The sequence below is a fragment of the Castanea sativa genome, chromosome 4 (assembly GCF_040712315.1).
Source record: "Castanea sativa cultivar Marrone di Chiusa Pesio chromosome 4, ASM4071231v1".
Lineage (NCBI taxonomy): Eukaryota > Viridiplantae > Streptophyta > Magnoliopsida > Fagales > Fagaceae > Castanea > Castanea sativa.
In genome coordinates this window covers 2,265,784-2,326,731 of record NC_134016.1, presented here as the reverse complement: position 1 = coordinate 2,326,731, position 60,948 = coordinate 2,265,784, and the positions used below count along the sequence as shown (strand labels likewise).

General features: G+C 33.9%; 2 protein-coding genes and 2 pseudogenes across 2 annotated transcripts; all 4 read left to right on the top strand.

Moving 5' to 3' along the window:
- The first annotated feature begins 632 nt into the window (after positions 1 to 632).
- Positions 633 to 4,152, top strand: LOC142631447 (mogroside I-E synthase-like; annotated as a pseudogene).
- Positions 4,153 to 7,451: 3,299 nt separating this feature from the next.
- LOC142631446 (mogroside I-E synthase-like) lies at positions 7,452 to 14,337 on the top strand (annotated as a pseudogene).
- Positions 14,338 to 20,411: 6,074 nt separating this feature from the next.
- On the top strand, positions 20,412 to 24,877 carry LOC142630565 (mogroside I-E synthase-like). The gene is made up of 2 exons (XM_075804573.1): positions 20,412 to 21,044; positions 24,155 to 24,877. The coding sequence occupies exons 1-2, from the start codon at positions 20,412 to 20,414 to the stop codon at positions 24,875 to 24,877; spliced, it is 1,356 nt and encodes a 451-aa protein (XP_075660688.1).
- Positions 24,878 to 34,422: 9,545 nt separating this feature from the next.
- Positions 34,423 to 36,818, top strand: LOC142631809 (mogroside I-E synthase-like). The gene is made up of 2 exons (XM_075806130.1): positions 34,423 to 35,084; positions 35,909 to 36,818. The coding sequence occupies exons 1-2, from the start codon at positions 34,448 to 34,450 to the stop codon at positions 36,625 to 36,627; spliced, it is 1,356 nt and encodes a 451-aa protein (XP_075662245.1). The 5' UTR covers positions 34,423 to 34,447; the 3' UTR covers positions 36,628 to 36,818.
- Positions 36,819 to 60,948: the final 24,130 nt, after the last annotated feature.

Genomic DNA, 60,948 nt, shown 5'->3' with positions numbered 1-60,948 from the left:
ATATTGTAGTTCCTCTCTCCTTTGGACTTTGTAAAATAGCTGTTTTGCATGTACATGTAAACAAGATTGCTTGCTTGGTGCATTTCTTTATAATACCAATTGGTTTCATAAACGAGGTTGTCTTATTATTATTTGTTTCTTTTATTAAAAAAAAGAAGAAAAACAAATAAGTCATAAACGAGGTTGTATTATTATTATTATTATTTTCTTTTATTAAAAAAAAGAAAAAGAAAAACGAATAAGTCATAAAGGAGGTTGTACTTTCCAAGACAAATTTGTGATACATTAAGAAGCCAACCATTTCTTATTTGTTAATTACTATAAAATAATAACTAAGAATAAGTCGTTATCTTATTTTTATCAACTATAAATTTATTTTGTAAATAAAATAAAGATTTATAATTAGTAAAATATGTTAAGAAAGACAAGTGAGCCGCGTTGAGTCTCAAATCTCAATGGAAACAAGTTTGAAATGACTTAGACATACATACAAACAAACAATCTGCCGTGTTACTGATATTATAGATCCTTCACCTCAACTGATGATATTGAATATGTACTTCTTCAAAAGCAAATAGTCAACAATTTTTCCTCCTCCAACTTCTTGAGAGCAGAGAGAGCACTAGAGAAAAATGGAGAGGGAAACTATGCTCCAATTCTCAAAGCGCCTAGCCTCAAAGGGCCCTAGAGTCACATTTGTCACTACCACTGTCATTAGCGAGACCATACAAGCCCAAGCCAGCAGCTCTGTCAACTTTGAGATCATCTCTGATGGCTCTGAGGAAGTCGACAATCAGGAAACCATAGATGAAGGTGTCCAGCGTTTCAAGTCAAAGGTCTCAGAAAGCTAAGCAAACCTCATCCAGAGACATAATAACTCCAAATACCCTCCAAAGTTTCTTGTGTATGATTCACTTATGCCATTTGCTTTAAACATTGCTCGACAACTTGGCATAGATGGAGCTCCATTTTTACTCAGTCGTGTGTGGTTAATGCCATCTATTATCATGCACATCGAGGAGAAATTAAGATGCCCTTAGAAGAAGGGTCTTCAATATCATTGCCTTCGATGCCATCACTCTGCAAAACCTTTTAGTGAATCAATTCTCAAATTTCCAGGATGCGAATTGGCTCTTGTGCAACACTTTTGACAAGTTGGAAGATGAGGTAGGTTCAATAATACATTCATGCTATAAATATAGATTTCTAGGACATGCAACAAAATTTTATAACATATATGAATAATTTATGAATTGATTACATTAAGAATAAGTTATGAAATATCAACTCGTACGTACACAGTAGTACGTACACAGTAGTGACTTTGGATAAAAATCTTTTATCATTCTTTCGGTGTTATAATATATGAGACATTAATCACATGTTGACACATTTTCCGTTTTATTTTCTTCTAAAATATCAAAAGTAAAAATTAAAAAAAAAAAAAAAAAGACAGGACAATATTTATATGACATATTACAATTAGAAGAAGTATAAAATGGAACACTAAAAATGAAATAGTAGAATTAGACTTGATGAGATCATAATGATGTCAATTGAGTTACAATTTACAAGCCATTAATTCTGAGACTTGGAAAATATATAGTGTGAAAATATTTTTTTAATTATGATCATCAAATACTGAGAGAGCATATATTATTATTAAATATAGCATATGTAAATTATCTTTGAAGTGTATCTGCCGATCGACCAATATATACTATTCTCTATTAGAAATGAGCACACATCTCATATCACTTCTTCTACTTTTTTTTTTTTTAATTTGGTCAAATTTCTTCAATCAAAATATTTCAATTTAGGTTAAATGCAAAAAGGCCTTTGTGGTATGGATCGTTGCTAAAAACATCCTTTTTGTTACAAAATTGACATTTTAAATCCTTTTGTTATTTGAAAATAACTCAACTGACCCTCATGTTATACTAATGTGACATTTCTTGGACAAAAAATGACCACGTGAGTATCATATGAGCCAAGATACGTACAAAATAACTAAATCTTACCTAACATATTTGCCCACTTGGTCATTTTTTGTCCAATAAAGATAACCGACGTTTAAAAGAATGCTCAATTGTGTTGAGGACAATTTTCCTCTAAAATGGTTTAGGGGAAAGTTCTTAAAAGCATTACATGGCAACTAAAATGAGCACCCATATGAATTATTAGTAACATGATTTACTTAATAGTCATGTGAGACTTTTAAAAATGATTTAATGAATTATGTAATTTAATACACATGCATGTACTTATGAATCACCACGTAATAAACTGTACCAGATTCCTTCACTTAATTTGGTGGAAAACTTTATCTTGTTTTAAACACCATAAAAAGTTTAGAAAGTAAATTTTTTAGAACAAAACATATGTTTCATAATAACCCCAACCTTTTAATTTTAAATCAAGTCATTTATCATCCTAGAAAATTTACTTCTATTAATATTTATCCTAAACAATTTTGCGTGCCCAGTATATTTATACTTTATAATATCTATAAATAGAACTTTCATGGACTCTTTGTTACCACTCACAAACTAATAGTTGTATTTAGAGAAAACAAAATTGTGCCTTTATTTATAAGTAGGAATCATAACCGAACAATGTAAATTGGGGATAAGAAGATATCTTTATGGAGATAACTTGAAGATGGGGGATGACACCTAATTTATTTAGTTTTTAAGAGGATAGAGATTGTTATTTTGTGACGGTGCTGAAATATTACTTTTTAATTTTTTGGTTAAAATCGTTGAGAGATTCAGATAACTTTGAATTCAAGTTAAAATTGAATTTAAGAGATAATTCTCATACCATGTTAGAATAATTGTTAGAGTAGATAGAAAAATTAGATAGCAAAAGTGCATAGGAGGACAACATATACAATGAAATGCACTTTAGCAACTAAATCTTTATTGTCTTAAATTATGTGATACAAAAACTTCATTGAGGGTATGTATATTAGACTAAACCGTGCATTACAAGTAGATTTATTTGCCTACACTACAAGTACGTTACAGTACATTGAATCTAATTAACTCAGAAACAACGATTTCAGATCATGAGCCTTTATAACTTGAACATTGTTAATATATTCATGCTCTTCTTTTGTTATTTAAATATGAATTTATATAATTACACTACATGCATTTAAATAATATGAAAAGAGGAAGTATCATTTGAGTTAGAACAGACATTACCAAAAACAACATATACATATCCTTTATAGTTTTAGATTGCATCCTATTTATGGTACTGGTATTGCTATCCTTTCCATCTTTAGTTAACAATTTTTTTTATATATCATTGACCAAAGATGGCATGGTATAGGCGTTTTTAATACTTCTTTTCATCTTCTTTTATTTTTCTTTTCCATGGTTTTGTTCAACATATATGATTCTACTTTCTAAATTCCTTTAGGTAGTAAATTGGATGGCAAGTCGATGGCCTATTACAACAATTGGACCAACTATTCCATCAATGCACTTAGACAAGGGGTTGGAAGATGACGAAGATTATGGTCTTAACCTATTCATACCTAATATGGACACTTGCATGAAGTGGCTAGACACAAAAGAAATTGGCTCAGTGATTTATATATCATTTGGAAGCTTGGCAACCCTTGGAGAAGAACAGATGGAGGAGATAACATAGGGCCTAAAAAATAACAATTGCCACTTCTTATGGGTAGTTAGAGAATCCGAAGTAAAAAAGCTTCCCATAAATTTTCTGCAAGAACCAACAGAGAAAGGATTAGTTGTGAGTTGGTGCCCCCAACTAAAAGTATTAGCTCACAAGGCAGTTGGATGCTTCATCACTCACTGTGGATGGAATTCGACGCTTGAGGCATTGAGCTTGGGAGTGCCAATGGTTGCAGTGCCACAATGGACAGATCAACCAACTAATGCAAAGTTCATTGTGGATGTGTGGAAGGTAGGGGTTAGGATTAAATTGACTGAAAAAGGTATTGCTACCAAGGAAGAAATAGAGCTATGCATAAAGGAAGTAATAGAGGAAGAGAGAGGGCAAAGGATGAAGAGGAATGCATTGAGATGGAAAGAATGGGCTAAAGAAGCAATGGAAGAAGGTGGAAGTTCAGATAAAAATATAGAGGAATTTGTGGCAAAACTTGCACACTCCTAATATTATTGTAAGCGAAAACACTTCATTCAAATAGTGGATAAGAAGAAATGAATGATTTTACTATAATCTATTGCTATGAGGCCACATGTATGTAGATCATCAATAAAAAGGGTATCATTTCATTGTAAGAAATATTTTGTCAATCTCAAATCATCATCGTATATATCCAAATTAAATCACCTATTTAATAACATTTGTATAGAATCAAGTCATTGTTAACGTAGGATAACCCTATACATGCATATGTCAATATAGTAAGATCACATATTAAACAGTGGGATTCAAGCATTTATTGAATAATGATTTTTCTTTTATATACAAGATTGAAATTCTACTCTAGCATAATCTAAGTGTACATGTGTGTGAAGCTCCCTTCTAGAGACTTGAACCCCGACCCTTGCCCCCTATCCTCCACTAGCATTGTTTTAGTCATGCACACAAAAAGGATCAATCATCCTTAATTGCACTATGACCGCTTTGATATGGATTTTAGGGTTAGGGTCATCTAGAGGATCTTCACTTAAAAAACATTATTATTTTATCCCTAGTGCGAAAAAAAGTTGGAAAAAATGGAAATGGGATGTTTACACATTGATGTAATTTATTAATTTATTGTTTATATTTCTCGAAGAAGTAATAAAAATTGAGTTATTATATATGACACATAAAAAATGAATAGTCAAATTTTCACTACATGGTAGAAGAAATTTCTGGTTTCTTTTTTATTTAATAATAATTTTTGGTAAGAAAACTTTATTTTCAAATGGATAGAGGCTAGTAATTTTAAATGAATTTCAAGTAATATTAGTAAAGGGCTAAAAGTAGTTAAATTAATGAAAAAGTTAAAGGATTTCTTAAGGGCATTAGTTTAGCAAATATTTTTAGAAATTTTTATGAGAAAAGAAAAAAATAGAATTAATTGTTTTGACAAATTTTTATATTTCCAATAAAAATGGTGTCAAAACTTTCCAAAAATAGTATATTTACAATAGATTAGTCCAAACCTAGAATTTGATCAAATTTCACCAAGAATAATCTAAGATCTTTAATTATTGAGTTGGTTCAATCGATCTAGGCACTCACATCAATTCACCATATGTTAAAGTACTCAATTATGAGCATTGGACATTTGTTATTGACTATCGTTTACACGGACTTGCTACTTTTTGTCCACCACTCATAGTTGAAAGTTAAACATATGTTGATTGAATTTCGATAGTCTTGAGCTTCTGCATGCGTGGAAGGTATAACGAGAAAATTTATGGCAATGATGTGATTTTAAAAAAATATTAATACAATCAAAAGTTTTTAGATGGTGGAACATTGTTTAAAGTTCCACTTGGTGTAACACCTACTTTATTTTAATTTGTACTAGATAAATAATAAGAGAGATATTTTCTATCTATTCAAATAAATTAGTATAGATTTAGATTAATTAGATTACTTTGGACTAAGATTTGTTTTATACTTTTATTGATGGATGTATAAATTCATATGTTGACATAGAATAAAGAACATTAATGAATTATTAAGTTACAAATTTGTTAAGGACATTTTTTTATGTAATTAATTAATCCTTTGACAAAATGCACTTTACTTGTAATTGGTAGATCTAGGATGTGTTTAGTACTTCAAGAAACAAGAGTTCAAGTCAAGTATTAAAATCATGAAAATTGGACTAAGAAACAAGTGAAGAAAAGCTGTTCATTAAAGGTCGACAGATACCTTGGCAAAAACATTATCAATCGAGATTTAAGAACGAAGCTCGACAGAAGCTCGAAAGAAGCTGAATCTGTCAAGATCTAATTTCCAGATCTGATTTTCAGTTCATGCTGACAAGTATGTGTGTGTATATATATATATTGAGTTTAAGTTACACCCGTTATAACTTTAAATAATGTTATACCATCTAATATTTTTTAAATAGATATGAATTTTGTTAAATCCATCGTTGGATTACATTATCTTCGTATATTCTTCATACTTACAAAATTTAAAGATAATCAAAAACTAATGGCTATGTCATCAATCAATTCTTTAAAGTTAAGTTTTTATAGTTTAAAATAATGCATAGAAGATGAGTTTATGGATTGAATTTTAAATTACATTCAATTGGCATGAAACTTCGCATGCATGTTAGGAACATATAGAACATATAATTCAAAAGTTGGAGTATCAAAATATGAATTCAATAACACAAATTATTGGGTAGTGTAATATTGTTTAAAGTTATACTAGTTATTGGAATAGTTTTGGTTGTGTACATGGGGCAGTGGTAAATTTTATAAAACATGGGGTAGGGTTTTTGTTTTTAATTTCTGTCGTTTTATGGTTTTAATCTCATTTTTTATGTTATAAGAATAAGATTCAATTAAATAAATTATGGGCATTTTTTAAAATAAAAAATATTATAACTAACTTTCTGAATTATCTTAATATATAAAAATTAAATGGCTTTTAAATGAGTGGAGCTGAAACCTTAGTAAAGTACTAAAATGTGTTTAAAAAGACAAGTGAGCTAGGTTCACTCTCAAATCTCAGTGGAAACTACAAATTTGAAATGACATAGAGCACTAGCATCCGGGTTGCAATAAAATTTCTATTTTACATTCTCAAAACTTACTTTATCTATTTTACTACCTCATTTTACAACTCACCCAACATCCCAAATTCTATTTTTACATACATCACAATAAAATAATATATACTTCCTAATAAAATAAATATAAAACTACCCCCTCTGTCTCTCTCTCTCTCTCTCTCTCTCTCTCTCTATCTGTCTCTCTCTCTCTCTCTCTCTCTCTCTCTCTCATCATCCCCAAACCCAAACCTAGAATAGAACCCAAATCAAGCCAACCACCCAAACTCAGCTACCACCACTCAAAACTGAAACCACCACCAACAACCACCACAATCACCCATACCACCAACCACAACCACCACAAATCACCACCAAGAACCCAAAACAAAAAACCACCATAAACCCACCATAGCCTCCTCTGCCACCACAGACTAACGCCACCACAAACCCACCACAGTAAAACCCACCCCAACCACCATGGCAAACCCAACCACCATGATCCTACAGACCCACGGCAACAACCCACTCCACCACCACTGCAACAACCCACCTAAACTCAGCCACCGCCACCACCGCCACCACCACCAATCAAAATTGAAACCACCACCAACAAACAAAACAACCACCACAATCACCCACACCACTAACCACAACAAATAAGTCAACAATTTTTCCTCCAACTTCGTCAGAGCTGAGACTGAGAGAGCATTAGAGAAAAATGGAGAGGGAAACTCATATCCTAGTGATTTCTTATCCCCTACAAGGTCACTTAAACCCAATGCTACAATTCTCAAAGCGCCTAGCCTCAAAGGGTCCTAGAGTCACATTTGTCAATACCACTTCTATCAGCAAGTCTATACAAGCCGAAGCCAGCAGCTCTGTCAACTTTGAAATCATCTCAGATGGCTCTGAGGAAGTCGAAAATCTGGAAACCATAGATGAAATTTTCCAGCGTTTCAACTCAAAAGTCTCACAAAGCTAATTAGCAAAGCTCATCCAGAGACATAATAGCTCCAAATACCCTCCAAAGCTTCTTGTGTATGATTCAGTTATGCCATGGGCTTTAAACATTGCTCGACAATTTGGCATAGATAGAGCTCCATTTTTCACTCAGTCGTGTGTGGTTAATGCCATCTATTATCATGCACATCAAGGAGAAATTAAGATGCCCTTAGAAGAAGGGTCTTCAATATCGTTGCCATGGATGCCATCACGAGGGAGCCATGATCTGCCTTCGTTACTTTATGATACTGGCTTGCACGTAGCTCTGCAAGAGCTTTTAGTGAATCAATTCTTAAATTTCCAGGATGCGAATTGGCTCTCTTGTTCAACAGTTTCGACAAGTTGGAAGATGAGGTTGGTTAAATAATACATACATGCTATAATTATAGATTTCTAGGACATGCACTGACAACTCAAATGAGCACCAGTGGCAAAGCCAAAAATTTTTCCTTAGAAGGGAAACTATTATGACTAAAAAAAATTTTATTTCATAAATTAACTTTAAGTCAACATCTATTTTCTAGATCATGTTCGAAGCAATATCTATTTGCTTATGTTAACATTTTCAAGTGTTTCTAAGAGGTTTAACATATAATGTTTGAACAGTAGATTTCTCTCAAAATATTCATCAATTATGGATGGTTTCTCCATAAATTACTTACATTTTGAATTCTAATTATTAAATTTTATAAACTAATTACAGTTATATAGCCTGATTAAAAAGAAAAAACAAATTGTATAAATATGAAATGTAGCTGCTATATTATATATATATATATATATATATATATATATATATATTTTTTTTATATAGAATATAACATTCATGTTAAACTACACTATAATTTCAACCAAAAAAAAAAAAAACTACACTATAATTTGACAGCCACAAGGCCCACACTCCATCCAAATAAATAAAAAAAAAAACAAAAAAACAAAAAAAACAAAAACAAATAGAAGTTAACAGCCACACAATTTAAAACTAAACAAAATTAAGGTTAGTGTGGTACAACTGTACAGCACACACTATCAAAAAAAGAAGAAAACTAAGGGCAGTAACTAGTAGTTTGTTGTCCATAGCAGGGACATAGTGGGCAATTAGCTACAGTTGCTGAAGAATATAGTTAGTAGGCATTGGTGTGAAAGTAAACATAATTCTAACATCTCGAGTTTAAGAGAGTCAATTTTGGGGGCCAGTACTTACTAATTATAATGTTTAAAAATTAATGCTAATGGGCCATTTTGGCCTCTATAGCAGTAAACATCAAATAGAGCAAGAGGGAGAGAGAGTGTGAGAGACAAAGAGAGCGAGAAATATGGACCAGTGATGATGGTCACCGGCTTGGACTGGAGCAAGAACCGGAGCCAGTCAGGTGACTGGCGGCGCAGCGCAAGGGGCAGGTGCACTGCAAACACATAGAAACTGGACAGATTATATTTTGTTTTTTTTTTTCTTGGTTCTCTGGTGATTTGGGATATATTAAAGGGAAATCTAGGTTTCGCTAGTATTTGGACTGTTAAAGTGAATGGGCGATTAGATGGATAGTATTTATTTGTACCAATTTAATATTTTTTTTGTATTAATTTAGTTCTTTTTGTTTTCTGGACTGCTTAAAAATTTGAGCAGCCAAAATAATTTTATGATCTAAATTTTGCATTTTAAGAGGCAAAATTTGAAATTTCAGGGGGGCCAATTTGCATATTTTGATTTAAGTTATAGGCATTTTACCTACTAAGGGAAAATTTAAAAAGCTAGGGGGGATATGGATTCTCCTGCCCTCTTAGCTCCGCCTCTGATGGACACTCATATGAATTTTTAGTAGCATGATTTACATAATAGTCATGTGAGACATTTAAAAATGATTTAATGAATTATGAAATTTAATACACATGCATGTTCTTATGATTCATAATGTAATGGATTATAAGAGGTTCCTTTCACTTAATTTGGTGGAAAACTCTACGAGAGTTTGTTTAGACCACTTAAACAAATTGTTTAACCTAATTTATTAACCAAGTAATTATCTAGATTAATTTTCAGATCTAGGTTAAAACAAATAAATCATATCATGCAAAGTTGCGGAAAAGTAAATAACACCACGATATGATTACTCAGTAAAACCAATGAAACTAACCCGTTTCAAGGTAAAAATCTGGGGAGCATTTGACCTAACTATCCTCAAAGTAAACCAAATTCACTATAAGAGAATTGAAGTTTTTACAAAAGATTTAAACCTAAATCTAATGCTACTTCGTATGGTAACTTACTAATACGACCACGTGCAAGCTCCGAATTCACGGATTCTTTCTCTTCTTGGATTAACAGCAACACAAGCACACCCTTGCTTATGACTTTGAGACTCCACTTAAAGGTTTCAGATCACCATCAGTAGTTGATCTTGAATGCAGCAACTAGTTCTACCAATCCTTGATTGTAGTTAAGTTCCGGTAGAATCTTGTGTAGTTGAAGGTACAGAACTTCTCAAATCTCACAAAGAGTAATACATAAGTCTTCTCAAAAGTTTTCAAAACGTAGCTAAGGTTTTCTTTTTATATGTGGAGAAGTTTAAGTGAAACCATAAACATTTTTGTTGTGATTGGACTGAAATAACCTTCTGCAAATACTCTATTTGCAATTTTTGATCAGTCAAGTCTATTTCTCGATCGATTGAGAAAGGCAGAACTTGAATTCTCTTTTTTGCAATCAGCTAGACTTTGAAATCTTGAAACACACTTATTTAAGCACACTCTAAACACTTAGACTAGACCAGTTTTGCTCTCGGTTTGCCAACACAATATAACCATGATTCTAAACATTTAATTTAAATCTTTAGAACCTAACACTCTATTTTGTTTTAAAAACCATAAAAAGTTTAGAAACTAAAAATTTTGGAACAAAATGAGTGTTTCATAACAACCCCTACCTTTTAATTTTAAATCAAGTAATTTATCATCCTAGAAAAATTACATCTATTAATATTTGTCCTAAACAATTTGGCGTGGCCAGTTTATTTATACTTTATAATATCTATAAATAGAACTTTCATGGACTCTTTGTTACCTCTCTCAAACTAATAGTTGTATTTAGAGAAAACAAGTTTATTTTATGGAGAAAACAAAGTAGGAATCATAACCTAACAATGTAAAAGGAATATAAATTGGGGATAAGAATATCTTTATGGAGAAGACTTGAAGATGGGGGATGACACCTAATTTATTTAGTTTTTAAGAGGATAGAGATAATTATTATGTGGTGGTGCTAAAATATATTACTTTTTTATTTTTGGTTAAAATTGTTGAGAAACATATAACTTTGAATCCAAGTTAAAATTAAATTTAAGATATAATTCTCAGACCATGTTAGAATAATTGTTTGAGTAGATCGAAAAATTAGAGAGCAAAAGTACATAGGAGGACAACATATACAATCAAATGCACTTCGACAAATAAATCTTTGCCTACACTACAAGTGAGTTACAGTTCATTGAATCTAATGAACCCAGTAACACTGATTCCAGATCATGAGCCTTTATAACTTGAACATTGTTAATATATTCATGCTCTTATTATTATTATTATTATTATTATTATTATTATTATTATTATTAAGAATGAATATTTTTGTCTATGTCATAATTATACTAAATGCATTTAAATAATATGAAAGAGGAAGTTTAATTTGAATTAGAATAAATGGACATTACCAAACACAACATATACATTTCCTTTATAATTTTTTATTACATCCTATTTGTGGTACTGCTATCCTCTCCATCTTTAGTTACCAAAATATTTTTTATATATCAATGACCAATGGTGGCATGGTATAGGAGTTCTTAATACTTCTTTTTCATCTTCTTTTATATTTCTTTTCCATGGTTTTGTTACACATATATGCTTTTACTTTCTAAATTCCATTAGGTAGTAAATTTGATGGCAAGCCAATGGCCTATTATAAAAATTGGACCATCTATTCCATCGATGCACTTAGACAAGCAATTGGAGGATGACAAAGATTATAATCTTAACCTATTCAAGCCTAATATGGACACTTGCATGAAGTGGCTAGACACAAAAGAAAATGGCTCAGTGGTTTATATATCATTCGAAAGCATGGCAACCCTCAGAACAGAACAGATGGAGAAGATAATATGAGGACTAAAGAATAGCAATTGCAACATCTTGTGGGTAGTTAGAGAATCTAATTTTCTACAAGAAATAACAAAGAAGGGATTAGTTGTGAGTTGGTGCCTTCAACTAGAAGTATAAGCTCACAAGGCTATTGGGTCCTTCATGACTCATTGTGGATGGAACTTGACGCTAGAGGCATTGAGCTAAGGAGTGCCATTGGTTGCAATGCCACAGTGGACAAATCAACCAACAAATGCAAAGTTTATTGTGGATGTGTGGAAGGTGGGGTTTAGGATTAAAATGAATGAAAATGTGTTGACACCCCATTTTACAACTTGCTTTTAACCTCACATGAAGGGTAAAAGGGTAATTTCACCTTGGGAATATGCATATTAATTCTGGTCATTAGATCCTTAATCTCATTTCACCAAAATGATCTTGATGTTGTAACGATCAAATCGACTGGTCATAAACCCTAATCGGACCATCAGATTAAAAGTTATCATCAAATAAAGTTTTAATGGTTGAGATGCACTATCACAAATTGAGTCTGACGATATGTGATTATGAACAATTGGAGATTATGAACAATTGATTCCAATTGATTATAATTATAATCAATTTGGGATTAATGACTTGTCATAATTTGGTTGGCTAAGACTACATTTTATGGTAAGGTTGCACACACTTAATTAATTAGATAGTTAAATATTAATTATTCATTGAGTAATTTGTGTAGTTATCTTTTTAATTAGGGCAAATTTGGAACTAATTAAGTTTGGAATGGGAGTGATTGGAGCCTATTAATGTTAATTGGAAACTAATTTGGGACCTACTAATGTTAATTGGAAACTAATTTGGGACCTACTAATGTTAATTGTGGTGAAATTATTTTCTAATAAATGACCTCTGCTCACCATTTCACTGATATCTTTCAAAATATTTTGAATCTATGAATGAGGTTAATTTTCCCAGAAACTAGACATCTGAGGTTTCAATTTGAGCACAAAAACAAGACAATTCCAATCCGAATTGTGTAAGATATGATTTTTTTTTTTTTTTTTAATTTGGCTTTGCTAGCTGTTACAGTAGCTACGGGAAAGCCAAATTTTTGCTTGCTTCTCACTCCCATCAATCTCCACATTTAATGCACTAGATTTTCCCAAAGTCTAAAATAAGGTCTAGGTTCAGTATTCCTTTTAATCCTTTGTCAACCCTCATTAGATGACATTCCATTCATATTTTTTTCACCACTACTATATAACCCCCCTCCTCCATTCCAAAGGACACAAAAAAACTCCCTCTCTTCTTATATCTTGAGTTTTAGTGAAATAGAGTAGTCTTGACATATCTTGGTCTTCCTGAGACTCAAGATATTGAATGGGACTCACTTTCCCTCTCCTAGTTCTTCTTTTCCTTCACCTTCAGGACCTCCACCAAGAGCTTCATCCTCCACCATATGGATCTTGCATGAAGGTATAATCTCTTTCCCTAACTGGTTGTTTATGTTACCCTAATGAGAATTTAAGATTAAAGCATAATAGTATTTATTTAAATTCCCTTGAATATATTTGAATGTTTTTAAATGTTCTTATGTGTTCATCACATGTTCTTGCATAACACTAGTTTTGATCTTAAATCTACATAAAAAATATGAAAAAGGTGTTTGTTTCGTAATTCTTTCAAATCCTTAAATCTAGGCTATCACTATCCACACACATTCACTAGAATTTATTTTTCAATCCAAATGCAATGCTTAATAAATTGAATTAGGGTTTATCACATGCACACACATTAAATTCAACATGCAAATTGATTGATAATATATTAGATGATATGATGTGAATGATGGCCACCATAGTCTAGAAGACCGGTTTCACCGAGCAAGGTGGGTACCTAATAGCTTTCCACCTTGTAACATAGCCTCTGAACTTAGATCAAGAGTTAGTAGATCAAGTACTTGTCCAAGTACTTTTCAATCTATAGATTGTAACTAGGAAATAAAACCATTTACTTTATCTTAGATTGTATCTAGGACCAAAGCCATGTAATTTCCTAAAATCAATGTAAATTCATTTGAAAATCAATAAAATGAGGAATTTTTCAATTTTGGTTTTCTTATTTATTTTAATAATTAAATAAGTGGTGACTCCATTGTAAAACCCTTAATCTAAAGGTGAAAATATAACTAGTTGAACCTCCATTTTGAGAGGCAATAACACGACTCCACCCATTCACGTGGGTTTGGCCCAACAACATCCAAAAAAAAGGGTCGGGGGCAATGTCTCTCACAAAATGGCATTGCTACCAAAGATGAAATAGAGCGATGCATAAGGGAAGTAAGAGAGGGAGAGAGAGGGAAAGAGATAATGAGGAATGCAGTAAGATGGAAAGTATTGGCTAAAGAGGCAATGGATGAGGGTGGGAATTCATATAAAAATATAGATGAATTTGTGGTAAAACCCTCCTAATGTTAATGTAGGCAAATACTTTTCACTTGAAACTTCTGGATAAATGTGATTGAGAGTTGAACACTTTCTATTAAGTATATATTGTTTTAGGTGGATCCTTTACTTGCAATAAATGGGTCATATTAACTTTTGTTTAATTTTTTGTTGTAATTATATGTTTATTACTATATTTATGCTTGTAATTGTATTTTATTTTAGATATATATAGAGATTGATAACATGTAATTTAGGTCAGGTATGACCTATTAATCAAACATGTTATTAAATGGGTCATTTATATTGACTTTTACATGACTTCTTAATTAAACAGGTTAAATGTGTCGTGTTGGGTCAACCTATTTAATAAACAAGTTGTATTAGGATTGAAGATTATGGACACATTTATTAAATAGGTCGGGCTCGGTCAACCCATATAGCTAAATAATCATAGCTCAACACGACATAAACCCGACCTGCGAGCAAGAATTGCCACCCCTACTAGAAGCCTCGCATTTTCTCCATCTCTTTTACCCTTTCTTTCTTTTTTTTCTAGTTACTTTTTCATTACTATCTCACCATTCCTCTTCTCTAAGCCTATTCCTTATCTAATTATCTTCTTCTTCCATATCTATAATTCCCTCATTTGACATCTATTACCATTTCATTTTTTTTTTTTTTTTTTTGTTACCGTAACCCATATCACATTCTTAACTCTGCTCATCACTCCTTTTCAAAATGCTTTTATTTGAGGGATGAATATCTCTGATAACATCTTGATTGCACATGAGATTTTTGACAACCTAGGCAAGAAAAGAGGTAGGAAAAAGTGTTTTAGGGCTCTAAAAATTGATATGACTGAGGCATATGATAGGGTTGATTGGAATTTCTTGAAAGCTGTTCTTATGGCCATGAACTTTAAGGATAGGTGGGTGAAATGGATCATGGAGTGTGTTACTTCAGTCCAATATACCCTACTCATTAACGGCAACATCACTTAATCTTTTACCCCTAGAAAAGGGCTTAGACATGGAGACCCTCTCTCCCCTTACCTATTCCCTATGTGTGCGAACATTCTCTCCCTAGCCCTCATGAAGGCTAAAATTTAGAAGAGAACAAAAGGTGTTAAGATAGGTAGAAATAGCATCTCTTTCACTCGCCTATATTTTGCTAATGATGCCTTGCTATTCTTTCAAAAAGACAACCAGTCCTTAACTAATATTCAAGATATTCTCAACTGGTATTGTTCTTTACCAGGACGGAGCATCAATCTCTCCAAATCTGACCTATATTGCTCACCTAACATGATTGAAGAAGAGAAAGAAACATTAGCTCAAAACCTTGGAGTCAACTTGGTCAAAACCCCAAGCAAATACCTAGGCATAAACTTCATGTTAAGAGGCAAGAAGATTGCTGATTTCCAATTCCTTGTGGATAAAATTCACTCCAAACTACAAGAATAGAAGGAAAAACTTTTATCTCAAGCTGGTAGGACTACTCTAATCACCTCCACCCTTCAATCCATGCCTATGTATACCTTCACATGTTTCAAAATTCTTGAAACTATTTGTAATAAGATGGATGCAATCTCTAGAGCCTTCTGGTGGGGTCATGATCCAAGTGAAAAAAAAAAAAAAAAAAAAAAAAGCTCTATTTGGTAAATTGGGACAAGTTTTGTAAACCTAAAAGAGAAGGGGGTTTAGGTCTGAAAAAATTTGGTCTCATAAATTAGTCCATGGTGGCTAAGCAATTCTGGAGAATCAGTTAGAACCCATAATCCCTTATCTCCAAAATTTTCAAAGCCAAATACTTCCCTTACTACTCACTCCATGATTGCTCACCTAAACCCTATCATTCCTGGTTCTGGAGAGGCATCATTAACCAGAAAAATAGCAAATTAAAGGAAGATGGATTATAGGTTATGGAACTAACATTCCTCTTGATCACTTAGCTTGGCTCCCTTGTTAGCCATAAATGCTAAACCAACATAATCTAAGTGCTGGTACTGTGGCAGGCTTGATTGATCACACAAATCACTCATGCAATACTGCTCTTGTTAAAACCCTGTACCTCTACCCCATTAGTGAAGAAATTTTGAGTCTACCTATCCTTAAAATAGGAACTAGTACAAACAAACTACTTTGGAAACACTCTTCTTCAAGTGTATACCATGTTAAGAAAGCTTATAACCTTCTCTCAAAGGAGACTGCACCTTCTATTTCAAACATTTGGCAACTGATCTAGAAAGTGAAAGTCCCTTTAAAAATATGCAACTGTATGTGGAGGCTTCTCCATGACAGTCTGCCCACTTTCCTCACTTTGAAGAACAAGGGAATTTCTATTCAAAGCTCTTTCCCACCTGTTTCTATTTTGCCCCTTTGCTAAAACTACTTGGCATGGCTTTCCTTTAACTATACATACATTAAATTTCAACAGCATTTCTATTATGTGATGGGTTGGGCAGATTCTGCAAACTCATAAAGATACGGAGCAGAATAATATGCTTTACCTCCAAGGGGTCTTTGTTACCTTATGGGTCGTTTGGACACACAAGAATCTTGTGGTCTATGAAGGAAAAAAAATCCAAACCCAATGGAAGTCATACTAACTACTTAATCTCTTACTTACAAGTACAATGAAGCTTTTTCTGACTGTTCTACATCCTTCCATGGGAAGTTTGATCATATATGCCTGCACAAAATACTGGAAAGACCTTGGTAACTTATCATTAAGGTGGCTAGAGCATGATTGAAGAGATTCAATAATTTTGGCTTTGCCTATGAAGTTAAGAACATGCAAGGGATTATCATTTTGCAGGGGATGTTAAGTTGTATAGGGAAGATAGTTCCAATCACCATCTAGGAAGCAATGTTTGAAGCAACTATAAAGGCTAGGGACTTGGGCTACAACAATTTTGTGTTTCTTAGTGATAGTAAGAGAGTTGTTCAAGTTACCAACAGGAAATGGATTCCAAACTAGCAGGAGATGAGTTTGTTGACTAATTGGTCTCACTTAGCACACAATGGCACAAACTATCACTCTCTGTATATCCCAAGATCTGTAATTAGTAATGTTAGTAACTTAGCAAAACCAGCAACTAGGATGCCTATCCATTGTTGTATGGTTAATCAAACTCTTTTGTAATCTCTTATTTCTGGAATGGTATTAAAAAAAAATAAATAAAAAAAACACTCAGCTTTTTCATCATCATTGATTTTTTTTTTCCTTTTCACTTGTCCTTTTCTAATTCAACTTATCTTCTCCATATGTGAACCCGCCATCAGATTCCAAAAAAAAAAAAAAAACTCAGTGACTCAAAGCAAAGTACCAAAGACCCACTCTCCATTTCACTCCGAAACCAACGTCTCACACAGTATGACGAAATTCTGGCTGGAATGCTAGTTTTGGTTGGTATAGGCAAACATTTAGGACTAAACAGAATAAGGGTGTAACCTGCACTAGACCACCCATCGGGACGGAAAATTCTAGCTATTCTGGCTAGAACAGAACGGTTTTTAAAACCTTGGAAAAGATTGATATTCTTCTAACCAAATAATGACCTCCTTATATTCTGTTGCAACACTAACTAAAACTAGAACAACAATGTTAGGATATATGTGGAACATGTTAAGAACATATGTCATTTAGAATTGGCTAATCCTTTGACAAAACGCACTTTACTTATAATTGAGTAGATCTAGGATGTGTTTAATACATCAAGGAACAAAAGTTTAAGTCCAAGTATTGAGGCCATGCAAATCTGTGCAAGAATCAAGTGAAGAAGTACTGTTCTTTAAAGCTCGACAGATAGCTCGACATATGTATCTATCGAGATTTAAAAGGTGAAGCTCGACAGATAAGCTTGACAGCTGTATCTATCGAGAATTACGAAAATTAGTTTTTCAGATCTGTTGTTCACGCATATCTAAGCTATGTGTTTAGGTTTTCTTTTCTCACAACCCTAAACATATATAAGGATTATTTTAAGGGCCATCTCACTTGATGCAAAGGTTTTATGCAAGCATATTGTGACTAAAGACAATTTGCCCTAATTCATCTTTCTCTTGAAGAAGTTACTGCGTTTATATGCAGTAGGGTTTTGTGACCAAAGAGCTTCTTGATTTTCATTGTCTGGATGAACTGAAGAACTTTGCAGCCAACGTCCTTCTCAAGTTAGTGTGTTAGTTACGTACTGGGATCCGTGCATCGATTAGTTAGTCACATACTTGGAGCCGTGCATTGAAATGAGAGATTGTCACTACATTACAAATCCAATTGTGTATTGGGGTAAGGGTTCAATTGTAGGTTGGTATAAGGTACTGGGATTCCTTTACTTGTAACCGCTTGTTTTGATAATAGTAGATTCTCGATAGTGGTGACCTTAAACTCACCTTGTGGGGTTTTGCCTCGGTGGTTTTCTCCATTCGTAAACAAATCACCTGTGTCAAATTTATTTTCCGCTGCATTTAACTTAGTTGGTGATTTGTTTGTGCTACTGCACTTATTGCATGTTAATTGACTTAATTAATTCACTTAACTAATTAATTGGTTAATTTACCATAAGAGGTCAATATATTCTAGGCCTATCAAACAAGATTATATCGTAAATTTAAGCTAACAAAAAAAAATATCAAAACTATCACAAATAAAATGGTGAAACGCTGCTTAAAGTTACACTGCATGTAGCACCTAATTTTTTTTTTTTTCTTTTGAGAAGAAATGTATTTTAATTTGTATTGGATAAATAATAATAGATATATGTTTTATTTATTCAAATTGATAAATTAGTATGAATTCGGATTAATTAGATTACTTTGGATTAAGATTAGATTTATTGGTAGTTTATAACGAGCTAGTATTTATCCTTATTTATTTGAAAGTTGTCTTGTATAAATTCATATGTTGACAATGAATAAATTAAGATCATTCGTGAATAATAGTGATATGTTTTATTTATTCAAATAAATTAGTATGGATTGAGAATAATTATATTACTTTGGATTTAGATTAGTTTTATTGATGGAGTATAAGGGGTTAGTATTATTTATCCTTATCTATTTAGAAGTTGTCTTGTATGAATTCATATGTTGAAAATGAATAAAGAACATTATTAATTTATTAAGTCACAAATTATTAGCTAGTCTAACTTGACTGTTTGGGAGTCCCGTATACTAATTCATTTATCAAAATTGGAAGTCTTAATTTTCTCGAAGTTTCAAAGTAACCATTAAAAAAAGCTGGACCATCACAAAGACCAATTAGGAGCTGAGGTCAGTAACTTGGCTTCTTTAACCCATGACAAATGTTCAAAGAAATGCAACAAATGCTCACTGCAATACCTGTTCATCTAGAGAAAATTGCAAGTAATTAAAATAGGTATCATGCAAAAAGCTCAAACAATTAAGGTGAGACAGGGAGATCTCCAGAAGCTCATGATCATGAGTTCTAGTTGTGTTGTTCTTTCGAAGGTAGCAAAAACTCAAGGGGAGGGTCTATCACTCTATCCATTTATGATTTCTTTATATATATTGTAGTTCCTCTCTCCTTAATTTGGACTTTCTAGAATAGCTGTTTTGCGTGTAAATGTAAACAAGGTTGCTTGCTTGGTGCATTTCTTTATAATACCAATTGGTTTCATAAACGAGGTTGTCTTATTATTATTTGTTTCTTTTATTAAAAAAAAGAAGAAAAACGAATAAGTCATAATCGAGGTTGTACTTCCAAAGACAAATTTCTGATACATAATTAAGAAGCCAATCATATGCTAAGTTGCCAAGCAGTTATTATACTCTAATTACTATAAAGTAATAACTAAAGATTTATAATTAATAAAATATGTTGAAAAAGACAAGGGAGCCACGTTGACTCTCAAATCTCAATGGAAACTTGTTTGGAATCACTTAGACAAACAAACAAACAATCTGCTGTGATGATATGTCCTTCACCTAACAGACAATCTATATGTCCTTCACCTAACATCAAGTAATTCGTCCAAGGTAACCACTGATGATATTGATACCTTGAATATGTACTTCAAAAGCAAATAGTCAACAATTTTTCCTCCAACTTCTTGAGAGCAGAGAGAGCATCAAAGAAAAATGGAGGGGGAAACTCATATCCTAGTGATTCCTTATCCCCTACAAGGTCACATAAATCCAATACTCCAATTCTCAAAGCGCCTAGCCTCAAAGGGTCCTAGAGTCACATTTGTCACTACCACATCTATTAACAAGTCTATACAAGCCCAAGCCAGCAGCTTTGTGAGCTTTGAGATCATCTCTGATGGCTCTGAGGAAGTCGAAAGGCTGGAAACCATAGATGAACATGTCCAGCGTTTCAAATCAAAGGTCTCAGAAAGCTTAGCAAAGCTCATCCAGAGACATAATAGCTCCAAATACCCTCCAAAGTTTCTTGTGTGTGATTCATTTATGCCATGGGCTTTAGACATTGCTCGACAACATGGCATAGATGGAGCTCCATTTTTCACTCAGTCATGTGTGGTTAATGCCATCTATTATCATGCACATCGAGGAGAAATTAAGATGCCCTTAGAAGAAGGGTCTTCAATATCATTGCCTTCGATGCCATCACTCGGGAGCAATGATCTGCCTTCGTTTCTTTTTGATACGGGCTTGTACGTAGCTCTTCAAAACCTTTTAGTGAATCAATTATCAAATTTCCAGGATGCGAATTGGCTCTTGTGCAACACTTTTGACAAGTTGGAAGCTGAGGTAGGTTCAATAATACATGCATGCTATAAATATAGATTTCTAGGACATGCAACAAAATTTTATAACATATATGTATAATTTACGAATTGATTACATTAAGAATAAGTTATGAAATATCAACTCGTACGTACACAGTGGTGACTTTGAATAAAACTCTTTTATCACTCTTTCAGTGTTATACTATATGAGACATCAATCACATTTTGTCACATTTTCTATTTTATTTTCTTCTAAAATATCCAATGCAAAAAAAGAAAAAGAAAAAGACATGACAATAGTTATATATTTCGATTAGAATAAGTATAAAATAGAACACTAAAAATGAAATAGTAGAATTAGACTTGATAAGATCCTAATGATGTCAATTAAATTACAACTTATAACCCATTAATCCTAAGGCTTGGACAATATATAGTGTGAAAATATTTTGTAATTAAGATCATCATATATTGAGAGAGAATTATTATTAAATATAGCATATGGATTAAATATAAATTATCTTTGAAGTGTATCCGCCGATTGACCAATATATACTATATATTCTCTATTAGAAATGAGCACACATGTCATATCACTTCTTTTTCCACATTTTTTTTTAAATTGGCAAAATTTCTTCTATCAAAATATTTCAATTTAGGCTAAATGCAAAAAGGCCCTTGTGGTATGGATCATTGCTAAAAACATCCTTTTTGTTACAAAATTGACATTTTAAATCCTTTTGTTATTTGACCCTCATGTTATACTAAGGTGACTTTTTTTGGACAAAAAATGACCACGTGAGTATCATATGAGCAAGATACGTACAAAATAACTAAATCTTACCTAACATATTTGCCCACTTGGTCATTTTTTGGCCAATAAAAATAACCGTAGTTTAAAAGAATGCTCAATTGTGTCCAGGACAAAATTTCCTCTAAAATGGTTTAGCGGAAAGTTCTTAAAAGCATTAAATGGCAACTAAAATGAGCACCCATATGAATTATTAGTAAGATGATTTACTTAATAGTCACGTGAGACTTTTTTAAAATGATTTAATGAATTATTTAATTTAATACACATGCATGTCCGTATGAACCACCACGTAATAGATTGTACAGGATTCCTTCACTTAATTTGGTGGAAAACTCTATCTTGTTTTAAACACCATAAAAAGTTTAGAAAGTAAATTTTGGTTAGGTTCTAAGATTTTAGGAACAAATGTATTATATTTTTAATTTGTATTATGTTGGCAAACCATAATCAAAACATAAAGTTTAGGTTTGGACTTGCTCAAAGTGTGTTTACTTGTAAAATTGGAATCGAGTTATGGCAGAATTTATTGGACGAAATCTACAAAGCTCGATCAATCGAAAACTAGGCTCAATCGATCGAATCACGTGCAGATTTATTTTTTTGCATAAATTCCAATTCAGCCCAAGCTCATTTGACGTATAAGGTTTTGTGTTTAACTCTAAGTATAAAAAGAAAAACCCTAGTTACATTTTAGAAGTCTTTTGAGAGTTGTGTGTTGAATCTTTTGTGAGATTTAGAGGTGTTTACCTTCATACACACACATAGAACTATCAAGATCAAGATTCACATCAAGAACTTGATGGTTGCTTCAATTGCTACATAAAGAATTTAAAGGAGATCTGAAACCTTTGAGTTGAGTTTCAAAGTCAAAAATAGGAGAACTTGTGGTTGCAGCAGATCAAGGAAAGAAGTAGTCTGTCGACTCGGCGCTGTCATGTGGTCGTAGTAGTAAGTTTTCTACTCTAGGTAGTAATAGGATATTAGTGGTCTAAATCTAGACTTAGACCACTAACATAGTGGATTTGTTTTTACCTTGAGGATAGTTATGTTAAATCCTCGCTAGGTTTTTTTACCAATTTGGTTTTCCTAGGTTATCATATCAGTGTTACTTATATTTTCGTATTATTTACATGATATGAATTAAATGTGTTAACCTAGAACTAAATAATTTATTTAAGTAATCACTTGGTTAAATATCTAGATTAAACAACTTATGTTAAGGGGTCTAAAAACGTACAATTTTCTAGAACAAAATGTATGTTTCGTAAGGACCCCTACCTTTTAATTTTAAATCAAGTCATTTATCATCCTATAAAATTTACATCTATTAATATTTTTCCTAAACAATTTTGTGTGCCCAGTAAATTTATACTTTATAATATCTATAAATATAACTTTCATGGACTCTTTGTTACCTCTCTCAAACTAATTGTTGTATTTAGAGAAAACAAAATTGTGCCTTTATTTCTAAGTAGGAATCATAACCTAACAATGTAAATTGGGGATAAGAAGATATCTTTGTGGAGATGACTTGAAGATGGGGGATGACACCTAATTTATTTAGTTTTTAAGAGGATAGAGATGGTTATTTTGTGGCGGTGCTGAAATATTACTTTTTAATTTTTGGTTAAAATTGTTGAGATTCAGATGACTTTGAATTCAAGTTAAAATTGAATTTAAGAGATAATTCTCATACCATGTTAGAATAATTATTAGAGTAGATAGAAAAATTAGATAGCAAAAGTGCATAGGAGGACAACATATACAATGAAATGCACTTCAGCAACTAAATCTTTATTGTCTTAAATTATGTGATACAATAACTTCATTGAGGGTAAGTACATTAGACTAAACCATGCATTACAAGTAGAATTATTTGCCTGCACTACAAGTAAGTTACAGTACATTGAATCTAATTAACTCAGAAACAACGATTTTAGATCATGGGCCTTTATAACTTGAACATTGTTAATATATTCAGGCTCTTCTTTTTCTTTTTCTTTTTTTAAATATGAATTTAAATAATTACACTACATGCATTTAAATAATATGAAAAGAGGAAGTGTCATTTGAGTTAGAACAGGCATTACCAAAAACAACATATACATTTCCTTTATAATTTTATATTGCGTCCTATTTATGGTACTGGTACTGGTACTGCTATCCTCTCCATCTTTAGTTAACATTTTTTTTTTTTTTATCATTGACCAAATATGGCATGTTATAGGAGTTTTTAATACTTCCTTTTCATCTTCTTTCATTTTTCTTTTCCATGGTTTTGTTAAACATATATGATTCTACTTTCTAAATTCCTTTAGGTAGTAAATTGGATGGCAAGTCGATGGACTATTACAACAGTTGGACCAACTATTCCATCAATGCACTTAGACAAGCGGTTGGAAGAGGACAAAGATTATGGTCTTAACCTATTCAAGCCTAATATGGACACTTGCATGGAGTGGCTAGACACAAAAGAAATTGGCTCAGTGGTTTATATATCATTTGGAAGCTTGGCAACCCATGGAGAAGAACAGATGGAGGAGATAACATGGGGACTAAAGAATAGCAATTGTCACTTCTTATGGGTAGTTAGAGAATCTGAAGTAAAAAAGCTTCCCATAAATTTTCAGCAAGAAACAACAGAGAAAGGATTAGTTGTGAGTTGGTGCCCCCAACTAGAAGTATTAGCTCACAAGGCAGTTGGATGCTTCATGACTCACTGTGGATGGAACTCGACGCTTGAGGCATTGAGTTTGGGAGTGCCAATGGTTGCAATGCCACAATGGTCAGATCAACCAACTAATGCAAAGTTCATTGTGGATGTGTGGAAGGTAGGAGTTAGGATTAAATTGACTGAAAAAGGCATTGCCACCAAGGAAGAAATAGAGCTATGCATAAAGGAAGTAATAGAGGGAGAGAGAGGGCAAATAATGAAGAGGAATGCATTGAGATGGAAAGAATGGGCTAAAGAGGCAATGGAAGAAGGTGGAAGTTCAGATAAAAATATAGAGGAATTTGTGGCAAAACTTGCACGCTCCTAATATTATTGTAAGCGAAAACACTTCATTCAAATAGTGGATAAGAAGAAATGCATGATTTCACTGTGATCTATTGCTATGCCACATGTATGCAGATCATCAATAAAAAGGGTATCATTTCATTATAAGAAATATATTGTCAATCTCAAATTCATGATCGTATCCAAATTAAATCACCTATTTAATAACTTTCAATTTGTATAGAGTCAAGTCATTGTTAATGTAGGATAACCCTATACAATCAAATTCAAGCATTTATTGAATAATGATTTTTTTTATACAAGATAGAAATTCTACTTTAGTCTAATCTAAGTGTATATATGTGTGAAACTTCCTCCTGAAAACTTAAACTCCGACCCTTGCCCCCACACCCCACTAGCACTGTTTTAATCACACACACAAAAAGGATCAATCTGTCCTTAATTGCACTTCGACCATTTTGATATGATTTAAGGGTTTGGGTCATCTAGAGGATCTTCACTTGATTATTAGTTTACTCCTAGTGCGGAAAAAAATGGAAATAGGATGTTTACACTTAGATGTAATTTATTTATTTATTGTTTATATTTTTCAAAAAAGTAATAAAAATTGAGTTATTATATATGGAAACATATAAAAAAATGAATAGTAAAATTTTCACTACATGGTAGAAAAAATTTCTGGTTTCTTTTTTATTTAATAATAATTTTTTGTAAGAAATCTTTGTTTTCAAATGGATGAAGTAATTTTAAATGAATTTCAAGTGATATTATTAAAAGACTAAAAGTAGTTCAATTAAGGAAAAAGTTAAAGGATGTCTTAAGAGAATTGGTTTAGCAAAATAATTTAGAAATTTTTATGAAAAAATAAAAAAAAATAGAATTATTTGTTTTGACAATTTTTTATATTTCTAATAAAACTTGTGTCAAAACTTTCCAAAAATAGTGTATTTACAATAGACCAGTCAAAACCTTGAATTTGATCAAATTCCACCCAGAATAATCTAAGATATGAAAGCTAAGGTCAATCACTTGGCTTTTTAAACCAACAACAAATATTTAAAGAAATGCAACAAATGCTCACTATAATACTTTCCCATCTTGCTCAAATTGCGAGTGATCAAAATAACGATCAAGCTAAAAGCTCAAACAATTAATGTGAGATAGGGAGATCCATCTAGATCGAGGACCATGATCAGTTCTAGCTGTATTGTTATTTTGAAGTTAGCGAAATTCAAGGGAGTACGGATTGAGATCTTGTGAAATAGTTAGGGCTATTGAAGAAGTTGAAATGTTGTGATTTTTTTTTTTTTTTTTTAATTTTGAAATTAAAAAGTTGAGATTGCACGGTGCCCTATATTGCACCTGGAAGGCCTATCTAGTATCCATATATGATTTTTATTTTATTTTTCTCATTGTTCCTCCCTAGGCTAAAATCAACCAATATAAGCAAGGTTGCTATCTTGGTACACTTCCTTCTTATCTCAATTGGTTTCATAAACGACGTTGTATTATTATATATTTTTTCTTTTATTAAAAAAAGAAGAAGGAGTAAGTCAAAAACGAGGTTGTACTTTCGAAGAGAAATTTCTGATACATAATTAAGAAGCCAGCCAGTTATTAGTTGTTAATTACTAGAGTATATACTAGTAATAAATAACAATAATCTTATTTTTATCACCTATTAACCTATACGGCTATACCTTTCGTATGTAAATAAAATAAAGACTCATTACCAAAAAAAAAAATAAATAAATAAAGACTTTTAAAGTTATAATTAGTAAAAGTGTAAACGCTTTTGTTATTGGGAGCCGGCCTGCTATTCTTGAGGTTGCATTTTATAGAATAAAATATTCTTAATTTTTTAGAGTAGAAAACGGTTTGACAATTGTTTTTTGTGTTTAAGAGTATGTTTGCATCAGTTTTAGCTTTTATCTTTTAGATTTTATGTACAGGGTCTGTTTGGATAGAACTTATTGCTGAAAATTGAAAACTGAAAATACTGTACAAAAATAATTTTTTAATGTGTAAAAATTACTGTTCATCCCAAAAATACTGTTCATTGGCCTAAAATCACTGTTTATGGCCAATGAACAGTGACAGATGCGCGTGGAAAAAAAAAAAAAAAAAAAAAACTGAACGTGGACGCAAGTTTTGCTATCCAAACGCCCTCACAGTATTTTAAAATTTCACTTTTTCTTGTTTTTTTTTTTTTTTTAAATACAAGTATACTTTAACACATTTTTAGCAAAAAAATTTCAGCAAAAAACTAGATAATCTGTTTCCAAACAAATGCTTATGCTCCGTTTGTTTCAATGGAAAACCTTGTGCAAAGATAGCTTTTCTTGTTTTCCTTGTTTTCCAGTGTTTGGTAGCATAAAAAAAATATGAGTCAAAGGAAAACTATCTTTGGTCAACATAAAAAATATGGCTTATTTTTGGAGATTGTTTTCCATTAAATTTTTTTGGAAAACAACTTTATCTCACAGCAAGCTAAATAAGGAAAGTTAGGAGGTTGTTTTTCAACTCATTTAAAGTTGGTACCAAACATTGGAAAATGAGATAGTTTTATAGAAAATGCTATTTAGAAAATAACTCATTTTCTAGAAAACATCATTGTTGAAACAAACAGAGCGTTAGTATAGTTGCTAAAACTCTTCTTCTTCTTTTTTTCATCACAAGACTATAATGCCCTTTTAAGTCAGATTTTTCATCATTCCTAAAAAATATAAAAAGTTAGATTTTTCATTTACCCACCTCACCCAATTTTAGCTTTTATCCTTTTGTATTTTGTTTCCCTCCATTCTCCTCATTCTGTCATTCATAACCGATCTAGCCTACTGGGTGAACCTTCTCCTCCTATCAACAAAAATTATTTGAAAGTTTCTAATCCAATGTGATTTTTTTTTTTTTTTGGGTATGTAAAATAGAAATATTTCAGCTATGATATAGCTTAAGTTTTACATAAAATTCAAATATTTGGATGGAATGAATTTAATTGTTTTTGAAAAAAAAAAAAAAAAACTATCAATGCAACTAAATATTTGAATTTAATTGCCGTAGTAACCTTAGATGGTCACTTAGTAAAAGATCCTTTGTCTTATGTAGACTATCTTTAAAGTGTTTCCCTCTCCCATACTTATAGGCAAGGGACTTTGTTATCACTGGAATTACTTTTGTGCCTATCAATAACAACTTACTGCTTACAATTTGAGAAATTATACGATATTTATGGAGGATCACATCAGCAATGCCTAATGGTCCTCCACTACAATAATATATTGCCTTGTGACTAGTTTGAATGAGTCATTATCCTAATCATGCCCTCCAAAATTAATTTAAAACAAGAATATTGGTAGTTCCTATCTTTGGTGCTAACAATATCTCTATGGAAAAATAATTCAGAACAACCACCCAACAATCTAAGCAATCTCATGCCCCTACGACCTATCCACAACTACCTAAAATTAAATTGAAACAAATATTGATTTCAAAATAAAAATGTCAACTTTAAACTTCAATATATGTAATCTCATGCCTCTATCATCAAGTTGAAATACCAAACATTAAACTGTAATATCTTTAGCTCTCTGCGTTGGGATGCAGAAGTAATATTGAGAACATCGATTGCAGCACTAATGAAACTAATTCCAATTAGATAAAGGAAAATACTAACAAATGTCCTTAGAGTAATGGTTAACAATCCATTTAAAGAAAATTTTTATCTAAAAAAAAAAATTAATGTTTTAATAGTTTTTTTTCATTTCCCATAAAAGTAGTGTAAAAAAATTTTTAAAATAAATTGTTAATCATTATCTTAAAGTCACTCGTTAGCATGAACCCTCAGATAAATACCTATTTCAACAAATTCCACGTGAACACATTATTAGCTTTTTCATATATTTTAGTTAAAGCAAATTTAGGCTTTGGGCTCCACAATGCTCTTTAAAACCCCTGCCTGGTATTTTTCCTCTATTCAAGCAAAAGAACCCCTAACGGTAAGAAAATCCAAGCCAAAAGGCCTTGCAAAACCTATTCTAGATTTAGTTGCAAGCGTTTGGGGACGAGGAGAATGACATGGTGTTGGGGGCAAAAATAACAGCATGCTGTTGCGGGTGTTCGAATTCACCATCACCACAAAGCTCACCATCCTAATGGTGCCTGAGTAGGACAGAGGATTGTCGTTGATGTGCTGTTGATGTTGGAATTGAGATGTTTTATTATTATTTTATTTTATATATTTTCTATTCGAAAGGGTGTGATTAGGATAATGAATCACTTAAATGGCACATATGGCATTATATTACTAGAGTGGAGGACTAGCCACGGCTGATGTAATCCTCCGTAAAGATTAAATAATTTTTTTTATAATTTATTGTAAAAATATTGTGAACATATTATTTTACATAATAAAGAAGAAAAATTTTACGTCTATACTATTTTCACAACAAATTTTAAAGAGTAATTTGTTATTAATTTTTTTTTAACTTATAATTAAAAGTTTTTAATTTAAAATTTGGCATTTATCAAAAAGTAAATACATTAATTGATAACGAAGTGATAGTATGCTTTACACAAGAAAAAAAGAATTAAAAAAAAAAAAAGGAATATCCTCTGTTTAACTGTTTTAGTGGTTCATTTTTTAACACTTGTCCACGTAAACTCAAAAGGCCAAATGGTTTTTGAATTGTTTCGCCTTGGAGTTCTTTTTAGTTTTTCTATCTTTTAATAAAATAATAATAAAATAAATAAATAATCAGTCTTCTTCTTCATAAAAATAAAAAAAATTAAAAATAAAAAAACATCGTGTTTTTTCTATTCAATTGGCGTGTCAAAATTTTTTTTTTTTATATAGCTCCAAAAAGATTGACTCAGTCTTGGATAAAAGTTAACTTAGCTGTCGAAAAAAGTAGGATATAATTAATAGTAGCTCTTTCTTCTAGGGACTAGCTTTATATTTTTTAAAGGAAATGTTAAGACACCGTACTTGTTGAAGAATAATTTATTGTAGAATCTACTTAATACAAAATTAGTATAAATTAATGCAAATAATATTAAAATAATAAGTGAAACTCAAAAAATTAATTTTATTGGCTCTATACCTTATAAAGTTAGTGAAAACCTGACATTAAAGCAAAATAATTTGACATAAAATCTTTTCTTAACAGACATCTTACAGTGTCTATGGACTCTGTATACACTACCTTTTTTTTTTTAATAGGAATATGGGGTAATTTTAATTGTGCACATGGGGTGATGGAAAGTTTTATTGAACATGGGGTAGTTTGATGGAACATGGGGTTGGGGTAGGTTTTTTTATTTTTTAATTTTTGTCGTTTTATGGTTTTAATTATTTTTGAAGGTAAGAAATATTAAAATTAATTCTCTGAATCTTTCTTAATATATTGAGATTAAATTTTTTTAAACGGGTGGCACTAAAACCATAGTAAAATACAAAAATATGTTAAATAAAACAAGTGAGCCACGTTTACTCTCCAATCACAATGGAAACTACAAATTAGAAATTACTAGAGACATACAAAAAAACGATCTGCTGTGTCACTAATATTATAGGTCCAAGGTTACCACTGATGACATTGAATATATATATATACAACTCTTCAAACGCAAATTGTCAAAAAAAAGGAAATGGTATGTTTATACTTTGATGTAATTTATTTAATTATTTATTGTTTATGTTTCTCAAAGAAGTAATAAAAATTGAGTTATTATGGAAACATGTAAAAAATGAATAGTCAAATTTTCACTACGTGGTGTTTCTCAAAAAAAAAAAATTCACTACATGGTAGGAAAATTCTGGTTTCTTTTTTATTAATAATAATTTTGGTATGAAAACTTTATTTACAAATGGATCAGAAGTAATTTTAAATGAATTTCAAGTAATATTATTAAAAGGATTAAAAGTAGTTAAATTAAGGAAAAAGTTAAAGGACGTCCTAAAGGTATTGGCTTAGCAAATATTTTTAGAAGTATTTTATGAGAAAAAAAATTAATGAATTATATAATAACTAAGGCATATGTAATACTTGTCGACCACATTATATATTTTTAAATTCTTTTTTAGAAACACTTGTCACCCCTAACTAATTAATAACAAAGGTATAGGTAATACTTGTCTTGTCCAATTCTTAAGTAAGTGTATTGAATGAACCGACGTAAGCTAAATGAAGCAAGATGGACCAAATTGGATAGAATGAACTCAGTTGGACCGAATGAACCAAAATAGACCCAATGGACCGATTCGGACCAAATGGCTTGAAAAAGACCTAACACCTAATTGACTAAAGTGGACTAAATAAACCAAATAGACTGAATTGGACAAAAACTGTGCAACGCACGATACCACTACTAGTTATAAATAAATTAAATTTATAATCTTGAAAATATTATTTAAATAATAACATTCTAAAGAAATTATAATTTCCCATAAAATAGAGAGAAAACATTAGGAAGATATTAATTACCTTGCATGGATGAATCTAGCACTTTTAATGAATAGATGAATCTACTTTACCCATCACTAAAATTTTGAATAGATGAATCTCACTTTTAATGAATAGATGAATCTAGCACATTCCAAAGATATTACCTGACAAATTGAATGCCTACTTTCCTAAAAAGAAATTATTATGCACTACGACATTTTAGTTCTTGATTGTTAATCACTTCTCTTCTCCAATCCAACTTCTTGAGAGTGTTGAGCATTAGAAGAAAATGGAGTAGAAAATTCATATCCTGGTGATTCCTTATCCCGCACAAGGTCACATAAACCTAATGCTACAATTCTCCAAGCGCCTAGCCTCAAAGGGTCCTAGAGTAACATTTATCGCTAGCTAGCAGTAGTATTAAAAAAGTCTATACAAATTTGAGACCATCTCTGATGGCTCCGTGGAAGTCAAAAATTTGGAAACCATAGACGAAAAATTCAAGAGTTTCAAGTCAAAAGTCTCACAAAAATTGGCAAAGCGATCATTGAGAGATTTAATAGCTCCAAATACCCTCCAAAATTATGCCATGGGCTTTAAACTAAGCTCGACAACTTAGCTTGGATGGAGCTCTATTTTTCAATTTGTCGTTTTTGGTTAATGCTATCTATTATCATGCACATCAAGGAGCAATTCAAATTTCCTTAGAAGAAAGGTATTCAATATCATTGCCCTCGATGCCATCTCTAGCTAGGGAGCAATGATCTGCCTTCGTTTGTTCATGATACAGGCTTATATGCAGCCATGGTAAAGCTTGTTGATCGATTCTCAAAATTCCAGGATGCGAATTGGCTCTTGTGCGACACTTTCAACAAGTTGGAAGAGGAGATAGGTGTAAATGAAGAAAAGAAAGAAAAGCTGAAGAAGAGATAAAGAGAGGCCATTCGGCCATTGGCTGTGAAATCCCAAAGAGTAAGAGGATAGTGTGCAGGCAGCAGTCTTTGAAGAGCTGAGAAAGAGAGAGAGAGAGGTATACCTGGTGAGAAAAAGAGTGAAAAAAGTAAAAATGTGAACTTACGTTTGGCTTGAGTATTGTAATCGTTATTTTATAAAGTAAAATAATTTAGAGTTTGTCCTGTGATTTTTTCCTCTATGAAAAAAAGGTTTTTCACTTAAATTTATGTGTTATTATTTGGTTGTACTCCTCTTTTCTTGTTAATATTTATTATTATTTATCTATAATTTTCCTAACATTCTCCTCTCGCTAAAATATATAGCAAGTGACAAAAGAATTTCACAAACTGATACACACACACACACATATATATATATATTAAAAAAAGAAAAAATACAGAAAAAAATTCTCCATTTCTCTATGTGATAAAAGAAAAAAAAATCTTAGTCTAGCTCTTCTTGAACCTGGGGATTTTGGATCTATCAATTATTTATACATATTCTAACCCATAATATAGGATTTTATTCTAAATTGAGGGTTATTTTATGTGATAGAAATCATATTTTAGCCTAATCAAAATGTTTATATGTGTGAAACTCCTTCCTAAAAACTTGAACTCCGACTCTTAAACCCTACCCTACAAGAAGTGACCATCACGCTAAAAACGTGGTGATATTTAGGGTTTAAATATAGAATAGAAACATAATTACAAAAATTATTAATAAACATTTATTTAGATTGTGTTTGTGTAAGAAATGCTAAATATAAAATTTGATAATTATTAATATGTACTTATTATAATTTTATTTTGTAGATATTAATAATAACATTATTAATAAATATTTACCATACTAAGTAATTGTTATTTAATATTCTCAAAAAAAAATTAATAGCTATTTATTATGATACTTATTAATATAATTATGGTAATTATTAATTATTATTAATAAATAATTATTATGATTGTGTTTGTATATTAATCTATTTATTTTATTAATTGAAGAAAATATGATATAACAATATTGTATAATTGAAAGTTTAAATATAGAATAGAAACTCAATTAGAAAAAAGATTTATATGAATTACAATATTGATTTATTGGGGTGTCCGAGGACCCAAAAAAAAAGAGACAGGATGTCATGCACCAAATTATTTATAAAAGCATATCTGACCCGAGGAGTTGGTCTACCCGATAAAAGGATGGGGGAGAGACTTAGTATCTTATGAGCGTCTAACTAGGAGGAACGAAGTTGTAGAAGAGGATCAGTACGGTGGGAGGAAGCTTCCTGAAAGGGTATACCTTCCACCTCTGCATTGAATGTTCTGTAACAATCTTATTAGCTGCATTAATTAGAAAATGGCTCCTAAACAGTGTTTTCACAACTAGTAACCCCTTTTACCACTTCAGCAGAACTCTAATGGGGCAAGTATCCAGAAGGGAGCTATGGGGAATACAGGTAAAAGGCTAGGATGTCAAAAATGAGGATATATAAGAGGAATGAAGCTCTATAGCAAATGGGGATTTTTTTTGGAGAAAGAAAGAGAAAGAAATAGTAAAGTGAATAGTGCATAGCTTGATAAAAACCAAAGTAAGACATTTATAAGAACTCTTCTTTGAAATCGACCAAGGAGAACGTTTTTCTATCAATAACTATTTGGTTTGTTCTTCCTTATCTAAGAACCACTTCACTGGCCTTAGGCTTAACTTGCAACTATACCATAATTGTCTTCCCACCTCTATGCAAAACAATTCTATTGTTTGAGTTTGGGCTAAGTGCAAGGCACTACTATTCTAAGTGGGATTGGAGTGCAAAATCTAGTCCTTACAAATTTCATAATGTGTAATTTTTTTTTTTTTAAGATAAATAATGTGTAAAATTGAATAGCCTTTATATAAATAAATGTGCGGCCTAAGATGGCAAATGCGACAAGGGAGCCACGTTCAATGGACAATGGAGACCTGTTTCACATGGCTTTGTATTGCACAGAAAATAATATGCCGTGTTAAAGAAATACGCCGTTAACGTAATCATCACGTAAACTCTCCCAAGTAGAACAATGACGACATTGAATGCGTAATTCCTCATAAGAAACAAATATGTATTACGACACTTCGTCTCTTATATAATCAAAGAATTTTTCTTATTCATCCTCCAAATTCTTGAGAGCAGAGAAAGAGAGCATTAGAAGAAAATGGAGAGTGAAACTCATATCCTACTACTTCCTTACCCCGTACAAGGTCACATAAACCCAATGCTCCAATTCTCAAAGCGCCTAGCCTCAAAGGGTCTTAGAGTCACATTAATTACTACAACCTCTGTTAGAAATTCCATTCAAGCCAATGCCAGCAGCTCTATCAACTTTGAGACCATCTCTGATGGCTCTGAAGAGGTCCAAACTGTGGAAACCACTTATCAAACACTCGAGCGTTTCAAGTCGAAAGTCTCACAGAGCTTAGCAAAGCTCATTGAGAGACAAAATAGCTCCAAATACCCACCAAAATTTGTTGTGTATGACTCATTTCTGACATGGGCTTTGGACGTAGCTCGACAACATGGCCTAGATGGAGCTCCATTTTTCACTCAGCCATGCATGGTTAATGCCATCTATTATCATGCATATCAAGGAGCAATTCAGATGCCCTTAGAAGAAGGGTCTTCGATATCGTTACCGTCGATGCCGTCACTAGGGATCAATGATATGCCTTCGTTTCTTCATGATACGGGGCTGTACCCAGATGTGTTAAAGCTTGTGGTGAATCAGTTCTCAAATTTACAGGATGTGAATTGGCTCTTGTGCAACACTTTCGACAATTTGGAAGATGAGGTAGGTTTAATAGTCCATGAATAGATGATAGTTATATGATATAAAATAGATGTCTAGGACATGCACTAAAATCTTATTCCATATATATATATATATATCGATCAACTCTTACTCTGTGGATTATATTAAGAAATAGTAATAATGTTTCTTTCCTCTTAGAGGGATTTTTCCAAGATTTTTTTTTTTTTTTTTAAAGAAATCTTTGTCCTAGTTAAATTATCATAAAATTTTAATACTTAATTCTGTAGAACAATATGCATGTTTTATTAAAGCTCTTTGTGTTTAACCCTTTAATGTCAAATCAAGTCATTTATCATCCTATAAAAACGACTTCCATTAATATTAGAAAAAAAAAAATTATGGTTTGCTAAACAGCAAAAATAATTATGGTTTGATAAATGACTACATTTTTTTTTTGAATTATGTGTTACAATGACTTCATTGAGAGTATGTATAGAAGACAAAAACTTATATTAATTCTAGGGTTACTTTACTTGCATTACAGTTAGTATTAGAATTATTTTGAATCTAATACTTGAAACTCAGAAAATTATTATTATATTCACACTTTTTTATTATGCATGAATTTTTTAATTAATGCCAAAATTGCATGCATTCCATTAAAATAAAAAGAGAAAGTATCCTTAAAAAGAAAATAGAAGGAAGTATATTTGAGTTAAAGCAAATGTTATAGAAAACAACTCATACATTTCCTTTACCTATATCGAAAAATTTATATTACATTTTGATCATTCTTCTTTATCTTTTTTGTTTTTTCTTGGTTCTTTTACACACACATGCTTCTACTTTCCAAATTCTTTTAGGTAGTAAATTGGATGGCAAGCCACTGGCCTATCAAAACAATTGGACCAACTATTCCATCAATATATTTAGACAAGCAATTGGAGGATGACAAAGAGTATGGTCTCAACTTGTTCAAGCCTAATATGGACACCTGCATGAAGTGGCTAAACACAAAAGAAGTTGGCTCTGTGGTTTATACATCATTTGGAAGCTTGGCAGCCCTAGGAGAAAAACAGATGGAGGAGATAACATGGGGACTAAAGAATAGCAATTGTAACTTCTTATGGGTAGTTAGAGAATCTGAAGTAAAAAAACTTCCCAAAAAGTTTTTACATGAAACAACAGAGAAGGGATTAGTTGTGAGTTGGTGCCCTCAACTAGAAGTATTAGATCACAAGGCAATCGGGTGTTTCATGACTCATTGTGGATGGAATTCGACGCTTGAGGCATTAAGTTTGGGAGTGCCAATGGTTGCAATGCCACAATGGACAGATCAACCAACGAATGCAAAGTTTATTGTGGATGTGTGGAAGGTAGGGGTTAGGATTAAATTGAATGAAAAAGGCATTGCTACCAAAGAAGAAATAGAGCTATGCATAAGGGAAGTAATTGAGGGAAAGAGATGGAAAGAGATGAAGAGGAATTCATTGAAATGGAAAAAATTGGCTAAAGAGGCAATGGATAAAGGTGGAAGTTCAGATAAGAATATAGATGAATTTGTGGCAAAACTTGCACATTCTTAATTTTAGTGTAGACAGTAATTGAACCCCAAATATTTTAATTTCAATTTTAATGTAAGCGAAAACTCTTTATTCAAATAATGGTTAGGAAGAAATGTATGATTTCAGTTTAATCTCTTGCTATGAAGCCACATGTATACGATCATCAATATAGAAGAGTGTACCATTTCATTATAAAAACTATATTGCCAATCTCCAATCATCATCGTATCTAAATTAAATCATCTATTTAATAACTTTTATATTGAAGCAAGTAATTATTCATGTCACAAAAAAAAAAAAAATTATTAACGTAGGATAAAACTATGCAAGCATGTCAATATAGTAAGATCACGGATTGACCAATTAGATTCAAGCAGTTATTGAATAATGATTCTAGCATTGTTTGACTCACACACACAAGAAGGATCAATTTGTCCTTAATTGCACTATAACTGTTTTGATATGGATTTTAGGGTTTCGGGTTGTCTACAGGATCTTCACTTACACCAGATTACTATATTATCCCTAGTGCCACTACAAAAGCTAAAAAAGTTGAAGAAAATGAAAATGGGATGTTTAGGGCCCGTTTGATACGTATGTTAAAAGAACAGTTTTCAGTTTTTTTTAAAAATACGTGTGAATAAAAAAGTGTATGAAAATACATGTAATGTTATTTAAAAACTAAAAACATGTGTTTAAGTTGAAGTACCAAACATGCCCTTACACTTTAACGTAATAAATTTATTTATTTTTTATATATTTCAAAGAAGTAATAAAAATTGAGTTATTATGGAAACACAGTGGCAGCTCTAGGAATTTTTCTCAGAGTATTTCTTAAGAAATATAAATTACACAATCTAATAATTTGTTATATTGTTATTGTATTAATTATAAAATTATTAATTATTGTTTAGTCTAACATAATTTAATTTGTTTGTCTTTTATAATATATTGGTTAATTAAATTATTGTTTATTAGTTGCACTAGCACACATCCCATGTACATTTACTTCCCCCAATTCAAATATCTCACCCAGCTTCATGTGCCCATCCACCCCACCCCACTCAACAAACAAGCCTCATGTCCCCAATAAAAAATTTTCAATTTCAGCTAAATAAGATATTTTCAAATAAATTCTTAATAAACCGTCAACAAGATTGAACAGAGAAATAAATGCACATACAGAGGAAAAAAGAATTATTGTTGCACTATGTACACGACACAACACCACAATTCAGTAACTTTATTATATCTCAACTCCCAATTAATTTCAAAGTTTTAAAAAACTCAATTTTTACTTTAAAAAAAGGCACTAACAGACAAACATAACTATTTACCATTAAAAAAACTGCTATTCATATAAGCACAAAAAGACCCAAAAAAAAAAAAAAGACAAAATAGCACAACACGTGGGAGGATATCAGCCACCATTACACACTTCTACTATCTTCTTTAAGTCATTGTTCAAGTCTCTTAAAAAGAGAAAGAACTCTCTCTCTCTCTCTGTGTGTTTTTTGTATTGGACAGTTTAAGGGTTTTTTTTTTTTTTTTGTTTTGGTGCTCGTTGCTCACTTGCTCATGAGAGAGAGAGAGATATACCAGATCTAGTGAGTTTGGGCTGCTGCCTCTCTCTTCACTGCTTTACTCCAACCATCAGCTGCTGAGTCTCTTGGTTAGGCTTAGGGTTTTATTTGTTTGTTTGTGGTTTTTTTTTTTTTTAATCTTTGATGGAATGATAGATTATTTTTGTTTTAAAATTTTGAAAGGCCGGGCTATTTGTTTTTGATAAAATTTGGTTGATTGGGTTAAAGTTTCTTTAGCTTTACTATTTTGTGATTTATGTTGTTGTGCTAAATTTTCGTTTATAGATTAGATCCATAAATTCTTTTTATGGCCTTTTAAAGTGCCAATAATATTGTTGGGCTTTTTTGTGGACTTGCTCTGTTACAATTTTTTTTTTTTTAGTTTTTAGTTCAAAATTTTTTTTGGGGTTTTTTTTTTTTTTTTTTGAAAGTAGAACAAAATTTTTTTTATTATTTGAGGGTGTTCTTAATTTTTCTTGAGGGTGTTCCTAAGTTTCTTTTTTTTTTTAAAGGTGAAACAAATAAATTTTTTTAATTATTATTATTTTTTTTTCAGTTCCAGGTTGTTCTTAGGAACACCCTGAGCTTAACGTGGCTTCGCTACTGTGGAAACATATAAAAAATGACTAGTCAATTTTTCACTACATGAAAGAAGTCTTTACTGATCTATTTTTTATTTAATAATAATTTTTGGTAAGAAAACTTGGATTACTTTCAAATGGATTGCAACTAATTTTAAATGAATATCTAGTAATATTATTAAATGGACTAAAAGGAGTTTAAATTAGAGGGACAATTGCCAAAAAATTAAAACAGATAAGATAAATAATTGGAATTACGGTGACAAAAATTAATGCATGCTAGGTCATCGGCTCATTGCCCACATTTTGTGAAAGCAGTTGGTCGACAAATAATGTAAAGAAAGGTGTATGAAGGTTGCAGTGACACTGGTGTCAACGAAAGAGAAGAATAGCATCATGGTTGAAGAGGAGAAAAAATACCCCCGTGTCCATCGTATAGTAACAGAAGAGAAAGACGTCATCATCCATTAAGCCAGCCAGTGGAAGCTCCAAGAATATTTGTTAAGGTGGTCATTGAGAGAATTTGAATATTTCAACATTACCAAAAAAAAAAAAAACACAAAAAAACATGAAGTATTACAACTTTTTTCTACTAATAAAGAGAATAAGAAAAAATTGATTGAAGTTAGATAAAGTGAAAATTGAGAATGCTGAGATGAGAGTGACAAAGTAAAAGATTGAAATGATAATAGAAAAGTGAAAGAAAAATTGATGATATTTGCTAAAATTATGTGCTAAGCCGCTAAGGGGAGCAAAATTATTATGACTGCAAAGCCAAAAGGAGCATAATTGCCATACTGCCAAGGAAAACTCATGAACTACTATATTTTTCTGAGTCCTTTTTTCAAGTAAAAATGAAATTAGAAATTATTTTTATGTAATAGGTTGAAAGAGTTAAAAAATTGAATGACTATTTTTATTTTTCTTTTTGAATAGATTTTTTGTTGATAATTTGTTAACTTGTTTTTGTTTGGTATAGTCTTTATTTTTGGGTTATTTTTGTTGTTATATGGACTTTTATTTTTAACTTAAGGGTTCTTTTGGGTTTAAGGGGCCATGAATTATGTTTGTGCGGACAAAATTATTTTTGGAGTAATGTCACATATACAATAAGGTTAAAACAAATCTTATGCAATGATTTGTCATTAGTGGGTTAAAAATTGATGTCAATATTAAGCCAAAATTAGAATTAGTAACTGCTTTCTTCTTATTACATAAGGTTCATAATGAAATTATTGTAAAAATATTGTTAATGTAGCACCACTCTTGTTTTTATTAAATTGAAATTCTTATAATTTTTTTTTATTGATACAAGATAGAATTCTACTCTAGCATAATCTAAACGTATATGTGTATGAAGCTCCCTTCTAGAGACTTGAACCCCGGCCCTTGCCCCCCCACCCTACACCATACACCCCACAAGCACTTATACTTGTGGAGTAACCATCGCACCAAGGGTATGCGATGGTTATAATTTTCAAGTTAGGGTGGTTAATATTTTTATTAGGGTGGTCCAAATAAGTTAATTTAGTGTGTGTGTGTGTGTGTGTGTGTGTGTGTGTGTGTGTGTGTGTATTACAAGTATATATAAAAGTATTAATGACGAATCAACAAGCAAAAGACCATTAAATCTATAATGCCTCTGCATTCATTACCAATGGATCCATAATCATAAAGAGAGACATTTACTCCCATTATGAGGAGCAAACACCTATAAAAAGGCACAAAGAATCATAGCAAAGGCAGGCAACACTTACGCAACATATGTACAACAACTCTCTAGTCAAATGGTGATTTCTTTGTATAATTGAGTTTTGATCTTACTGACCAGCTCCTTAGAGGCTCCTTATCACACACCACACCGCTGTATTCCAAGCCTACTTACACAACATATGTACAACAACTCTCTAGCCAAATAGCGACTTCTCTATATAATTGAGCTTTGATCTTACTGACCAGCTCGTCAGAGGCTCCTTGGTTCACACTATACCAATGTATTCCCTACTTATTCCTTTTTACATGATTCCATAGCCACTGACTTGACTTTGTCCATCTGTACTAACAAAAAATTCAACTGACGATTTTTTGGCATCATTAATGGCCAACCTTAATTATGCTATAGTTTACAACAAAGCAATAGTTTATACATATCATTGTTGTTGTTTTCTTTTAACATGAAAGATCTTCTATCTAATAACTGAAATTGCTCTAATTAATGTTGTTGCTGGGGAAACACTAAAGAAGTTGAATACAACATACCTACTCGGAAGGGAATCATTACGCGGGTCTTTTGGCCAAAGAATGATATTCTAGTAGTGATAATTTTGCTTTGTATTTGCAACCCCCTTCCTGCATTTTGTACCAGTTATTAGCTGATGCTTAGGATGTAGCATAACTTAGACTTTGTGTTCCTTAGTTTTTTTTTTTTTTTTTAATTCAAACTCTTTTTCACCATAATAATTGTAGGGTCATTGGGCTCAGGAATATGTGTGGGGTGGCTCAAGAGTATTCTTTGGGCTAAAGGCCTAATCCGAGGACACTGAATGATCCAAGGATGTATGAATGTCAACTCATAAAGCAAATACTAAAATAGTAAAAAGGTAATACCTAAACAAGTATGTCCAAAAAGATGGTCCAAGGAGGATAATGTTCTCGGCTATTTAAGCCGAGGTTGGGAAAAGGCTGATTAACATTTACAGGCAATATTACATAAAATTTTATAGGAAAGGGTAAATGTGGTACGTGTAGAGGATAGGAGAAAGGGCGGTGGAATGTCTAAAATAAAGTTGCTACCACCGCCCCCGCATTGAATGTTCAACAACTGCTTACTTGGCCGCATTAATGGGGAAGTGATGCCTGAGCATCAAAAATTGGGCCTTACGCCTGCCACCAGAGACTGGATGGGTGGTGGATGGGACAAGTATCTAAACCAGCAATCTAATCCTGACGTGGAGGATGAAAATGAGAAGAAGGAGGGCATATAAAAGGAAGAAGGGACCTTCAGCAAAGGGAATTGAGGGAAATAGAGAAAAAACACTATATATTACACTGTCCATAACTATATCCTATCTTGAGTCGAAATAATAGAAATCATCCTCGGCTGGTGTCCGAGGAAAGGATTCTTTCTTGTAAACAGTTCCTTGAGTGTATCATTGTGATCAAAGCCCAACATTTTTATTATCTAGCGTCACTAGAATCTAGATTTCAAGCCCACTCTCTACAAATTATACTGTAAAAGGCCTTTCAGGCCCACCCCCTTTCATCTGTGGGTTCGGGCTCAAATTATGTCCTTACAATTGGCACCGTCTATGGGAAATCTTGTATTCTAGGAGGTATAGCATTATGGTTGGCTCAGGTCCACATCGTGCAGAGTCTTTGGGGTCCCAACGTGAGGATCACTCCTTACATTCTAAGAAGGATAGGGACTGAGAAGGTAGTGTGTATACAATGCACACTAGTAAGAGTCGTTCACGAAGTGAAAGTAGACTTCCCCACGAGGAAAGTACTAAAGCCATGCAGAAGGAGATTGACCACTTAAAGAAGAAGTTACGCCGCGAAAGACGAAGGCAAACTCCCTCCTTTTCAGATCCTTCTTCTGAAGGCTCTAGGGATGGTAGTTATAGGCCAAGGTCAAGAACTCCCCCGGATGAATCTTTCTCCTATGAGGAAGACAATATGCATGGGCGTAAGGGTAAAAATTCCTTTACTAGGGGCTTGGGGAATGATGCTATGGGTAGGGCATTACATCAAATCTCCAAGTCATTCTTCACACGCAGGGTGGAAGAAGGGAAGCTTCCTCGACGCTTCACACAGCCAGCTTTCACCATTTACAATGGTCGAATAAATCCTGTGGAGCATGTGAGTCATTTCAATCAGAGGATGGTGGTGCATTCTAAGAATGAAACTTTGGTGTGCAAAGTCTTCCCCTCCAGCCTAGGACCTGTGGCGATGAGGTGGTTTGATGGCTTGAAGGCAGGTTCTATTAATTCTTTCGGGGAACTTACTAGGGCATTTGGTTCTCGTTTCATTACATGCAGTAGAGTTCCTCGGCCCTTGGATTTCTTATTATCCATGGCCATAAGAGAAGGAGAAACCTTGAAGACATACTTAGACAGATACTAGGAGATGTTCAATGAGATTGATGGGGACTTCAATGATGTGGCGATAAGGACCTTCAAGGTCGACCTACCTACAGAGCACGACTTGAGGAAATCTTTGACCAAAAAGCCTATAAGAAGTGTATGTCAGCTCATGGATCGCATTGATGAATACAAAAGGGTTGAGGAAGATCAACAATAAGGGAAGGGAAAGGCGAAGGTTATCCCTCATGAGAGGAGAGATTTTAGGTCGAACAAATACAACAACAGCAGCAGGCCCCGAAGAGATTTTGCGGGGCAAACTGGTCCTACCACTTCTCAGGTGGTTAATACCGTCTTTAAAGAACCAGTGCACCAACTTTTGGAGAAAATAAGGAATGAACCATACTTCAAATGGCCCAATAAGATGGCGGAGGACCCTATAAGGCGCAATCAGAACCTTCAGTGCCAGTGTCACCAGGAGAGGGGTCATACCACCGAGGACCGTCGGACTCTGTGGAACCATCTGGAGCAGTTGGTTAATAAGGGAAGGTTAAAGCAATTCTTATATCGGCCAAATGGGCAAGGGAACCACTCGGGGGCGGTAAATCAGGGCAACACTTCATCAAGGCCTCCTTTAGGTATGATCAATGTTATTTTTGCTGCACCTGGAAGAACTAGCTCTCATCCCTCCAGGGCGATGTCTATGGCTTAGACGCTAGCCGAGCATTCTAGCCATGAGCCGAAGAGGATTAAAGGGAGTATCCTACCATTCTTAGGTTTCTCAAAAGAGGACAAGATCGGGACTATCCAACCACATGATGATGCTTTGGTGGTTACGTTGAGGATATGGGGCTACGATGTGAGAAGGGTGATGGTTGATCAGGGCAGTGGTGTAGATATCATGTACCCTGACTTGTTCAAAGGGCTAAAATTAAGGCTTGAAGATCTAGTGGCTTATGATTTGCCATTAATAAGCTTTAAGGGGAAGGCTATCATACTAAAAGGGCAAATTAGATTGCCTATGCAATCAGGCCAGAAGTGGTAAACATGGATTTCATTGTGATGATGCCTATTCTCCCTACACAGCCATTGTAGCAAGACCTTGGTTGCATGCTCTGGGTGTCGTGTCCTCAACTCTACATGTCAAAGTCAAATTTCCATCTAAGGATCAGATTGAAAAGCTGCTGGGAAGCCAATCTGTGGCTAGACAATGCATGGCGACTGCAATTCTGCATCAGTCTGGGCCAGAGTCCTCGGCTGCGGCTGAGGGAAGGCCATAGCAATCAATGTCTCTGACCACGCTCGAGGGACCATCAGTAGAAGAACCTGTCTGTGAGGAATTAGAGAAGGTTCTTATAGATGACAACCCTAAGAAATTCTTTCAGGTGGGAGTTCAGCTGCCACCTGAAGAGAAAGCAGAGCTGATTATGTTTTTGAAGAAGATGTATTCACATGGAATGCTTATGAGGCCCCCGAGGTTGACTCGAGTTTCATTTGTAATCATCTGAATGTCAATCCAGCTGTGATGCCGAGGAGGCAACCACCTCGGCATTCCTCTAAAAAGCATTCTGAGGCTGTCAAGGAAGAGGTTCTCAAGCTTAAAAAGGTATTTTATCCTAAATGGCTGGTTCACACAGTGGTAGTGAAAAAGAAGAATGGGAAGTGGAGAGTATGCGTGGACTTCACAGATTTGAACAAGGCTTTTCCTAAAGATTCTTTCCCAATACCTCGAATAGATTAGTTGGTAGATGCTACTGTTGAGCATCCTTGGATGAGTTTTTTGGATGCTTTTCAAGGTTATCACCACATACCTTTAGCTTTGGAGGACCAGGAGAAACCTGCGTTTATCACTCCTACGGGAAATTACCATTATAAGGTAATGCCTTTCGGTTTGAAGAATGTAGGGGCTACCTATCAAAGGATGATGACTAGGATGTTTGAGCCACAACTGGGAAAGACTATCGAAGTATATGTGGACGACATGGTGGTGAAAATTAAAGCGGTTTCCATGCATATGGAGGACTTGAGTGACACTTTTCAAACGCTGAGAAGGTACAAGTTGCGACTTAATCCCTCTAAATGTTCTTTTGGTGTAAGGTCAGGTAAATTTCTATGTTACATGGTAACTCACCGAGGAATCGAAATTAATCTGGCTCAGGTCAAGGCCATTAATAACTTACACCCACCTCAGAATCCCAAAGAAGTTCAGAGGCTGACAGGAATGACTACTGCCTTCAACCGGTTTATTTCTCGATCCGCAGATAGGTGCAGGCCTTTCTTTCCGTTGTTGAATAAATGGAAGGGATTTGAATGAACCAAGGAGTGTGCTTTGACTTTTCAACAGCTTAAGGAATATCTTTCATGACCACCCATTATGTCTCGGCCAGAAGTTGATGAAATTTTGTTCGCATATATTGCGGTGGCTAATCATGTTGTTAGTTTGGTTCTTATACGAGATGATAATAATGTACAGAGGCTAGTTTATTATATGAGCAAGTCTCTGCATGAGGCCAAGGTGCATTATTTACCGTTGGAGAAAGCAATCCTATCAGTGGTGCACGCTACCCGTAGGCTTCCCCATTACTTCCAATCTCATACAGTTATTATTTTGACTCAACTCCCTCTTAATTCTGTACTTCGAAGTGCTGATTACACAAGAAGGATTGCCAAGTGGGGTACCATCTTAGGGGGCTTTTGATATCAAGTATATGCCTTGCACCTCTGTTAAAGGATAAGTCATTGCTGATCTAGTAGCAGAATTTGCTGAACCCTCATTAGAAAAGAATGTTAAGGGGGCATGGATGAAAAATCAGTTGACATGATCTCGCGCAATAAACCTTCGTTATGGAAAGTATATCTAGACTGAGTAGCGAATCAAAGAGGATCTGGTGTGGGGCTAGTTCTGGTGTCCCCTGAGGGAATTACTTTTGAGAAATCCTTAAGGTTGGGGTTCTCGACCACCAACAATGAGGCAGAATATGAAGCTTTATTGGTAGGGATGGACATGGTTTAGAAAATGGGTGAAAAAATGGTACAAATGTTCTTGGATTCACAATTGGTGGTAGGCCAAGTGGAAGGGAAGTTGGAAGCTAGAGATCCAAGAATGCAAAGTTACCTTGCCCAGGTCAAATACATACAACCCAAGTGTGAGTCTTTTTCCTTATTGCATGTATCCAGGAGTGGGAATACCCATGCCTACTCTTTGGCCACACTTGCAACTTCCTCGGCGCAAGGCCTATCTCGGGTCATCCTTGTTGAAGATCTGTGAAAGCCTACTGGAGCGAATGGTAATACCATCCGAATTCATTAAATTGGGTTGGGGCCTAGTTGGATGGATCCTATAGTGTCCTTCCTTAAGGATGATGTCTTGCCTAAAGAAAGGTCCAAAGCAGATAAAGTACGCAGGAAAGCACCTCGGTTCTGGTTGTCCGAGGATCAAAAATTGTATAAACACTCTTTTTTAGGACCATATTTGCTATGTATACGCTCAGAAGTAACAGAATTATTTTTGGAAGAATTACATGAAGGAATTTGCGGAAGTCACACATGAGAAAGGTCTTTATCTCATAGAACTATCACACAAGGGTATTGGTGGCCCAATATGCAGAGAAAGGCACAAGATTACATAAAGAAATGTGACCAATGTCAAATATTTGTTCCTCACATCCATCAACCAGGGGGTGTCCTTAATCCTCTGTCTAGTCCTTGGCCTTTTGCTCAATGGGGCTTGGACATTGTAGGGCCTTTCCTAAAAGCAGTAGGAAATAGGAGGTGGTTGCTCGTTGGAACAGATTATTTCACTAAATGGGTTGAAGTTGAGCCATTGTCAAATATTAGAGATACGGAGGTGAGGGAGTTTGTTTGGAAAAACATTGTCACCAGGTTTGGAATCCCTTATACTCTTATTTCAGATAATGACCTACAGTTTGATAGTAAGGCCTTTAGGAAATATTGTTGTGATCTAGGCATCATGAAGAAGTATTCAAGTCCAGCTTATCCTCAAGGGAATGGACAAGCCAAAGCTGTCAATAAAGTGATAGTCAATGGGCTCAAGAAAAGGCTAGATGATGCTAAGGGAAGATGGGTAGAAGAATTGCCACATGTCTTGTGGACGTATCAAACTACACCTCGAAGGTCTACTGGAGAGACACCATTCTCTATGACTTATGGAGCCGAGGCTATAATACCTCTGGAAATTGGGTTTCCAACACTAAAAACAAGCTCTTTCACCCCAAGCAGTAATGACAATTTACTGAAAAAAAGCCTAGACTTAGTTGAGGAAAAGCGGGAGAATGTCATGGTTCAACTAGCTTACTATCAACACAAACTTAAGAATGGGTATGATTCCCATGTGAGGCTACGACCACTTGCACCTGGAGATTTGGTATTAAAGAAAGTTTTAGGTACCGCAAAGAACCCAACATGGGGAAAGGTGGGGCCTAATTGGGAAGGATCTTATCATATTACCTCGGTTGCGGTCATAGGGGCTTATAATCTTGAAGATCTTGATGAACAAGTTATGCGGCATCCCTAGAATGTAAACAACCTACGAATGTATTATTATTAATGAAGGGCATTTGTGTCATTTCAATTCACATTGTGTTGACTTGATTATCATATTTCTAAATATCAAACTGAAGCTTGGTCATGTTTGGCTCCTCGGACCACATACCTTGTATAACTTGATATTTTATTAAGTGTTGAACAGAACCATAGTTATATCTGGTCCTCAGATCACCTATTTTAAGGAAATTAACACTTCAATTCACTTTTTTAAGTATCAAACTGAAATTTGGTCATACTTGGCTCCTCGGACCACATACCTTGTATAAATCGATATTTTATTAAGTGTTGAACAGAGTCTTAGTTATGTCTGGTCCTCGGATTACCTACTTTGGAAAAATTAACACTTCAGTTCACTTTTTTAAGTAACAAACTGAAGTTTGGTCATGTCTAGCTCCTCGGACCACATACCTTGTATAAATTGATATTTTATTAAGTGTTGAACAGAACCTTAGTTATGTCTGGTCCTCAGATCACTTACTTTAAGGAAATTAACACTTCAGTTCACTTTTTTAAGTATCAAACTGAAATTTGGTCATGCTTGGCTCCTCGGACCACATACCTTGTATAAATCGATATTTTATTAAGTGTTGAACAGAGTCTTAGTTATGTCTGGTCCTCGGATTACCTACTTTGGAAAAATTAACACTTCAGTTCACTTTTTTAAGTAACAAACTGAAGTTTGGTCATGTCTGGCTCCTCGGACCACATACCTTGTATATATTGATATTTTATTAAGTGTTGAACAGAATCTTAGTTATGTCTGATCCTCGGATTACCTACTTTGGGGAAATTAACACTTCAGTTCACTTTTTTAAGTATCAAACTGAACCTTGGTCATGCTTGGCTCCTCAGACCATAGACCTTGTATAAGTTGATATTTTATTAAGTGTTGAACAGAACCTTAGTTATGTCTGGTCCTCGAATCACTTACTTTAGAGAAATTAACACTTCAGTTCACTATTTTAAGTATCAAACTAAAGCTTGGTCATGTCTGGCTCCTCGGACCACATATCTTGGATAAATTGAAATTTAGTAAGTGTTGAACAGAACCTTAGTTATGTCCGGTCCTCAGATCACCTACTTTGGGAAAATTAACACTTCAGTACACTTTTTTAAGTATCAAACTGAAACTTGGTCATGCCTGGCTCCTTGGACCACATACATTGTATAAATTAATATTCTATTAAGTGTTGAACAAAAGCTTAATTATGTCTGGTCCTCTAATCATCTACTTTGGGGAAATTAACACTTCAGTTCACTTTTTTAAGTATCGAACTGAAGCTTGGTCATGCCTAGCTCCTTGGACCACATACCTTGTGCAAATTGATATTTTATTAAGTGTTGAACAGAATCTTAGTTATGTCTAGTCCTTGGATCATCTATTTTGGGTAAATTAACACTTCAGTTCATTTTTCTAAGTATCAAACTAAAGCTTGGTTATGTCTGGTCCTCGGATCATCCATTGTGGGGAAATTAACAACTTCATGTTATCCATATACCTTATGTATGTTAGTATTCTATAGAGGCATTGGTTAAAATTTAATTATGTTTAATCCTCGCTCTGTTGATGTTTAACATGGATCTAGGCCTAAGTTAACCATTCTGCTTGCAAATCTTGAAGACTCCCAAGATAGTGATAAATGGACAGAAGTTCATGAGCATCACTTAAAGTATTTGCAATTGTATTGAACATATTTTATTGCCTAATTCACGTAAGGTTGCTTCCTTAGAATTGTTAACTAATTTATGGAAGGAAATAGACTATTATTCTATTGTGGCAAGCAAGCGTCAAGTAAAATGAGAAGGATAAACTTTAAACTCATTACAAAAATAAACTTGCTTTTTTGATTTGAAATCCTTTGGAAGTACATTTACTTGTAAATTGTCAAAATTACGTTGAATAAAGATAAAAAGAAAAGCTAGAAGGAAGAGGAGCAATCATGGCTTCAACTTTATCTTCAACTGGCCTTTAAGGTCTTTAGGCGGCTGGATTGGAGCCGAGGAGTCAGTTGCTGTCCCTTTGCCTTTTGGATCTTCCTCTATGGTTATGGGAATTGTTGCTAAGACAATTTTCATTTTTTTCATTGTTCTTTTTGTCCTGGGAAGGCTCCTTGGGGTCACTGGGAAGTTGTGTGCCTTCATCTGTCACCCCTTTTGTTGGTTCAACATTCTTTTGAAGCTGACTCTCAATAGAGGCTGGGCTTTCAGCTACATCACCTTGTTTAGCTTCTATTTCTTGGATGCCGGTGCCATCCTTGGTTTTAGGTGGAGCAGAGGCCCAGATGGCTGGGGGAAAGTAGACATTTTGTCTTCCAAAGTGTGGAGGAGGCATCAATCCCAGCTTGGGAGAGTGCCTCATTCCACACTTGGAGGCAGTAATGCCTACATACCTCTAAGACTTGGGCTTTGAATTTTCAGTGGTCTCTGCCACCCAATCTCATAACCATTCTACTTGGCCTAGTTTATTCCTTTCTCAGCCTCCTCTTTAGCTTTGGTACCCTCTTCTTTGGTTTTGATGGCCTCCTCCTTTGTCCTCTCAGACTCCTTTAAATCTCTCTTAAGATCCTCAATCAGCATTTTTACTGCAGCAAAGTTCTCGTTAGCTTGTCTAAGCTGCAGTCTTTGGTCCTCGACCTGCTTCTCAGCTATTTTTAATGCTGCATCCAAGCTGGATTTTTCACTGTCTGTTTTGCTCAAATTGGCCATGACCTCTTGTAATTTCTTCTCCTTTAGCTCAAGGATCCTCTGGGCATTGTTGTGCCTTAATTCTTCAGCCCTGAAGGCTTTGTACATGCTAGCAACGATCTCCTTTGCCTTGTGAGCAGTCTGAACAGCCTACATGTAGAAGACAGCAAAGTAATAACGCACAGTTAAAATTTTTCAAATATAACAAAAATGGAAGTAAACACAGTTGAGATAGGATCCTTACCATAGCCAGTTCCTTCTTCAATGCCATGAAGACATTCAAATATCTCATTCTTCTGAGCTCACCTATATCTTCGGGCAACAGTAAAGCATGCTCCAAGGCGTTTGCTACGCAGGTGGCTATTCCCTCATTAGAATTCCTGATGGATGCGTTGGCAATGACCGGATGGTCATCCATGGTCATTTGGGGAGCCCAGATTGGGGGATGTACAGCTACGTGAGGCTCGGTATGCCTATTTGCCCTCGTTTGTATTGTGCGAGCCTGTTTCCCTCCTTTTTTAGGCTCTAGCTCCTTGGAAAGGGGGTCTTTCCCTCCCTCCATCACTTCTTTCCCTTTCTACTGATCCCTCTTTCTCAACTTGGTTAGTGCGTTGAGATTGGGTAGGAGGAGGAGGAGGAAGAGGGAGCTTAGATCCAGGGACTTTCTCGGCATCTTTATCTTTGGCCTTGGTTTGAGGTACCTTAGGAAGCTGTTGGGTCCCCACTTGAGCTTCTAGTACATCCTTAAGACTCTGCTTTGGCTTGCATTGCATGCCCATGATATCAGATTGTTGGGTGGTGTCTTGTAGGATTGAGTAAGATGTGCCGAGGACAACAACTTGGTCTTCAGGAGAATGAGGTTGATTGAAAACCTTGAACTCGTCCTCGGAATCAGATACTTCAACAATCTCTTCTTCCTCCTTTATACTGGGCTGAGAAGAAGTTGCTTTGCCAGATTTGTGTTAAGTTGGAAGAGGGACTAGGGGAATACCGTCTGGTATGGCTTGTAGGGGTTGTGTGGGATGTGTGATAAATGTGCCTTAAGGAATGGGAGCTCCCTCAGGTAGCAAAAAACCCTCGACAGCAACGCTTATACGATGTAAACGTGGGTCCTTGGCTCTGATCACACACTTCAGCGCCTGGAAAGCTTTGGATACAGGATTGAAGCCGAGGATTAAGTGAGCTACTCGGAGTTGGCCGTCAGTGGGCACAAACACTTCGGCTTGCAATATTCTGTCTAATCTTGCAAAATCAACAAGATGAGGATGGCGATTCGCTGCGTGTGGATCTGCAAATCATTGAGAAGAAAAACAAGATTAGAATAAGTAAATGTTTTACATAAACTCAGGTTTAAAAAGAATGGTTATGAATAGTTCAACCAGATCTAGAACTTCACCTGGTTTCCCCTCCCTTGTCAGATAGGGAATGTCGTCGTGCCAATCCCCTGATATGAGTAGGAAGTCATTTTTCATACCCTTGTTGGATTCAATGAGGCATTGGATTAACCTAACCTCTGGGTGTCTAGATTTTAGGTAATATCCACCTTGTTTCTTTAAGTAATGAAGGTTCATCTTTTCATTTAGGGCATCTATGGAACCCAGAATCCTAAACATGTTTGGGGTGCATTAGGTAGGAGCTAATCTAAATGCCCTAAGGTAATCCCTGATAACGGTCCCCATTAGGATTTTCATCCCTCCTTCTATGAATGCTATCATCAGGATTACTACCTCTCCTGCTTTCCTTTTTTCATACCACTCCCTTTCCGAACAGTATTTAACAGATACCCCCGGTGGAATTCTGTACTTTGCCTTAAATTATTCTATTTTTGCGTCTGAATCTACTAGGGACGCAAATCTACCCATTTGTGAGAGCAGGGTGTGGGTATGGTAGAAGAACTAAGAAAATAGATGAGCCAAGGATAAAGAAACACAAAAGAAAGAAGGAAGAAAAAGAAAAAAAAAAAAAGATATGATGAAAAAGAGAGTTTGGGAGAACTTACTTTAAAAAACAAAATCACCTCGGCCCAATACTTGGTAAATATAAGAGCGCGTGTAGATCGCAAGGGGTAGTAGATACATTGAAGGAGCGTTGTAGTGGGTGCAAAAGGTTTTGAATTGTTAGTATTTATATCAATGAGAATTATGAAGCGGGAAAGTTCCTGCCTATGTCCCACTACAATCCTCAACCATTAGATGCGCGTCACGTCGTTGAGCGTGGGGGATAGAGAGACGTCAAAATTTAATTTAGGGACGCTTCCCATACCGAAACGTTAGGAATGTGCGTTGGGCAGTTCAAAAGTCATCATCTCTGTCAGCGAAAATGCGTGGTGTACGCAAGTTAACGGTAATAGATGTCGAGATCCTCCTTCCCTCCCGAGGTGACAAAAGGAGAATCTTAAGGGGTCATTGTAGGGTCATTGGGCTCAGGAATATGTGTGAGGTGGCCCAAGAGTATTCTATAGGCTAAAGGCCCAATCCGAGGACACTGAATGATCCGAGGATGTATGAATGTCAACTCATAAATCAAATACTAAAATAGTAAAGAGGTAATGCCTGAATAAGTATGTCCAAGAAGATAGTCTGAGGAGGATTATGTCCTCGGCTTAAAAAAGCCGAGGTTGGTAAAAGGCTGATTAACATTTACTGGCAATATTACATAAAATTCTATAGGAAAGGGTAAATGTGGTACATGTAGAGGATAAGAGAAAAGGCGGTGGAATGTCTAAAATAAAGCTGCTACTACCGCCCCCGCATTGAATGGTCAGCAACTGCTTACCTTGCCGCATTAATGGAGAAGTGATGCTAGAGCATCAAAAATTGGGCCTTACACCTGCCACCAGAGATTGGAGGGGTGGTGGATGAGACAAGTATCTAAACCAGCAATCTAATCCTGACGAATCTAATCCTGACGTGGAGGATGAAGAGGAGAAGAATGAAGGGATATAAAAGGAAGAAGGGACCTCCAGCAAAGGGGATCGAGGGACATAGAGAAAAAACATTGTATACTACACTGTCCATAATTGTATCCTATCTTGAGTCGAAATAATAGAAATCATCATCGGCTAGTGTCCGATGAGAGGATTCTTTCTCGTAAACAGTCCCTTGAGTGTATCATTATGATCAAAGCCTAACATTTTTGTTATCTAACATCACTAGGATCTAGATTTCAAGCCCACTCCCTACAAATTTTATTGTAAAAGGCCTTTTAGGCCCACTCCCTTTCGTTCGTGGGTTTGGGCTCAAATTGTGTCCTTATAATAATAATAATAATAATAATAAAGAAGCTGATTACAACAGAGGCATAGTTTACACATGCATTCCACTTGGAAGATTATAGTTGTACAACCCACAAGATGATAATGGTTTGTAGTTAAGTGTGTCCCTCGCATTAGAATGATAATAAGACCAGTCAAAAGCAATTTCACTGTCCAGGATTTTGTAGTTCTGTTGAAGAAAAACGTAAATCTCGCCACCGACTTCTACTTCATTGGCTTCAGTGCTGGAGCTCTTGACTTATGATTTCATTTTTGGATTGGTTTCTCATTTATGTTATTTTATTTATTAGTGGATCTAACTTGTTTGGTTGGTGAGAAAGTGTGGGAGAGTGAGAGAATTTTGTTTAGTTGTTTTGTTGTTCTTTGTTCATGAATACAGTAGATTGTAATTGTTTGGTATGTGAGAAAGTGAAAGAAATTTGTTTTATTTTTTTTTAGGCATTTGAGTAGTTCAGTTGGAGAAAAAATAAAGGAAATTGAAATAAAAAATTGTTTAATTATTTTGTGATTTTTTTATTAACAATATAATTTTTTTTAGTTATTTCTCATGTGCATTTTTTAAAATTCATTCTAAAAAATATAATAAATGTAGAGATAATTAGAAGCCAAACCAAACACTATAATGTTATGCGTCATGTTAATGAGTGCTCTTTGGCAATAATTAACAATTCATTTTAAGAAAATTTTGACATCACTTTCCTAAAAAATGAAAAAAACTGTCAAAATATTAATTTTTTTTTTCTTTTTCTACAAAAATTTTCTTTAAATGAATTATTAACTATTACCCTAAGAGTATCTATTAATATTTCCCTTTATAATCAAATTACATGATTAAAAAATTACAATAAGCGTAAATGCACTTTTAGTCCATACATTTTGACCTGATTTCTATTTTAGTCCCTACATTTTATTTTTACCACTTTTAGTCCCTAAACCAATTAACGAGTGACATTTAAGTCCTTACTGTCATCCAACTAATAGAAAATGCTGACGTGGCAAACAGAGGTATTGTTTACACAGTAAATGCTAACGTGGCGAATAAAATAATAATAATAAATTATATTTATTATTAATAAATGCCCAGTCAGCATAAATAATAATTAAAAAAGACATTTTCATTTTTTTTTCTAAATTCTTTTAAAATAAAATAAGATAATTAAATTAAAAAAATTTATTTCTTTCATTATTTTTTTTGAAGAACATATTCATGTTCCTGGGTTCAACCCCAAAACATGAATCATATTCTTAGATCAATAAGAGTTAAACTTTATTACAAATCCAGAAAAAATTCACACAATTAGAATAAAAACTTCCCCAGTTCATAAGAACACAAGAACACAAACCCATATAACATGAACACAAACCCATATAACAAGAACAGTACTCAAAGAATTTCTATTCCAAAAGTTGTATACATTCTTCCACCAAAAATAAATTGTAAATTAAATAAAAAATTGGTGCTGTGTTCTTCCACAAAAATCAAAACCTAAACTGTCAAAGCCAATGACCACCACCACAATCTGCCACACTAACCCATATCCACCAACACCAAACCCGAATCTCTAGCACCACCACTACCAGATCCATCACCACCAAATCCTACAATCAAATTTCAACCACAACTCAAACATATTTTGAACCATTGAACAACCCAAACCCCCTACACCATCACGGAACAAAGAAAGAGGCACCGAGTGGGTGAGTCCAAGAAAAGAAGAGATAGAGGGAGAGATCAAGGAGGCTACCTTGATGGTGGCTGGTGGCAATGAATGGTGAGGAAGGAAACCACAACCACCACCACGGATTTGAGTTTCACAACACACACAAGGGGGAAGATGCCATGTTGCCCATTGTTTTCTCCAATCCATGCTGCCCACCAAGCACCGAAGCCTCCACCAAACATCGTTTTCTCCTTTCCATGCTCGTCGTTGGTCGACGAGGGAGAAACCAAACCACCGTCAGCCACATCTCAGCCTCTCTCTCTCTCTCTAAACCCAGATCGTCATTTATTCTCTCCTCTCCTTTCTGGTCAAAGCCTAGGTGATTCCCTCATCTACTACAATTTTGGTCAGCCCCCAGGCGATTCTCTCTAAACCCAAAATCGTTTATTCTCTCTTCTCTCCTTTTTGGTCCCAGATCACGCTCTCTCTCTCTCTCTAAACCCATATTCATATCACTTTTTCTCTCTCTAAACCCATATCATTCTATGGATTTGATTTTCTGTTTAAATTTTTTTTAATTTAGTTATCTTATTTTATTTTAAAAGAATTTAGAAAAAAACATGAAAATGTCTTTTTTAATTATTATTTATGCTGATTGGGCATTTATTAAATAATAAATATAATTTATTGTTATTATTTTATTCGTTATGTCAGCATTTACTGTGTAAACAATACCCTCCGTTTGCCACGTCAACATTTTCTATTAGTTGGGTGATGGTAAGGATTTAAATGTCACGCGTTAATTGGTTTAGGAACTAAAAGTGGTAAAAATAAAATGTCGGGACTAAAATAGAAATCAGGTCAAAATATAGAGACTAAAAATACATTTACGCCACTACAATAATCAAACATTACAGCATCACATAACATCAAACAAACTAAATGTTCCTCCTTGTAGTTTCTCTTTCTATTTTACGAGTAAGAATATACTCGAAATAGGATGTGTATTTTCTTTCTCTATTTTTTACCGCATTTGGTAACTCTATCTGCGCCAGTATCTCTCTGACAATCTAAGGTTCTTTTTCTTCACCAAATGGCCGAACTGCCTTGGATTTGGACCGGGTACAATAATACCAATTTACTCTCACATTAATTTTAACCATTTTATTTTTTAATTTTAACTTTTTAACTTTTTTTAATTTTTTTTAATTCAATGGTTGAGATTTGATAGCCTACTATAATATTGCACCATATGCAATGATCTCAGTCCAGCGGGCTTAATGTTTCTTCAGCCATTTTCAGCGTGTTTCATACTGCTAATGTTCATGTCGCTCTAAATTAAAGGCTGACCTCGGAGACTTTATAGGCAAGCTCACTTAATGCGCTATCCCATCAATTCTGGGCTAGACCCATCAAGTTAAACACAATCTACCCTCTCTCTTTTTTTATGAATAAACACAATCTACGTTGTATATTCACATTTTCGTTTGTACTTAACAAGTAATTTGGTAGAAACACTTTCGAGTTATTGTAACTTACAAGTTAGGGTGTGTCTGGCATAGTAGATTTTAAAGAGAAGAGAAAAAAGAAAAGAGAGAAAATAAGGAGGGCGAGCATTTTGTTGGAAGGATGAAAGGGAAAAATAATGATGAGATCTGGTATTTGCTTCTTGGATTCATCAAAAAAAATTTCTCTTTAAAATAGAGAGAAAATTGAAGAAAGAAAATCTAATAGCTAAATAACAAAAATGCTCATATGTAAAATTGCACTGGGCTTGTACATTGCTTTTTTTTTTTTCAATTTTAGTTATAATAAATGTTTGCTTTTTTTTTTTTTTAAGAAGAAAAATGTTTGACTTTTCTGTTCATTTTTTTTTTTCTTTTGCTTTCCCACTAGATGTTGCCTCTTCCTTTTTCTTCTTTGTTTTTTTTTTTTTTTTCCCCGGGCTATGGTTGTGACAGGGTTTTTTTTTTGTTTTATACGTGATTTTTTTCTAGAACATTATTTTTATTTTTAAATAAATTTGGGTGACAGTAATCTTTTTTGGTTGTTTGTCACTTTTTGTTTTAATTAGGCATCATTTTTTAACAAGAGTATCTAAGTAAATTTATCCAAACTTATTTTTTCCACCCTTCCATTTTTTTACTCACAATTAAACAAAAAAATAAAAATAAAATCTTTTCTATCCTCTCATTTTTTCATCCACCCACTTTTTCACCCCTCTAATCAAACTGACCTTTATAGTATACTTTTTCATGTATAAGTAGTATATTCTATTTTCAAATTTATTCAAGAGAGAAAATTAGAGGCATGCATGAGTCGAGTTGAGAAGTTTATATACTCTTGCCAAATTATCTCTATTTTTCTTTGACAAAATTACTAAAATTACATTTTGGAATCATGGTCAATTTGGCCTTTACAATTTTGCAAAAGTTAATTTAGTTCTTATTATTTTCAATTTACATCCAATTTAGTCTCTACCCTAATGAACAATGCTTACATGACAAATAGATTGCATTGCTAGCATGCTTAATGTTAATATATAAAGTGAAATTATGATGTGTCTACACCACAAAAATCCCACACTTCAGTCACAATGAAACCTAGGAATATCACTCTATATCTCATGCTCAATTTTTTCACTACCTTGTTTGAATACTAAGCACGTCCTCCAGCATCATCTTCATGTCATTTCACCTTTGATATCTTCACACTCCCAAGTCCTAACATGGGATCCCCCTTCACTCCCCCAACAAAAACACAATCACTGACGATCAATCGCTCAACTTCAAAAGTCACTTCCGTTACTTCCCCTCCTCTCTCTTTTTCAACCAATCCATCATCCAAACCCGACTTTAACCAGATCATGCTCGGCCCTTGAGGAAGAAGACAACCTCGTACGTTTTTACACCCCTTTGTTGGGTTTAACTTTAAAGTCTAAAAAAAGTCATAATTTCGTTTAAACTTTTCCGACCCTTCGACTTCTTCTTGCTTAAAGTGACGAATCTGAATCCCTCTAGCTCTACAAATTTCACGGTCCTTGATGATCTAACAAATAAAAACCGAAAACAACAAATAAAAACAACCAGATCTAACGCCTTCCTAGAGATAGCAATGGGTCCAGGAATGGTTTTGAATAGACAAGCTAGATTGTCGCTTTTAGTTTTCGGGCTCACTTTGATCCCTTGATGCCATTTAAAATTTTGGCATTTGGTTAAACTGTTGAATTTGGGTGAAAATAACCAAATACCACGTTTTGGCAAAGTTTGTAGCAAACTAGTACTATTTCAAAAATATCTAGCAATGTACCACTTTTTTAGTATCTGATTTCACAAAATCAAGTTCTAAATAGTACTTGAGTTCAGTGAACTCGAGTTCCTAGTGAGTCGTCAACGTAGTACTGCTGACCTAGAATTTGTGTAATTAAAAAAATAATGTGGTACTCGATATTATGGAAATCAAGTACTTCTTTATAGTACTCAAACTTAATGAAGTCGAGTACCCTCTTTTTCTTCTTCTTCTTTGGTATATTTTTTTTTCCTCTTTCTACTTTTTTTTTCATACAAAACTCTTAGGAAATGCTGACCTGTAGTCCACACTACTATTGTGTTGACTCTATCTACATATACAGTTATATATGTCATATGTCTTTCTCATCCTTGACACGTATCTGACTCAAGGTGTTCACTGTTGAAGCCTAATGCCAAGGAACCATACCCACAAGCCCCAGCTGCATTAAATCCACAAAACAAAAATTACCCACTTATTATTTCAAAAAAAAAATATCATCTGGGTCAATGCCAAATTTTTCTTTTCATGATGAACAATCATTTGGGTATTAATCAAAACAACCAAACAAGAATTGGAAAAAATAGAAAAAGAAGTAAAAGGATGGAACAATTTGAAGCTTACATGAAAGTACTGAAGCTTTGGAGAAATAGGCAACCTTAGTTTGGTGGACACAACAATCACAATCAGTTGAAGATGAAATAAGAAAGAATAGGAAGAAGCAAACAACGATCACAAGCAGTACCTGATTTCCGTAATATCGAGTACCACATTACTTTTTTAATTACACAAATTTCAGGTCTGTAGTGTCATGCTGGCGACTCACTAGGAACTTGAGTTCACTGAACTCAAGTACTATTTAGAACTCGATTTTGTGAAACTAGAGTACTAAAAAAGTGATAGATTGCTAAATATTTCTAAAACAGTGTTAGTTTGCATCGAACTTTGCCAAAACGTGGTATTTGTCTATTTTCATCGTTGAATCTGGGCTTAGGGAAGAAGAACAGTGAATAAGTCTTTAAAATAAATTCTAATTGATTAAAGAAATTGTAAGAAAATTAAAAGGAAAAATTTTGGTAGAGAAAATATTTTTTCTAAAGGCTGATGTGATTTTTTGACATCTAAATATTGACGTGGCCATTAAAATTTGGACACATTCCATCTCATTTAATATTTTAATGTTCTCATCGTACACTCTTGGTGCGATGGTCATTCTACAAGTACAAGTGCTTGTGAGGTGTGAGGGGCAAAGGTCAAGGTTCAAGTCTCTAAAAGGAAGCTTCACACATGTACACTTAAGTTATGTTAGAGTAAAATTTCTATTTTATATAAAAAAAAACATATTTTAACATTAAATATGTTAATAATGTAAACTGTTTGTACATAAGTATTTCTCGCTATGAATTTCAATTAGCTCAAAATCCAAGATGCTTCTGGAAAATGGAGATCAAACTCGAAAGAGGTGGCTCAATGCCTAATAGACTATAACCAAGATTTGTTTACCTCAACACACCTCCCACATTGTGAGGCAACCACAAACTTTATCAACACAGTCATTAACAATGACATGAACAATCAACTCACCTCAAAATTCAAGGCATGAGAAGTAAAGCTAGCCATAAAATAGATGGCACCATTAAAAGTGTCAGGTCTAGACAGTATCCCCCCCCCCCCCCCCCTCTTTTACCAACATTATTGGAATTTAGTTGATGATGATATTAATCAATCTATTCTCAATTTCCTTAATCCTGCCTCTAGCATCTGAATCATAATTTTATCACCCTCATTCCTAAAAAAAAATAATCTTGAACTTGCCTCTGATTTTAGGCCCATTAGCCTATGTAATGTCCTGCATAAGATTTTTTCAAAAGTCCTGGCCAACAGGTTGAAAAGAATTTTGCCAAAAATCATCACTGAATACCAAAGTGCTTTTACCAAAAGTTGTCTTATATCTAACAATATTTTGGTAGCTTTTGAATCTTTAAATAGCATGCAAAAACACACAGGGAAAGATGACTACATGGCCATCAAGCTTGGCATGAGCAAAGCTTATGATAGGGTGGAATGGTCATACCTTGAAGCGGTGATGAGAAAGATGGGGTTTAATGATCAATGAATTAAACTACTTATGCTACGTGTCACATCTATCTCGTACTCTATACTTGTCAATGGAGAACCCAAGGGCATGATACATCCATCCAAAGGCATCTGATAGGGATACCCTTTCTCCCTCTTCCTATTTCTCTCCTATGCAAAGAAGATTTACATGGCCTCATCAGTAAAGTAGCAAGTCAGGGTGATATACGAGGCTATTCTCTTGGTAGATATTGCCCTCGTATTACCCACCTTCTTTTTGCAGATGACAGCCTCTTATTCTGCAAGGCAACCACACAAGAGTGCCAAAAGATTTTGGACATTCTTATGGCAAGTGCTCAGGGCAATAAATAAATAGGAGCAAAACAACTATTTTTTTTCCAGCAAGTCTACTTCTGAAGAAATTAGAGATCACATTAAATAGGCCTTGGGAGTTCTAGAAATCAAGCAATATGAAAATACTTGGGCTTGCCGTCTCTAGTGGGGAGAGATAAAAAAGCAAGTTTCAACTATATAAAGGAAAGGGTATGG

Excerpts from the sequence above, each read along its gene's own strand:
- LOC142630565 (XM_075804573.1), top strand. The coding sequence starts at position 20,412 with ATGGAGGGGGAAACTCATATCCTAGTGATTCCTTATCCCCTACAAGGT. Across the intron at positions 21,045-24,154 it reads TTGACAAGTTGGAAGCTGAG|GTAGTAAATTGGATGGCAAG; the intron begins GTAGGTTCAATA and ends AAATTCCTTTAG.
- LOC142631809 (XM_075806130.1), top strand. The coding sequence starts at position 34,448 with ATGGAGAGTGAAACTCATATCCTACTACTTCCTTACCCCGTACAAGGT. Across the intron at positions 35,085-35,908 it reads CAATTTGGAAGATGAGGTAG|TAAATTGGATGGCAAGCCAC; the intron begins GTTTAATAGTCC and ends TCTTTTAGGTAG.